Source organism: Teleopsis dalmanni, chromosome 2 (assembly GCF_002237135.1).
Source record: "Teleopsis dalmanni isolate 2A chromosome 2, ASM223713v2, whole genome shotgun sequence".
NCBI classification, from domain to species: domain Eukaryota; kingdom Metazoa; phylum Arthropoda; class Insecta; order Diptera; family Diopsidae; genus Teleopsis; species Teleopsis dalmanni.
The window spans coordinates 24472068-24538024 of record NC_051847.1 but is presented as its reverse complement, the minus strand read 5'-3'; the positions used below and the strand labels follow the sequence as shown (position 1 = coordinate 24538024).

The 65957-nt window shown below is 29.4% G+C and overlaps 9 protein-coding genes across 15 annotated transcripts in view; 3 read left to right on the top strand and 6 right to left on the bottom strand.

The window, feature by feature from the left end:
- The first annotated feature begins 5304 nt into the window (after positions 1–5304).
- On the top strand, positions 5305–13666 carry LOC119679322 (flocculation protein FLO11-like). Of its 4 annotated transcripts, none has more exons than XM_038091603.1 (9): positions 5305–5562; positions 6930–7025; positions 7096–7209; positions 7272–7593; positions 7661–10143; positions 10408–12730; positions 12791–12826; positions 12910–13446; positions 13508–13666. In XM_038091603.1, the coding sequence occupies exons 1-9, from the start codon at positions 5326–5328 to the stop codon at positions 13597–13599; spliced, it is 6240 nt and encodes a 2079-aa protein (XP_037947531.1). In that variant the 5' UTR covers positions 5305–5325; the 3' UTR covers positions 13600–13666. The 4 variants fall into 4 exon arrangements, with proteins under 4 accessions (XP_037947531.1, XP_037947532.1, XP_037947530.1 ...); XM_038091604.1 differs by having other exon boundaries at positions 5306–5562; positions 7661–9864; positions 10144–12730; XM_038091602.1 differs by having other exon boundaries at positions 5306–5562; positions 7661–12730.
- A 1885-nt stretch (positions 13667–15551) lies between these two features.
- On the top strand, positions 15552–18277 carry LOC119683122 (putative uncharacterized protein DDB_G0277255). The gene is made up of 3 exons (XM_038096733.1): positions 15552–16020; positions 16091–16768; positions 16827–18277. The coding sequence occupies exons 1-3, from the start codon at positions 15861–15863 to the stop codon at positions 17453–17455; spliced, it is 1467 nt and encodes a 488-aa protein (XP_037952661.1). The 5' UTR covers positions 15552–15860; the 3' UTR covers positions 17456–18277.
- A 2506-nt stretch (positions 18278–20783) lies between these two features.
- LOC119680392 (farnesyl pyrophosphate synthase) lies at positions 20784–26107 on the top strand. Its single transcript, XM_038093183.1, has 7 exons — positions 20784–21147; positions 23862–23956; positions 24294–24364; positions 24434–24574; positions 24634–24995; positions 25285–25511; positions 25676–26107. The coding sequence occupies exons 1-7, from the start codon at positions 20939–20941 to the stop codon at positions 25855–25857; spliced, it is 1287 nt and encodes a 428-aa protein (XP_037949111.1). The 5' UTR covers positions 20784–20938; the 3' UTR covers positions 25858–26107.
- A 35-nt stretch (positions 26108–26142) lies between these two features.
- Positions 26143–29128, bottom strand: LOC119683547 (CWF19-like protein 1 homolog; the record flags this gene model as incomplete). Its single annotated transcript, XM_038097262.1, has 10 exons — positions 29004–29128; positions 28775–28941; positions 28599–28700; positions 28306–28523; positions 28135–28238; positions 27853–28066; positions 27663–27783; positions 27278–27606; positions 26343–26497; positions 26143–26278 (listed from the first exon to the last, which is right to left on the bottom strand). Coding segments are annotated over exons 1-10 (1566 nt in total), but the record flags the coding sequence as incomplete, so codon positions are not given.
- Positions 29129–30006: 878 nt separating this feature from the next.
- Positions 30007–31923, bottom strand: LOC119680823 (UBX domain-containing protein 6). Its single transcript, XM_038093817.1, has 6 exons — positions 31831–31923; positions 31123–31602; positions 30975–31069; positions 30494–30917; positions 30287–30435; positions 30007–30227 (listed from the first exon to the last, which is right to left on the bottom strand). Exons 1-6 carry the CDS (start codon positions 31882–31884, stop codon positions 30116–30118), a joined length of 1314 nt encoding a protein of 437 aa, XP_037949745.1. The 5' UTR covers positions 31885–31923; the 3' UTR covers positions 30007–30115.
- On the bottom strand, positions 31882–32435 carry LOC119680824. Its single transcript, XM_038093819.1, has 2 exons — positions 32155–32435; positions 31882–31973 (listed from the first exon to the last, which is right to left on the bottom strand). The coding sequence occupies exons 1-2, from the start codon at positions 32417–32419 to the stop codon at positions 31894–31896; spliced, it is 345 nt and encodes a 114-aa protein (XP_037949747.1). The 5' UTR covers positions 32420–32435; the 3' UTR covers positions 31882–31893.
- An 11827-nt stretch (positions 32436–44262) lies between these two features.
- Positions 44263–45557, bottom strand: LOC119683049. Its single transcript, XM_038096650.1, has 5 exons — positions 45450–45557; positions 45295–45372; positions 45152–45225; positions 44786–45042; positions 44263–44696 (listed from the first exon to the last, which is right to left on the bottom strand). The coding sequence occupies exons 1-5, from the start codon at positions 45494–45496 to the stop codon at positions 44295–44297; spliced, it is 858 nt and encodes a 285-aa protein (XP_037952578.1). The 5' UTR covers positions 45497–45557; the 3' UTR covers positions 44263–44294.
- An 803-nt stretch (positions 45558–46360) lies between these two features.
- LOC119685492 lies at positions 46361–49336 on the bottom strand. 3 transcript variants are annotated; one of them, XM_038099783.1, is made up of 16 exons: positions 49207–49336; positions 49028–49150; positions 48884–48960; positions 48780–48824; positions 48581–48640; positions 48443–48514; positions 48338–48376; positions 48248–48283; positions 48154–48195; positions 48019–48099; positions 47850–47957; positions 47399–47780; positions 47255–47341; positions 47099–47191; positions 46677–46947; positions 46361–46621 (listed from the first exon to the last, which is right to left on the bottom strand). In XM_038099783.1, exons 3-16 carry the CDS (start codon positions 48901–48903, stop codon positions 46425–46427), a joined length of 1533 nt encoding a protein of 510 aa, XP_037955711.1. In that variant the 5' UTR covers positions 48904–48960; positions 49028–49150; positions 49207–49336; the 3' UTR covers positions 46361–46424. The 3 variants fall into 3 exon arrangements, with proteins under 3 accessions (XP_037955711.1, XP_037955709.1, XP_037955710.1); XM_038099781.1 differs by having other exon boundaries at positions 48884–48935; XM_038099782.1 differs by having other exon boundaries at positions 48884–48935; positions 49028–49135.
- A 5647-nt stretch (positions 49337–54983) lies between these two features.
- Positions 54984–65957, bottom strand: part of LOC119685193 — a 17937-nt gene continuing 6963 nt past the window's right edge. The window contains exons 1-2 of one of the 2 annotated variants that reach the window (XM_038099419.1): positions 56553–56699; positions 54984–55534 (exon numbers count right to left, since the gene is read on the bottom strand). In XM_038099419.1, coding sequence (XP_037955347.1) covers positions 55002–55534; positions 56553–56661 — 642 coding nt within the window. In that variant the 5' untranslated portion in view covers positions 56662–56699 and the 3' untranslated portion in view covers positions 54984–55001. Of the gene's footprint in view, positions 55535–56552; positions 56700–65957 lie in introns of those variants that run through there. The other variant, XM_038099420.1, reaches the window with a different exon arrangement.

Genomic DNA, 65957 nt, shown 5'->3' with positions numbered 1-65957 from the left:
TGAAAAGTTCAACTTTTAAGATTAGTTCTCAGAGCACATTTGGGTATTTAATATGATTTATTTCACATATGTTAAAGCTTTGCTCTCTCTTTCCCCTTTGACTTAAATGAACTTCGTATTTATTTTGTATTGTACTTTACATTGGTCTACACTTACAGAGAAATAGGTTACTCTATGAGATGATGCGATTCTTGCATTCCAATTTTCACTTTCGTCCGCTTGGCTCATTATAGGATATTCTTCCACTGTTCACGCGGCAAGTAGTCTTTTCATGCAGAAATATTGAAAAGAATAGATGCGACAACAGATTTTAAATATAATACATTAATATTCTATCTTAATGGCTTAATGTTTTTGTTTTATATTATAGGGATATATTATAATAAAGATATATAATTTGTCAAGTCAGTTGAGGCCCTATGTTTCAATGAGAGATACAGGAATTGATGAATTGTAACAGGAATTGATTTGTTAATCCTAATGGATTGCATTTTTTCAACTCATTTATATACATCACATTATTCCATTGACTTAACTAATGGAAGTACCCACTCATTGTCGAATACCACCTAGTATACGCTCCGTTGAATCTTCCTGGTATCTCAATTTTTACTTTAATGAAATCAAAAATACACTTACTTCTAAAAATACACTTACTCCCAACTTTTATGACTTTAGAGGATCGTAGAGAGTTCAAGAAAACTCTCACCTAATATTTTCATCAGATTCCCTATATATTTACTTAGTAAAAGCACAAAATTAAAAATTTATAATATATATATATATATAAAGCCCCATACTCAGTTATTCTTAGTGTGACTTAAAACTGTCCACAGATAAAATAGAGTAAAGGTGCCGATTCACCAACTCAGACATCTGAATATCAAGAATATTATACATACATTGTGACCGAAAAGTTTCCGGTCATAAATAAATAAAACGCAAAATTCTTAATCTTCATCAATATTTATTTTATCTCCTTCAAAATATGCCCATTAGAGCGATACACAAAATCCAAACGTTCTCCACCATCAACATTTTTATAGGCGCTTTCCGGTATGGCTTTGAGTTCCCTCTGCGAATTCTGTTTTACGTCTTCTATGGATTCAAAACGCGTTCCTCTGAGTGGTAATTTGAGGTTGGGAAACAGGAAAAAGTCACACGGTGCAAGATCAGGTGAATACGGTGGCTGTTCGATGGTATTTATTGAATGTTTGGCCTTAAAATCGTTGATAATGTTGAACAAATTGAGGTGAATCGGAACAAGCCGGGCGTTGACACGTCGCATACACAAATTGTCCACCAAAATCAAACGAGCCATCTCACGACCGATGCCTAGCTCTCGTGCTATCTCTCTAACACTCACATGAGGATTTTTGAACACGATTTCCTTTGCCTTTTCAATGTTTTCGTCGGTGGTAGAGGTCGAAGGTCGTCCAGAACGCGGCATGTCTTCGACGGTCGTACGACAGTCCTGAAAGGCTTTGTACCACTCATAAACTTGAGTTTTCGATAAAACTGATTCCCCATAAGCCTTTTGTAGCATTCGCAACGATTCTGCACACGAAATTTCGTTCGAAAAACAAAATTTGATGCAAACTCTTTGTTCAATATTTTTTTCCATTGTTTTTTTCGCAACGCACTACTGAGGTGAACTGGTTTCAACAGCTGCCGTAAACGAACTGTCCGACAGACGCGCTCATTGGCTGTAAAGGACATGCGCCAAACTACATAAACTTAAAATATCGAAAAATATACAGCGCGCGAATTTTAAATGAGAACCTCCGAAAACCTTTCGGTCACAATGTATGAATACAAAACCTATTGCTCGGCATTTGTTCTAACTTACTGGTTTTAGATTTCGGTTATTGATCTTGTATGCACCGACGATTATAATCTTTTTACATTTTATTTTCAATAGACAGTTGGAGGGGCTGACATTCTGATACTAAATCTTTTGATGCTTTTCTTTTGATGGTAGTAATATTGACCTCAATATTCGTAGAATTTTTTATTTAGAACAAAAGTTACACAATATAAACTAATATGTTCTTTATCAACCTGAAAAAAATCTGTAGTTTTAATTCTCTCTGGGTGTCAGTAAAGTAGTTTCTTAGTTTTTGGGCTAATAAAAATAAATTTTGTGCAAGAACTTTATATGAATCTAAACAACGAATATAGAAATAAATGGAATTGATAGACTTAGACTATCATTGGTTTAATTCATACAAAATGGATACGCATTGATTGATTGTTTAATTTAATGGCGACAGAGCTTCCTCTTCTATTCAATTAACGCATAAACACTGTTTTGAAAATATGCGTGACAAACCCGATTCATAATCGTAGTATTAATAGTGGTCTTAAATATAACCTACGCAGTTGATAAAAAAAATTTTTGTTGCGTTCTAAATTTATCCTGTCTTTAAGGTTTATTAGTTCGTAAACTTACATAATGGAATGTCTCAATCTTGGCAAACAAAATGCTCAATAGTTACTTTTTTCTTTTCTTTCTTGGAGTTTCCGCACTTTTGATTGAATGGAATACCCAATTCTTAGGCATGGATGTCCACTGGCTAAAGGCCTCTCCGATCTGCCACCAGTTTTGTCACTTCTATCTCGACTGTGCCTAGGTCATATTAGTTTGGATTCACACTGCCCATTGTAGCTTTTTTAATTATAAATAAAAAATTTTGTGACAATATAAAAAAATTATTAAACTTATAAATAGAATGTAAAGACAATCACATTTCGTCAAAATTGAAGAAACTATCAACATAAATTTAAAGGTTTTTTGTTTATTATATATCATATTTTATTATTAACTCAGAGCTTTTATTATTTGAAGCTTTTCAATAATGTAATGCAATACACCTAAATTTGTGATTAAAAAAATTTTTACAAATAATGTGCAGATAATTTTGAAAAACGTGACTTATTTTACTGAACAATTACTCTTAATAACTACATTCCCTTCAATATAACATAAAATGGTTTTGTATACTGAAGGTAAGCGCAAAGTAATGTTTGGTTCAAAGAAAGACACATCATGTGTGTCACCATTTCGAAGGGTTTCGATTTTTGTCCATATACTATATATTTGAAGTCATAAAACTAAAATTGACTTAAAAAATGACTTATAAATAAATAAATATTAATTTTAAATATTACTTTGTCCTATGCCATATGACGAATTGAATCCAAATACTGGGTTTTTGTAAGAAACACGTGATAAATACGAGTATAACAGATATAAGTGTTTAATATTTTTGTTCCAAAAAAAAAAATGATATATTATATATATCTATGTATCTATATCTATATATTTATAAAATATGATAAAAATATGTTATATTATTCCAGATTTTATTTTAAACCATATATTAGACTAATCTACAGACTCCTAAGTTACTCAGAAATACTAGTGGCATTCCGTTTCAAAAGAAAAGTGACTCATCACTGATAGTAGAAGTACTTTTTAATAATCTTAGCTTTATTCATTTTATATAAAACAATGTTATGTTTCTAAATTTGTTTAATAGAGGGCTATGGTGTGGACTCGGCACATTAAAATTTATGTTACATTGAAGACATTTTATCAATTATTATTTTTCTGCTTTGCAAACACAAACAAAATCATTACTTTTTATATTAAGCACAGTACTATTTTTCTAAAGACACTTTTTTAAATCTAATTGCTTTCATTCTAGGCCAAACGTCCGTGATATGTTCACCACTGATAGTATAAATATGGAAGAACAGAGATAAATGTTTAATATAACTCTAAAAATTAAAGTCTGGATATGTTGAGTAATAATATTTAAGATCAGTATTTTTAACTCATACAGTTAGATTATTAGTATAGTAAGTTTTACATAAGATTTACTTATAGATACTTAAATTTTCAACTAATACTACTACTTAATTGATTTTTATAGCAAAACGATTTCAACAACAAGTTTTATTAGGCCTGTTTTATTACTTCCGGTCTATACTACATTAAGAATCTACATAAGCACTGAAATAATTACTTATGTTAAATGTACATAAAATATGGTAATATAATAGCTACTATTTTTTTTATAGGAAAGTGATTTTAATATCTTATTTAATTGGGACTATAGAAATATATTTCCAATCTATACTATTATACATAAATAATATATATAGGCCCTAATGCGATTACTCTCTTAAATACGATTAGAATGTTAAATTAATAATAGTGAAGCTATTTTTTTTTTGGCGAAACATTTCTATAGTCTGGAAGTATTATAATTGTGAAGAAATTTCCGGTCTACAGTAATTGAAGAATCTGCATAGAAAGTGTAGAACCTATTTTTTTTTGGTTGTTTATAGCAAAGCGCTTCTACAATCCGGAATTATTGGGTCTATGAAGATATTTCCGGTTGGTAGTACATAAAGAATCTGCTATTATGAAACATCATACGCACGTTTACTGACGTTAACACCAAGAATGCCTCATCTTCAGGTGGTCGTTTCGTTCAGAAAGCAATAATAATTAATATATTATGTAAATAATAAAAGTGTTCAGATTGTGTAAGAAAAACAATGTCTTCTCGAAAACGCATTAAAAAACATGTACGCAGCAGTGTAAACGATGCAGTTCCGGAAGAAAGAGTAGAGCAATTTTGTAAGCAACGCTTGAATCATGAACTTGACTTCGAATGTTCTGAAGACACGCTTATCGCGAAATATTTTTTGCTAAATTCGTGTTTCGGCGTTCTTTCACCATTTGGTATTCTCTTCTTTACTATATTTTTTGTATTTTATTATTTTTATTAATTGTTATGTAGTAATGCATTTATATGTGAGAAAATAGTTTTTATTTTAATTGCTGCTCACAATTTTTTTATAGGTGATAAAGTGAAGCATCCGCTGTTTTATTATGCAAGTAGGTGAGTAGCTGCTCTTGTTTTTGGCAGAGTATCGACAACAACAAAAAACTATTAAAAGCTCACGGTATTAAGCGGAAATATGACAATCGAAACTGGCGACTCGAAGTGTTACAACCGCAAGTGAACTTCGGAAGCATATTTGGATTTAACGGAAGTCGCCATCTTAAATTTAATTTAAAAAAAGCAACCCTGCCTATCGAACATAAAAGTGAAGTGAATATAAATTATCCTTATACGGTATAAGGATTAAAAAGTTTATAATAAGCAAACAAGGAAAATATCTCTGTGTCCTTGAAAACTGAAAATTCAAGCTACTGTGCCAATAAATATTAAATGAGTAACGAATTAAATTAATTAATATACGAAATTAATATTCAAATAGTGGAAAAGAAACAAAATCAAAAGCAAAATGTATTACATATTTAATAAGATAATAATTTTAATTGGATTTATCGCATTAAATAAAGTACGGCTCACTGTAAGCCGATATATAGCGCAACCGATGTATTACCCTGGTCCATCTTATCATGGTCCGTCTTATCCGGGTCCATCTTATCCTGGACCATCTTATCAAGATACCTTATCACACCATACTGGTTATTATGGACCACAATATCGGCCAGCAATACCATATGAACCCTATCAGGTAAAAACATATAACAAAATAAAATTAATTTACAAATTTTATAGAAATAGTTTAAGCTCTGTTTACAGTTTTCAAGTGTTATCATATCATCATTATCATATATAACATTGAAGTATAATATAATAATACGTTGACAAATATTTATGTCTCACATATAAACCTAATTTCTTTTTTATAATAAATAACAGAATAATAGAATAACAAGTATTAAAATTACACAATACGAACTAATCAATAAATTAATATCTATCAGAAGTGAGCTATTTCGTAGGGTCTAAGTCTTCTATGTAACGGATGAGTGCTGGTTCTGTCTATAATAACATATGTCGATAGCTATTTAATACCTATCTGATACCTATCAACTAAACTCAGCCTTTTGCACATAACTTAATAAGTAACATCTTTCAATAAAGCCCAGTTTATTAGTTCAACTATACAACACGAAAGCTTTATATATGTATTCATTTCTTTCTTTCAATTTAAAAATTTGAAAAAATATGCTGAGTATATAAATATTATTATCTTTTTTTTCTACTTTTAAATATATTTTATTTTACTACACGTAAAAACATGATTGCGTTATGTTTTACATATGTATTGTGTTTCCGTCGATATTGACATCCATTTATCTCCGAATCATTTTGACAGTGGTCTCGCATTCAGACAATGTACTACTATCACAATACTGATATCTATGACATCAAAGTTAGTTTCCTCAACTTGCACCTCAAACCATTGTATCTTTAAATTTCAATATACATATAATAATGCATACACAAATAGAAGAACTTATATGGGTTATCTGACAAACTACATACTAATTGAAGATCTTTTTTCCAATGACATAATGTGGTATATGGTTTTAGTAGTTAATGTACTACTATCACAATCCTAATATCTATCTAAACTATGATATCAAAGTCAACTTCTTCAGATTGTATCTTAAACCATTGTATCTTTCCATTTTCATTCCATATATATTATAACACATGTAAAAATACAAGAACTTATATGTGAGTTATCTAAAACACTACATACTAATTTAAGTCCATTTTTTTAATAACATAATGTTGTATAAAGTATGTAGTATATGTGTATTACGTTGAATACGTGTAACGTATTTATACTATATAATTACTTTATACAATTATATAAGTAATATATAATTTTTTATTTAATATAAAATTAATACAATATTTTACATTATTATATTATATTATAAATATTACAATTATATTTTATAATAATGTGTGTTTTAGTTTATGTTTATATATAAACATTCTGATAGAAAAAAAGATTACTCTCAGTTTTAAAATAAAATTATTTTATTATCTTTATATATCTCTATACCATATATATCTTTTTAGCCCACGTTATTCTCACCGCCTGGTACAATTTACGATAGTAGGCGTGGTGTTGTGACAACATTTCCTGGCGGAGGAATACCACTTTTAGTTGACTATGTAAGTCGAAAGACAATGCATTTGTAATACAAAAATATCATATTAATGTAAATAAAATGCTTTTTTCTAGAATAAACGTTGTCCAGGTAATTATCGTGGTACTCAATATCATCCTAACCGCCATCATTATTACTTCGTTTGTACAGACTACTGTGTTATATTTGGCAAATGTAATGGTATGGAGGTAAGTTCTAAAATTTACAATAGAGTTTTTTCATCCCTATGTTAATTAAATTTTACGCCCAGGTTTTTAATAACTCGACTGGTCATTGTGGTAATCATCCAATGCAACACTATAAACCAAATTGCGTTACAGAAGGTCGTTTCCCTATTACCACAGATAAATCAATATATTACAGATGTAGTTATGATTTAACAGCGCGTGTATATTCCTGCCCACATGGTATGGTCTTCTCCAATAGTAGAAAAAAATGTGTACATAAAACTCAGACACCCATCGAAAATTATCCAAAACATGAACCGTCATTTTATTCACAATATCCACCAAGTTATTCAGACGATTCTACGGAAGATAGTGAATATCCAATTGAAAATTCTAATCCTTGCGGTAATAATTCTTAAAAATATATTTAATTTACAAAAATTCTTTAAATATAATTTGGTGTTAATTTTAGACAATTCTAATGAAAAAGAGAAACCATATAACTTACCTAGGACAAGCACAGAAAAACCAGCAGGGAAAGAAGCAATGTTTGTAAATAAAGCACAAACTGAATCAACTGCAACAACTATTAAGCCAAGTGAAACCACAAAAACGGCGAACAGCCCAAGCATTTTAAGTAAAGCCAGTATAGAAGAATTGACTACTGCTAAACCAAGTGAAAATATGACAACAACGGATAAACCGAGTGCTTTAAGTGAAGACGACGAAAAAGCAACTACCACTGGTACATCAAGTGAAAGAATAACAACAACGAATAAACCGAATAATTTAAGTGAAGACGACGAAGAAGCAACTACCACTGGTACATCAAGTGAAAGAATAACAACAACGGATAAACCGAGTGCTTTAAGTGAAGACGACGAAGAAGCAACTACCACTGGTACATCAAGTGAAAGAATAACAACAACGAATAAACCGAATATTTTAAGTGAAGACGTCGAAGAAGCAACTACCACTGGTACATCAAGTGAAAGAACAACAACAACGAGTAAAACAAATAAAAATGTAAAAGCAACAGACAAACCAACAACACCAGCAACACTAGCAACAACAGCAACACCAGCAAGTGCATCAATGGACACATCACCCATAGATGATACTGAAATGGGTATAAAACCTGAAGAAATTAATATAGCAACACCTGCATCTCTGACTTCAACAAGACGAACACCGTCTGATGTAACCTCGTCCAATATCTCCTCTGAATCGAGTACTAAACTCACCACAATTTCAAATAAACCACCCAGCACTACAGAAAGTGAAAGAATAACAACAACAAATAATTCAAATAAAAATGTAAAAGGAACAGACAAACCAACAACACCAGCAACACTAGCAACAACAGCAACACCAGCAAGTGCATCAATGGACACATCACCCATAGATGATACTGAAATGGGTATAAAATCTGAAGAAGTTGATATAGCAACATCTGCATCTCTAACTTCAACAAGACGAACACCGTCTGATGTAACCACGTCCAGCGTCTCCTCTGAATCGAGTACTAAAGCCACCACAATTCCAAATAAACAACACAGCACTACTGAAAGCTCTTCATCAAAAACAACTGTAGGCAACATTACTAGTTTATCACCGCCATTATCACCACCCCAACCAAGCATTCAAAGTTTGTCTGCATTAGATTCTGCTCCACAACTGACATCTTCTACAATTTCTAATTCTGAGACGACTGCTAAACCCACCACAACACCAAGCACACCATCCAGCACGACAGAAGACCTTTTAGCTCCATTACCACAAGACGTAATTAAACGTTTAACTGCAGGTACCCCTGCACCAGAACCCGAATCTTCAACTCCTTCATCTACCTCCGGCAATACTGAAAATCCTTCAACAGCAGCTGCCAAAAGTCTCCATACCGAGTCCACCCAAAACTCAGCAACAGAATCTAAAACGACTTCTAAACCCACTACAGTACCAAACGCAACTGATACAGTTACTAGCACCGGTACCACGCAGCTTCCTTTACTAAATTTTGAAGCAACTATTAAAACTACAATTGCACCACCCGCATCATCCAGCACGACAGAAAGCGATTCATCTGCATTACCACAAAAGGTAATTCAACGTTTGACTGCGGGTACCTCTGCACCGCAATCAGAAACTCCCACCACTTCATTTACTTCCGGTAGTATCGAAAATTCTTCAATATCAGTTATACCAACTGCAAGACCAGCTACAACAACTACTAGTGCAGGCTCTAAACAAAGTTCTTCACCAATATCTGATGCAAGTATTAAAACCACCATAGCACCAAACGCATCACCCAACAGTAACCCAAGCACTCCATCCGCAACTACCGAAGGAAGCGTTTCTGGTACACCATCAACAACATCACAGCTACAGCCAAGTGCAGAACGGTTGTCTGTGGTTACATCTGCACCACAATCAGAAATCTCCACTACTTCATCTTCTTCATCTAGTGCCAGTAATACTAAAAATCCTTCAACACCAGCTGTAACAACTACTAGTGCAGACTCTAAACAAAGTTCTTTAACAACATCTAAACCAACTATTACAACCACCATACTACCAAATACACCATCTAGCAGTAACCCAGGCACTACATCCGCAACTACCCATGGAAGCGTTTCATCATCACAACCACAACCAAGTGTAGAACGGTTGTCTGTGGTTACACCTGCACCACAATCAGAAGCCTCCACTACTTCATCTTCTTCATCTAGTACCAGTAATGCTAAAAATCCTTCAACACCAGCTGTAGCAACGACTAGTGAAGGCTCTAAACAAAGTTCTTTATCAACATCTAAACCAACTATTACAACCACCATACCATCAAATGCACCATCTAGCAGTAATCCAAGCACTACATCCGCAACTACCCATAGAAGCGTTTCTAGTACATCATCAACAGCACCACAACCACAGCCAAGTGTAGAACGGTTGTCTGTGGTTACACCTGTACCACAATCAGAAACCTCCACTGCTTCATCTTCTTCATCTAGTGCCAGTAATACTAAAAATCCCTCAACACCAGCTGTAGCAACGACTAGTGAAGGCTCTAAACAAAGTTCTTTAACAACATCTAAACCAACTATTACAACCACCATACTACCAAATGCACCATCTAGCAGTAACCCAGGCACTACATCCGCAACTACCCATGGAAGCGTTTCATCATCACAACCACAACCAAGTGTAGAACGGTTGTCTGTGGTTACACCTGCACCACAATCAGAAACCTCCACTACTTCATCTTCTTCATCTAGTGCCAGTAATACTAAAAATCCCTCAACACCAGCTGTAGCAACGACTAGTGAAGGCTCTAAACAAAGTTCTTTAACAACATCTAAACCAACTATTACAACCACCATACCACCAAATACACCATCTAGCAGTAACCCAGGCACTACATCCGCAACTACCCATGGAAGCGTTTCATCATCACAACCACAACCAAGTGTAGAACGGTTGTCTGTGGTTACACCTGTACCACAATCAGAAACCTCCACTGCTTCATCTTCTTCATCTAGTGCCAGTAATACTAAAAATCCCTCAACACCAGCTGTAGCAACTACTAGTGCAGACTCTAAACAAAGTTCTTTATCAACATCTAAACCAACTATTACAACCACCATACCATCAAATGCACCATCTAGCAGTAATCCAGGCACTACATCCGCAACTACCCATAGAAGCGTTTCTAGTACATCATCAACAGCACCACAACCACAGCCAAGTGTAGAACGGTTGTCTGTGGTTACACCTGCACCACAATCAGAAACCTCCACTGTTTCATCTTCTTCATCTAGTGCCAGTAATACTAAAAATCCTTCAACACCAGCTGTAGCAACGACTAGTGAAGGCTCTAAACAAAGTTCTTTAACAACATCTAAACCAACTATTACAACCACCATACTACCAAATGCACCATCTAGCAGTAACCCAGGCACTACATCCGCAACTACCCATGGAAGCGTTTCATCATCACAACCACAACCAAGTGTAGAACGGTTGTCTGTGGTTACACCTGTACCACAATCAGAAACCTCCACTGCTTCATCTTCTTCATCTAGTGCCAGTAATACTAAAAATCCCTCAACACCAGCTGTAGCAACTACTAGTGCAGACTCTAAACAAAGTTCTTTATCAACATCTAAACCAACTATTACAACCACCATACCATCAAATGCACCATCTAGCAGTAATCCAGGCACTACATCCGCAACTACCCATAGAAGCGTTTCTAGTACATCATCAACAGCACCACAACCACAGCCAAGTGTAGAACGGTTGTCTGTGGTTACACCTGCACCACAATCAGAAACCTCCACTGTTTCATCTTCTTCATCTAGTGCCAGTAATACTAAAAATCCTTCAACACCAGCTGTAGCAACGACTAGTGAAGGCTCTAAACAAAGTTCTTTAACAACATCTAAACCAACTATTACAACCACCATACTACCAAATGCACCATCTAGCAGTAACCCAGGCACTACATCCGCAACTACCCATGGAAGCGTTTCATCATCACAACCACAACCAAATGTAGAACGGTTGTCTGTGGTTACACCTGCACCACAATCAGAAACCTCCACTGCTTCATCTTCTTCATCTAGTGCCAGTAATACTAAAAATCCTTCAACACCAGCTGTAGCAACTACTAGTGCAGACTCTAAACAAAGTTCTTTATCAACATCTAAACCAACTATTACAACCACCATACCACCAAATGCACCATCTAGCAGTAATCCAGGCACTACATCCGCAACTACCCATGGAAGCGTTTCTAGTACATCGTCAACAGCACCACAACCACAGCCAAGTGTAGAACAGTTGTCTGTGGTTACACCTGCATCACAATCAGAAACCTTCACTACTGCATCTTCTTCATCTAGTGCCAGTAATGCTGAAAATCCTTCAACACCAGGTGTAACAACTTCTAGTGCAGGTTCTAAACAAAATTCTTTAACAACATCTGAAGCAACTATTACAACCACCATACCACCAAATGCACCATCTAGCAATAACCCAAGCACTACATCCGCAACTACCCCAGAAAGCGTTTCTAGTGTATCATCAACAACACCACAACCACAGCCAAATATAGAACGGTTGTCTATGGTTTCATCTGCACCACAATCAGAAACCTCCACTACTTCATCTTCTTCATCTAGTGCCAGTAATACTAAAAATCCTTCAACACCAGCTGTAGCAACGACTAGTGAAGGCTCTAAACAAAATTCTTTAACAACATCTAAACCAACTATTACAACCACCATACCACCAAACACATCTTCTAGCAGTAGCCCAGGCACTTCATCCGCAACTACCGAAGGAGGCGTTTCTGGTACATCACCAACAACACGACGACCGCAACCAAGTGTGGAAAGGTTGTCTGTGGTTACGCCCACACCACAATCAGTAGCTGCAACTACTTCAGCTATCTCTGTTAGTACTACAGATGCCGCGCAGGTGTCAACTAAAACTACTACTTCCTTAATGACTATAACTCCTTCTTCTGAAAGATCCTTTAAAGGTAAGTTTAATCGACACTTAAAGTTATCAATACACTAATTTAATATTTTTTATGAAATAGTTGTCCCAGAATCCGCATCGGAAGTGATGATTACAGGTAAGTGAAATGAAATGTTTTAACTTTGTACTCTACATATTCACATATATTTGAATACTTCAAAACAATTATTTTTGCAACAGCAACACAAAACACAACTCCTCAACAAGACAATGTCACTACTCCTACACCAATAACAATTGATACACACACTTCACCATCAGAATCAACAAAAATTGAACATTTGCAGTCCTCTACGACTGTTTCAGGAGTTGAAGTAATACGAGAATCTCGTAGTACAAACTCTATTAGAAACGACCCCACCTCATCTGTCACACTACAGCCAGAGGAAGATGAAGTAGGCATACTTGATCAAGAAATTGTGTTAGGTGAAGATAATACCATGATCAACACTCCTACCACCGTTAAGAGCAGCGTCTCAACACTGAACACAACAGTAACACCCACAATTACTACAGAAATGCCAAATGCCAAACCTACTACAACTGAAACACAAGCTACACAAACAACACATACAGGGACAGAAAAACCAGTGATTATATTTAATTCAAATAATATTTCAGAACAAAACGATAGTAGCAGTAATCTTCCTCTATTAATAATAGAATGTCATAACAAAAACTTTAATATTAAACTAATTGACTGCAGTTTATCCAACAGTGAGTAAAATAATAATTATCCGAAGCTATAACATATTTTAAATCAATTTATTATTTTCAGATTGCACAAACACCCAATCAGACAAAGTCTTTGAAGCATTTTGGCGACCGGGTGACCCAAGCAATACGATGAGTTTTTCAACTATCAATTAAATAAATTGAAAAATTTGTTTAATATTGCCAAATTTTTTGTAAATAGTTTGTTTATAGTTTCCAAATTAAAAATATACACAAAAATTGTCACGAAAATACTTAAAAAAAAAATAAAAAAAAAAACAAAATTAATAACAAAGATGTATTTTTTACTAAAAAAAAGCTAAAATTTATGTATGTAGTTTACACTCCAAAAAGAAAATTATCACGTCTAATAACTGAAGCTACGCAAAGATAAAAAATGGGCTAAAGTTGTTTAAGATAGGTTCGAGTGGCAGCGTCCTGCACCAAAGCCAGCTTAAACACAAATACTGATCTATAATCAACACCACCGTTATGACACCGACCGTACGTCAGACCTGAACAACCAATTTAAAGGTAGAAAGGTAGAAGTACAGTTTCTTCTTCATCACAGCGCCTAGCAAATATTATGAAATCATCCATAATCTGAAAAGATTTTGTACCATCTTCATATTTGTTTAAATTTAATTTAAAGCATCTTCAATAGAAATAAGTTCTTTTTTAATTTACAATTCTTGAAATAATCAGACTCGTTTTTGTAATTACAATCACTGTAAGACAACAAAGTACATACGAACAAGAGATTTTATTTGGATAAATACATAGAATATATAAACAGGTGTCGTTTCTAATTTTCCATAAGGTCTAGTATAGTTCGAACCACCGCCGTTGAACATTTTCCTATTGTTATTGTTTATGTTTTTGGGAAACTCTTTTGCTAAATTCGTAACGATTTGATGTGTAGATCGTAATATATGTAGGTCACAAGTTCTAATGTAATATTAATCATTAACTATCAGCTTTAAGACTTTGTTTTAAAAGTGCTGAATTATTGCAATATTGTCTATAGCATACAATCGTTTTAAGGCTTTTTTGAATATATCGACCAGATAAGCTGGATTAACATAATATTTCTTGTTTCAGTTAGTTGTTTGTTCATATTAGTGCTGTTCATATTATTCGGATATTCGGATATAAAACCGAACTTATTCCATTATTCGATTAAGCGGATAAAAACGAAATGTCTGGAACGGAGAGCACCAAATTCAAATGAACGTGCGCACACAAATTAGCCATTTTGAACGATAATGCAGTGTAGAGGAAACTGTCTTTGTTTTTGTATTTAAAAAACAAAAATAATCATTTGAACAGAAGTTACATACGACAGGCCAAATATCGCACTCAGTGCCTTTAAAATAAGCATTTTTGTATAATAATAGGCACAATATTGTGTACCCAACAATATGCATTGTATATTGAGTTATAGTTCATTGTTTATTCGTGCAACAATTTCAAGCAATTTAAGCAATTCCATCATTTCTCTATTGTTTTTAGTTTGCAACTTTGAAAAAAATTACGATGAATTTTTAAAAAATTATACCTCTTATTTTATATTTCTCAAACATCATGATGTTTGGTCGTAACATACCGTACTCTCATAAATCTTAATGAATTTGAGTACTTCATATCGTGTTAGCAAATTTATTGCATCAAAAAAGAATTATTCTACTTTTAGTAATATTAAAAATAATCTACTACTTCTAACACCAAAATTCCAACGTAGCATAGGGATTCCATATACATTGAGAAAATTAAAGCAGGTACATCTGGCTGTCGGCAACGCAAAGCCGACGTGCATATACTACTGCTAATAAGCTGTAAGAGCATATAACCAACTAATTTTTTTATACTTTTCATGATTTCATATGTTACACGTTTTTGTCCAAGAAAAACAATAGACAAAAGCGAGAAAATTTATGTTTTAACTTAAAAAAAATTCTTTCTTTTCAATAAGAACTATGAACAGATTTGTAAATGTTCTGCCTTATTACGGAGTCTAAAAATACTGCGAAACTAAATACTAAAAACAACCCTGTATTATTGTCGCTCTCTGTTGGCAGAAACGTCACGCGAATGTCAAACACTGATTGTTGTTGGATTTGTTAAATTAAGACCAATTTATTCTAATAATTTAAATATATTTCGCTAAAAGTTCTATGTATAATAGTTGTTTGAAATCAAAAATTATATCTTAATATTAAAAAAGTGTAGAATATAATATAAAAAGTCCTGGAATTAACTCACAGAGCTCTGCTCTCCGAACTGCGGCGTGCAGCTTTAATTAAATTAATTAAGAGATAATTAACTTTAAGAGCAGACATTAATTGAATCTAAAGTGTTCAAATATTTTATTATATATACTAAATTCAGTTAGTTTGTAAATAATTCTAAACATCACAATGATGGACGAACAGCTTATTGATGAAGTAGCCCTTCATGGTGTAATTTTTAATCGGCAAAAATATTATTTGAATGGAGGGAGCGGAGGTGGTGGTGCAGGCAAATATGAAACAAAGGATGAAGCCTGGCAAATAATCGCTATGAAACTGCGCACAGATGGTAAATATTTAATTTGTTAAACTTATAAAATAAAATATTATAAATTATTTATATCTTTTACACATAATAGTGGAAACATGTAAGAAACGTTGGAAATATTTACGGGAACGTTATGTATCACAGCGCAAACAAGGAGACCCACCTGTTTATGAACATCTTTCACGCCCTTATTTAGAAAAAATGAAATTTCTCGATCAACATATACAACCTCGTAAATCGTATCGCAATGTGCCTAGTTTTTTAACATCACCACACTCAGCAAATAGTTCCAACTATAGTGAATACAATATGGACTCAAAGTCAAATGGTTCTAATAAAAATATGAGTCATTTTGGCAACACAGGAGTCGTGCAACATCATTATCATCAGCAACAGGATCAGCATCCAATGAATGCATTAAGTTCAGCAGCTGCTGCTGCTTCTGCAATAGAAAATGCCAATGGTCAAGTAAAAATAGAAGCTGATCAGGTCTTTCGTGATTTTGCGGCCGCTGTGGCTTCACAACAACTACAACAAATCTCACAATCGCAAATGCATCACCAAGCCGCAGCAGTGGCTGCAGCAATGGCCGACTCATCCCAAAATTATCATGAACATTACCGTGATAATACCGTTGGTAATTTAGGTGTAGGCAATAACACTACAAACGGTGCTGTTGGTGCTGGGATACCGTCATCATCATCATCGATGAAATCTCCACTATCCTCTCCATTGTCAAGTAGTCTTAATGGCACACTTGCTGGACAAGGTAAATAATATTCAATATTTCATAAATATGAAATTCAATTTATCTATTTTATTTAAAGGACATTCTACATCAACGCCACAGCAAGTCGCTGCGCATTCATCGTCTAACCAAATACCCTCACATGGATATAATGATACCAACAATGACGACCTTGATTCCTCAACCGGCAGCAATTTCAATATGAAGAAACCTCGCGTGCAAATTAGTTCACAAACTGCCAATATGTCCCATACAAATAATAACAGTAACAATAATTCAACAACTAATGCTGCCAATTCTCATTTTGTTGATGATTCAGATGACGACTCTGATGACAATAGCACAAATCTTATACCTCCGCAAACTATTCTTAATAATCATCAAGACTCTAATCATTTTAACACAGCACCATCTACCTCAAATGCTGCATCCATGACACGCTCCAACAATAACAACAATAATCAACAAGGAATGTTTCCCTCAAATGCTGACTTTTTATTTCAGCTTTACCAACAACTTCCACACCAACAGCAAACACAATCTTCACAACAAAGTTTTAATAAATTTTCGGCACCTCAAAGTCACCAACAACGCTGCTCTGAACACCTACTTGGTGAATTAGTCACTACAGAATTATTAAAAATGTCTAAAGAGCGACGTAAAACAGTACAAAGGCGCATATTGGAGATATTATTTTTTGACGACTAAATTATAGAATACTGTATAGCAGGCTTCTTATTTGCACGTTAGATATTACACAAATAAGATCGAAATTGTGGTCGTCACAGATCCAGGCACATATTCATGAGTGAAAATTATATTTATACTTTTCACACAATGTTTTGGTTAAAGGGTATTTTCAGTTTCTCAAAATGATTATTTAATAGTTCTTTAAATCAATTTGCCTAGTCGTATGAATTGATCTAAACATATCTCCTCAGTGTGTTTGCATATCTATCGGTGTATTTATCAGTTGATATTAGTAGTCTTTGAGTTTTTGAACTAACCTAATACAACTTACCACACAGATTCTTCCGGATCTAATTGAAAATGAAATAAAATTAATTAACAAGCTTGAAAACAATTAAAAAATCAAGAGCAAATAATTTTTTTGTACAACTGCGTATGAAGAGTATTGAAACTGATAGATCCGAAATTAGTTCTATTTTTGTTATACCTTATAAATATTTACGCATTAGTGCGATTAGTTATAGTGCGACATAAAGTACGTGCCACACATGTCTATAAGTGCATAATGTATGTAAATTCGAAGCTTGTTACTTTTACGTGCTATATGATTTAAATTATAGTAATAAGGTTCTTTTAATAGGCGTTAGGTTCTTAAATTTAATTGAGTACGATTTCTTAACAGGTCTTCATTCCACATTCTAAGATAATGGTAAAATGTTATAACTATTTGTTCTTTATTGTGTATTTATTTTAAGTTTTTTTTTTAAACAATTTTATATAGATTTTATGTTTGTATATTTAAGGTTTGATACAAAGAAAAAGACGTTTAATTTTTAAAGTCCCACCTAATTTAAATTTAACAATTTTGTCAAAATAATAATGTAGTGTTCTTTTTGTTTTTCAATATAAAAGGGAAAATTAAAAGAAATAAATAAGTTTTGTTAGATGTATATATGTAATATGACTCAGTATGAAATTTTACATATACATATGTACTATTTCTTGATATATCTTGGCAAGTAAAACTAACTCTAGTCAGCAAATGTTTAAATATTGGCAACTAATTTAAAAAGAAAATATATAACAAATTATTGTTTATTACATAATTTTTTGAATAAAAAGTAATAATTTATATGTTAAAAAAGTATATATTTTAAAAAAATAATAAACAAAAAAGTATTTGTGTACATTGTACTATTTCAGAAACTAATTATATATAATTTTAAAATAATAATTGTACTACTTGTAATCTTACATAATTATATTAAATAATATTGTATAAGAAACGAAACTAAAAAATGTTTGATTTTTTTGTACTGTAATTATTTGAACTACACTTTTCAAATTATATATTTATATTCGCAAATATATAACTATTTTTCTCGGGAAAGTTATGGAATTATATAAGATTTAACATAATAAAAAAAATCAATAGTCTGTGATTTTCGATTTAAAAAACCACATTTTACAAAAAGTAAAAATGTTAAAAAAATGTCGTGGACAATTAACATTTATCTATAAATATAGGATATATAAATGCTAAATGTTTAATCTCAGATTTTTTTACATTACGTAGAATGTAGCTGAACGATAGTTTGCAAAGTAAATCAGGTTTCACACGTTAAACTGTAGCAGCAATAGACAAATTAATTTTTAAAATTACTAGATAAACAAAAGTTAATAATCAGATAATGGATCAACTTAATAAAATACTCCAACAAATTTAATTGCGCTTAAGACATATTTTCTAAAAATAACCATAATGAACCAAATCAAAATTTACTTTAAAATTAATAAAATTATATTAATTAATTTGGTTGTTGTTGTTGTTGTTGTAACCCGCCGGGACCTGAAAACAGATAACATGAAAGGATTACAAGACGAATACATGGGATAAGGAATGGAAAAGGTGGGAGTGAGTGTTGTGATGAGGGAAAGGGGAGGGGTGGGAGTAATTTGAAACTAACCAGGATCCAGTCGAAGAAACCTAGCCACTTCAAGGGGACGAGTCCAAAGGTCGATTGGACTTAAATTGGTGTGTGCGTTGAGGTAAGAAAACAGATGGGCGATTAATTTTAATTTAATTAATTTGGTAATCTAAACCACTGTAAAACTGCATAGTTTTTCTTTAATTTAATTTAGTTTTATAAATTTTCATTCGTTTATACCTAAAATTTAAAACTAAATCCAAAATAGCTGCTAGTCAATTGTCTGTATAGTCCAACTTTCTATTGTCTTGAGAACCTATTTAAACCACCTCTTAAAAATGCGATAATGAAAAGTTGCAGTTATTGCGTTATAAAGATCCAAACTAAAAACTCCGTTCAGTCATCAAGGAAAATAGATACATTTCATTGAAAAAAATCAGAAATGTTATGAAGGGTTTAGATATATTTGTTATAGATATGCAAGTAAAGCACATCTCGGAAAATTTCAATGTGACAATTAGGTTCGATTTCGCATGCGTAATGTTAGTCTCAAAACTGACTTAAGTATAAATTAATTCTGCAAAATTGATGACTTAAGACTATGAAACCGCACCTTATTGATTTAATAAACTTGTGATTCAAAACAAAATATAAATGTTGAATTATTTATAATTTATAGTCTAAAATCAATTTTATTCAATAAATTCAAAATAGAAGTTTTTTTATATATATGAGAAAAATTGGAAAGTGAAGTTGTTATTGATATGTAGTTACTTTCGGTTAGATTGGAATGGCGGCCTATACAACTAATCCATTTTAATTTCAAAAAAATCTGTTTATATGCTAGATAGTAAAGATTATAAATTAATTAATTTTATTTTTTTATAAGTTTTTTATTACATTATAAATGAAAGTTATCAATCATTATTATGATTATACAAATTATTGAAACTATAATTGGAATTTAGAAACTTCATCTCAATAGATTATTTATTATAAAATAATTTCTATAATTAATATACACAGGAATAAGCCAAATATATATATTTTCTGTTTATGATTTTAAAAATAAATAATCTTCAATAATATATAACACCGTATATATATTTATATTTTTATACCGTATATTAATCTAATTTTAATATAAACAAATAGATATTTATAAACAAATATAAATAATATTTACAATATTACAAAAAATTTATAACAAACATATTATTTTTGTGCCTTATAGCTTGTAGCTATTATTATTAATTTATTTTTTCAAAATGTTGCCGTCTTAGTACTTTCTACAGTATAAGTAAACACAAATAAAAAAAAGTACTTGCAAACGCCGGACAAATTTCATGGTGAAATTCCATTTGAAAGTGGTGATAATAAAACTATAAAAGGTGAGGTGCTCAGATATTCTTCGCTCATTGCTTTTATCGCTGCGTAGTGTGTGGTGTGTTTATACAGTGTAATAGAAAATTTTAAATTAATTTAAATTAATGAAAGAAATTTGAAGTAAACTGGAGAACTGCATGTTAATATATATAGATAATTCTAAAACTTTAATAAAAATAGCTACAAAATGTTTGCATTAATGCGCAAATTACCACAATTGATGCGTGTAACTGCTAGTTCACCCATAACTTCAGTTATCAACACTAATGGGCAGAACTCGTTCATATCCACTGGTGAAGGAGTACAGAATTCAGAACATGTAACTAAGGCAGTTGATACTATAGGAGGTCTACCAACAGATTTAGTCAATCAACAAAAATTGAAGAAAACATCAAGGTGAGTTGAAGTTCAAAATAAAATGCATTCCCAAACTCTAACATCACCCGGTGGATGGAACATAACACCCATTCAAAATGCTAAGCTATTTTAGTCACGTAGACCACATTTGAGAAAATACGAAACAGCTTAAACAGGAATCAAATAAAATTCTTTGTGTATTTGTATATTTTATTTATTTTCTATTTTCTATTTTATTTATATCTTCTTGTCCTTACTACATATTCGAGATAAAAAAAAATTCCTACTTTTGTTTTTCTTCCTTTTTACCAATTTTTGGTTTCAATCATATGTTTTGTTTTTATAGCTACATGCGATTATCTTTACACTTGTTTTCTTTATTCTAAACATTGTTGTTTTTGTTTGAATCGAACCATAACTTCCATTTGCACCCCCTGCCAATTTAATGTATGCCGTATCTAGAACGTAGTTCAAACAGGTTATTTATGTGTATAATGCGTTGCTTTGTTTACACTATTTTTGTTTTTCATAGTTCTTATACACACGTTCCTGGCTATCACGCCTTCGTCATGCTAAATATCGTGTTAAGACAAGTAAACATTGAAATATCTTCTTATCGCACAGTACTGGTTCTTGAAGCTGCTAATAAAAAAATTAAGAATATTTATTTTATTATTTATTTGTTTAACTGTAATAATAGAGAGAAGCAATTTTAACCTAATGACTATGGTTTCTTTCTATCAGAGTTACGTTAATTATAGAACTGCAGCGCTCGTTAATTTATTTATTATTAATAAGTGAAACTAATACAAATTATAAAAAATAAAGTCAACAATGAAATTAAATAGCGCAAATCGGGGCTGTATTTTCACGTTTGCTTCAAATGAACATTAAAGTTAATATTTCATAAGCGAAGTATTACGCATCGCAGAAGTAGTTCAATTTTTAAAATAGAATTCTTTAAAAGTAGAAAATCAACCCATACCAATTATGAAGCTTTCTCCAATTTTTGTTTTCGATTTTTGTATTCAAAACATAACAGAAAAACACTTCAATAAAATTGTAAACAACAAAGCAGGAGATTTGGCATGGCATGTTTACTTTCGTCTCTCTTATCTGTTACTACCTCAGCGCTCGTAAAAAAAGATTACAGAAGTTTAATGATTTGTTTGTTGTGCCGGCATTCGAAGTGCAAAGTACGTAGGGAAAACATGATAAAAATAAATAAAAACAAAAGTATTATTAATTTGTTCTATAATATAGATTTTCTTCAATATCCAAATTAATTTGGAAATTAATTTCTAATAAACTAAGGTATTAGAGGTAGGACAACAGTTTGGTGTGCTACAGATATTTATAAACATAGGTGGGCACTTAAATTTCCTAAATTTATTGCTTTTAGCTAGCACTTTTTCTCGTTTTGGGCGTATTTGTTGCAGTTAATCAGCAAAATAGCTGAAAGTATTGATATTTAGTTATGTTAGTAGATTTTTAGAAGAACTCTGTACTCTCTTACTATATATATATAAGAGGACATCTATTATAACTGCATGGCAGACGAGCTTATCAATGCAGGCGTCCTATTTGCAACGACTAAGCTGACAATCAAACAAAAATATCTGAGCATTACACTGAACAAACTAAGGCAGATGAACCCTACCGTTTCTAGAACATAGTGACCCTGACCCATCAGCATTGACAGCAAAGTAGATAGATAGATAGATAGATTCTTCTTTATTATTCAATTTCAAAATTTTTGAACATAAAGTATTATGCCTTAAGTCTAAAAACATTGGTTAGAGTTATTTAAAAATATATTGAAAAACAAAGTATACGACAATGAGTTGATAATCGTCTGTTGGAGACAGCATAGTATTGAGCAAGTATAACCTAACCTAACCTATGTTATGTCAGTTTGAATCAGTTCATCTGCGGGAACGGGAGGCTAGATGAACTGGTTTAAATTGAGCAAGAAACGTACGAGTCAGCCGCTTCAACTGTAGCATAACTTGCTCAATACTATGTTGACAGGTCACTATGTACTAGAAAGACATGCTATGAGGCTGGGTCTATTCTATAATGACTTTGGTTAGAGTTGTTGCTTTGCGGATAAAGTGGAAACTGTACTCCACCATATATGTTGGTTTCTATCATTAATTAGGAGAAAATTCTTACCGATCTAACAGAGCTGTTACCCATCAAAGTTAGATATTTAGTCAAGGTTATGAACTTGTGAGGTTGGTTCACTTTCACATGAATGGGCTACGCTGATTTGGATATGAACAACGTACATGGTACATGATATATTAACTTTGGGCACAAAGCCGTCACTCTAACCTAACCGAACCCAAATCATGAATATCATCAGAAAAGTTCCATATTGAAAACCAGTTATATAAAAAAAATTCTTTCTTTGCTTCTTACATGCTTAGTAATAAAGTTTAGCTTTCTTAAATAATTTCTTTTTTAGTAACTGCTTTACTTGGAAGTTCATAAGCAAATCCATTGCTATGAATTCTAGTGTCCCGGTGCACATTTTGTTCCAGGGATCTTATTAGATGATAAAGTATCGTTCATTCCTGCCAAGTGCCTTACATTTTAAGCATTTTTTACATTTAATTTTTAATTTAACTTAATAAGACGCATATAATTTAGAAATAATTGATGCAATTTAATACTATGAACGATAATTTTATGTAATTAGTCTAGATTTCAAAGCCTATATATTAAACTTTTTCTATTATCTATTGCAGAACTTTATCAACTCTACAAAATCATTCAGTGCCAATTGCTGCCCGCGTCACCGTATCGAAAGATGAGAGTCGTGACTTCATGGCCGTTTTTCCAGGTAAATGCAAATATGTGTATCTATTTTCAACTTTGTATATTTTATCATTAACTTCTGGTTGTTTTTGCTAACACTTAACACTTCAATTTAATATAATTTAATATTTTTTCTTAAAAATAATTGATATTGTTTAAATGTTTAAAAGCTTTTTTCTATTGAAAACATTTTAACACACAATAATGCTAAATAAAGATCTAAATAAATAAAATAAAGCAATCGTAAATATTTTCGTTAAATATGTAGATGGGAGAACATATTCATTTGAAAACATTTTTTTTCTATTATTATTATTAATGAATAATGCACATATATTAAATTATTTATTCATTTGTTACAGATTTAGTGCGTGACCTTACAGAAGCTTCTAAAAAATACAAAACCGAAGAAGCAGCAAAATGGTTTGCTAAGGTAGATTTAGTTTAAGAAAAAAATATATTGACTTTAAAAAAAATTCAGAGGATCTGTTCATTCTCCTAGGCATTACAGTATAATGTTCCACGGGGTAAGAAAAACCGAGGATTACTAACCGTATTAACATACAAAAATCTAGTCAAAAGTGAAATGTTAACACCGGAGAATATTAAATTAGCACAGTATTTGGGTTGGTGTGTAGAAATGGTAAACCTGTTTACTTTATTTTAGTTTCGATTTAATTTGATATAATTATTTTGTTGTAGCTGCAAAGTTTTCTCATCATTTATGATGATATAATGGATGCTAGTACCACTCGTCGCGGTCAACCATGCTGGTATAAAATGGAGAACGTTGGGCTCACTGCTATTAACGACGCCATTATGATTGAAAATGGCATTTACACTTTACTCAAGAAGCACTTTGGTCATTTGAGTTGCTACAATGAACTACTAGAATTATTCCATGAAATAACTTTTATCACATCTTGTGGTCAATCATTGGATTTGCTTAATTCAAAAAACAATGTCACAGCATTCACAATGGATACTTACAAATCAATCGTTGCAAATAAGACTGCCTACTATACATTCTATTTACCTTTTGCCTTAGCTATGCATTTAGCTGGGTGAGTTACATCATTTTATCTTTTTTTTTATCGAAATCGGAGCTGTGAATCAGTTCTGAACTAGAACTTTTTACTTTTGTGCGTAATTGAATCAAACCACAAACCAAATCAGCAATTTCTGTCTGGAATTGTTGATACGAAGTCTATATAAAATTGAGTTGGTTGTTCGAAGTATCACAACTCTGAACCAAACCAATTCAACCAAAAGATTAAAGCAATTCACAACCCTGCTCAAAATTTTAATATAAATTTTATAATCATTTGCATTCACGTCTTTCTTACTTTTCAGTTATAAGGATGCGGAAGCTTTTCGCCAATCTAAAACGATTTTGCTGGAAATGGGTCATTTCTTCCAAGTACAAGATGATTTTCTGGACTGTTTTGGCAATCCGGAAGTAACTGGTAAAATTGGAACAGATATACAAGATAATAAATGCTCTTGGTTAGCTGTTGTCTGTATGCAACGTGCCAACGATGAACAAAAAGCTATTATGGCTGAATGTTATGGAAAAACAGGTATACTTATATTAAAGCAATTTATCTTATAATTTAAATATTAGTAATTTAGATTTATCTGTTCAAACAAATAATTTAAATTTATATAATTTAAATATACTAAATATAGTATTGATTGATTGAAATTTTAAGAATAATAATACTATACGCTATCTATTTTTTAGATCCTGAAAACGTAGAACGAGTAAAAGAACTATATAAAGAATTGGGCATACCGAATACTTATGCTACTTACGAAGAAGATTCTTATAATATGATCAAGACACACATTCAACAAACATCTCGTGGCGTGCCACATGAAATTTTCTTGGAAATTCTTAATAAAATTTATCAGAGAGCTTCATAAATTGTTAGTGCCTCATTTAAAAGAACTAATCATTGCTTCTTCAATAGTTAGTAGGTTTTTATATGTATATAAACATACAACTAAAATTTTTATATAAAACGCATGCTTTAAAACTGATTTTATAGTTTAGTTTTTAAGACTACAATGTCAAATACAAGAGTCGGTATATCCTTAAAGAATTATTATAAATATATATTGTGTGTGATTATAATTAGAATTTATTTTATGTTAATAAATTTATTTAAAATCTATTACATTTGTAATTGTAGTTTATTTTAGTTATAATAATGTAAAATCATATTCTTTAAATTTTTCGCGAAAATCTTTGACTAATTCAATTTCTTCATTTTTATCTAAACAGCAGTCTTTCCAATTTACTTTATCTTCGCAATCTAATAAATTAGGTGCACAAAACACATCTCTGAAAAAAATAGATTTAAAAATTTTTTTAATGCCATTAAACATAGATATGTAACTATAATTACCTTGCAAAATGTAATGGAAAATGATTCATATTTCGCGTCAACAATGTTTTGTCTGGTAGTTCCGCTACAAAATAAGGTCCCTGAGATGGCAACATTTCTGGTGAAGTTAATTCTGGCAAAGTTTCAAATTCTAAGTTATATTCTTCTGCTTTGTCCTATTATAATGAAAATAAATTATGTTAATGGTCGTAGATTAATTAAACTTATACGGTTGTTTATAAAATAGTTCAATCTATTTTATTAATGTGTATTATATTGCAGTCTAAATATTAATAGGACCTCTGGTAAGAATTTTGAAGATTTAAAAATAAATTTAATGATGAATGTGCACCTCAAAGTTAAACTTTGAGGAGTAAACTTAATGGTATAATATACTTTTTAGGTAATAAAAGCAGTTGTTCTACAATTTCTAGACAAACGGAGTGAAATGTGTTCCCTGTGGACGTTATAATTTCAGTGAGTATGGTATGTGTTGCTTAGTCGTTGATGAAAATTCCGAGTATTGTTGTAACCAGCAAGTATCTACTTTGGTTACGATGCGAATAGATAGTGGTGGCATGAGAGAGAAAATAATATTAGGATTAAGAATGAGTGGGATTAAATTTGAAGTCTATCAGTATCAAGACACAGACACCTAGTCATTTCTCAAGGGGCGGATGCAAAGGTTCCAGGTTGTAGAGCATTAGACCATTAACTCCAGCTTTATTGTGAAACACTACGCCCCATTTCAACTTAAATATATCAACAAATTTGTAAGGTAACTTCCCAAAATTAGTGTTAAAAAATTCTCTTCCAACAAATATACTACAAAACCATACATTAAAATACGACTATATAGTTGACTATCTTCTTTGCTGGGTCACAAGTATCTTAATAAAGCATGTTCATTACATATAAAGAATGTAATATTAATTTGAATTAGTTAAGTATTATACCTCAAAGCTATGTGCCATTTTCCAAGCGCGTGGTTTATCAATTCCTAATGCGTTGATTTGTATATGTGACGACTTATAATTTCTTTCAGTAAAGCACACTTCATGATTGTTTGCCTGAAAAAATTTTCTTAATGCATCCTTAAATCGAGTCAATTCTTCCCAATCGTCTTCAGTAAGTAGAGCAGCTGATTGTATATGTACAATGGACATAATTAATACATGATAATCGTTAATTGGGCCTTTAGCCAATGCCAAATAAAAATGTTCACCCACCGAGATCACTAAATGTTTCTCAACATCCGGAGATGATAGGCAAAACCAACATTTTTCTATAAAATTGTTTAAAATAAAATTTTGTAATATTATTTTTTCTATTGCTATTTACCCTGCGCAATCCCTTGAAACTTTGGGCGCTTTTCTTTGCGATTACCTTTTCCACCACCTCTACGTTTACGATCTTCTTCATTGCCAGCTTGCATATCGTAAAAGTACTGTCTTTTGTCGGACTAAATAGAAAACAAAGAAACTTATTGTATATAATGCATATCATTTATCATATTTGAAGATGTACACACATTTTCATTAGAAATTTTGTAATCGGCAAAATCGATTCCTAGATATGGACATTTAGTTTCATTCGTGGTTTTCTGTATTAGTTCCATAACACGCATTTTATCTACAGGAGTCATATTTAATGCATATATATATTTCTCTTTTGCATTGCCCACATTTGCTAAAGATATAAATCGAGTAGATAACTCTAATTGCGTTGATTGATCAGCTGGTATCCTGTTATAAATATTATGAGATTTTAAACGAATAAAATATTGCTGTAATTTAAAAATAATTAGCATTACCTAAATGGAGCTGGTTCGTTATAACTACCATTATTTGAGCTACAGAAATGATAACGTGGTTTTATTTCTTTACAAAGAAACGAAATCAATTTTGATGCATTTGACTACAATTATTTAACGAATTGTTAATATATATAAAGTACATATTTGTATTTAAATTGAATTACATACATTATTTTCTTGTATTCCGAAAGGTTGTTGGGAAGTCAAAAGAATATCAACACCCTTATACTCACTGGCTGAACTTTTACTAACTAAACATGAATTGCGAAGTGTAATGATATCATCTTTGTTAAAACAGCATTCTTTGTTGGAATCTTTTGATTCTTCAATTCCGCTCAAATAAGCAATTTTAATTCCTGAACTAAGTGTGTAAAGACCGCGCTTACCTAAAATCAGAAAATATAATGTAATAATGAGAAAATATAATGAAATATAATTGAACTAAATAGATTATTTATTACCTAAATAGGTTAAATTGCTACAGATTTCCCCATCCTCAATATCATCATAAAACATTAGATGCTCATTTTTAGTTGGTCCAAGTATATAAGTGGGTACAGCAACTTAAGTAATAAAAATATATTAACGAAAGATAATTTACAATATAATTTTATAAAAGGTTTTTAAAAAAACATACTAATTTTAGCACCATTTTTATATGCTATTAATTTCTCATTATCTTCTAATTTGCCAAAAAAATCTCCAACACAAAGCAACATATCAAATGGCCCAGCTTTTTGATTTGTTTTGTTCACTTTCGTAAAAAGCTGATTGAAATTCCCGCAAACATCTCCTGTTACCAAACTACAGCAAATAATATTGATAAATAAAAGTACCCATATAAATAATAGTATTAATAGACTTACATTTTTACTTTCGTATCCATTTAATTAATTTGCAACAAAATTAATTTATAAGCATAAATAATTTTTTGTTTGGTCTCAACACACAAAACACGATTGTGTCAGTTTTGACATTTGTCAGTTATTTGCAGAGTTGCCAATATATGCATAATTTATGTTGCATGCACACGAAGTGAATAAACATAAGAAAGTCGAAAGTCATTGCAAAATAGTTTTAATAATAAATTCTATATTATTTATAATTTGAACTTAAACTCATTTGCTTTATATTGAGCCCGAGTAACAACAACATTTTAATAATATGTGATTTAAATTTAAACAAATACTACCACTGAAGCCATTTAGTTTTTCACAATTAAACATAGTAATAGTAAGAAAATTTTAAAATTAAAACCTGTCTCTCATCAAGCAGCAACTTTTTTTCTCTCCCTCTGGTAGGAAACCCTTCCTTGTCTAGAAGGTCCTTGAGTTTGTCCCGAGATGAACATCGTCCAAATCAACGTTAACTTCCTCCATACTCTTTATAGTAGTCTTCAACTACCGTTTCCTTTCGCAGATCTCATTTAAGCCTTGCGCTTCCAGATCCCCCCAACACCTTTTACCGTACTTCGATGAGCGAGACTCTTATGCCTCCACCATGCTTATATACAATCGTTGCTCTCGTGACCTTGATCACGGAGTCTACCGCTTTCCAAATCCTGTGCTTGCGCTATAACCCCACCTACTTCACCTATTCCCAATCTACTTGCGCCTTACCCATGCTTTCTGGCTTAGATATACGTAGCCCCTAGGCAATAAGTCACCTGGACACAATAATTTGTTTTCATTTCTACTTTTTAACACTGATATCTATATTCTAATAAAAGCATTTTTGAAATAAATTGAAAAAATATATAAAAAATTTAATAATAGCATTTTATCAACAAAAATTTTTAAATAAATTTGTTGTAATACATTATTTACTACTAATTTTTAATAAATTCCATTTTTTATTCGCATAATAAATTAAATAATTTACAAATATATTTTTTTATGTGTGTATGTATAAGATATAATAAACTCAAGCAACAAGTGGCAACATGTGTAATTTTAGGAAAATTTGTACAACTATTTTTTCATATGGATTGAACCAACATTAATAGTTCTTCTTTCAAAAAATTAACATCAGCGGAATTAATAACAGTTTCATTTGTTAAAGTAAAAAGCAGTGAGACGTTTGGAATGAGTCTTAAAAAGAAAAGAAATATTTAGTTTATAACAAATTTAAGATATATATTTTTATATACCGCATATCATAAAGAGTTTTATCCAAATCTGCTTCGGTAAATTTACCACCACTTGATATTACCAAATTAAACTCAGTTGCTTCATCGATTAAACATGATTGTACAAATTCATAAATATCACTGACTCTGTCGTAAACATTGAATGTGCCCTAATTTTGTAAAAACCGAAATTCAGTACTGGCTATATAATATGTGCATCAAACTCACCTGAATATAAATTCCATTCGGAAACTTAACACGGACTAAAGAGTAACGATACATGCGTAAGTTTCTTTGCTCCTCGCGTTCCCGCATTGCTTTTGTTTTAAGCACTTGTGCACTTTCAATAGCTTCACTTCGCAATTGCTGTTCACGCTTGATCTCTTCTGGTGAAATTCTGTAGAAGTCATCTGGAAGTGTTACTCTCCTTACTTGTGATGGTAACAATACTTTAATATTTCGATCCAATTCTAATGGAATGGGTTCTGCGTTCCTCAACGCTTCTAACAAAGTTTGCAAATCGAAATCCGTTTCTGTATGTTCCTTAGACCAAAGTAGAAAAGGTTCACCATCTAATTCAATTTCTTGAAAGCCAGCGGCAAGTAAAAAGTCTAATGCCCCTTCAACATAACGCACTTTTTCACTAAAAATTCTGTAACACACATTCAATTTTAACACTGAAATTCATATTATTTTTAAAACGAATCACCTGTTAGACATTCTTATTTTACAGTACTTTTCATCATCGGGGTGGTTGATAATATTTTCCAGATATTTTGTTAAAGTTTGTATACAATCTTCTGCCTAAAAAATATATATATTATATTAGTTATATATTATAAAAAAAAATTATTGACCTTCTCTTTAGTATTGCAATTATGTATAATTAGACATGCGGTAAGTGCGCGTTCCCCTTCTAACTGTTGGTACAGGAACTCTTTAATTTTTATTTTCCAATCCTTTTTGGGCAATATTTCTTCACTTATTAATGGACAGCGGAAGAAAACCCCTTGACATGCAAGATTTTCGTTTTGTCTAATAGAAACAGTCGAAGTAGTTGCTACATCAGTTTGACTTGATTCGGCAGATCTTAACTTTCTTTCTGCTTCAAGTTCACGCTTTGCTTGAGCTTTGATTGCTGCTAAGGAAGTGTTAAACTCTTTAGAATCCCTTTTATCTACTCGTGCTAATGCAGCAGCAGCTGCTGCTCTTGCTTCTGCGCTCAATTCTTTACGTTTTGGTGGAACGTAAGTATCGCGTGATTGGCGAGATGTTGATGGTTCTGGTTTAGGTGCATTCAATGCATGCCCTTGCCCCATACTGCCACCCAGCTTAAGCTATAAAAGATATAAGCCAAATATTAAATATTTGTTATTATTATTATTATATTTAATTTAAATTAATATTTAATACTTTAAAATATTTCTAGAAACTAAAAAATAATAACAGTTGTGTCAATAAAAATTTTTTTTTAATTTTATAAACCTAATTATATTTATTTGATATACAGCACAGTTAAGTTCTATTTATATAGTGCTTTATTCTGCATTCATCCATTTATTTACCTTGAATGAAGCCTCTTGCTTCTTTTTTAAAAAATATTTCTTAATTTTTGACATTTTAAGTTTTTATATTCTTGGGGAATGCTCTTTAGGAAGTTTTAGATTGGCGACGGACCGTTTAAGTTCTTCGATCTCTTTCAACGTACCTGAAATGTATGTAATTTTCTTAAATATATATATATTTATTTATATATACATCTATATACGTATTATATATATATTTTTATATATGTATTTATATATATATATATATATATTTATATATATATATATATTTATATTTCTTTATATATATATATTATATATATATACTTACAATAAACTTACTTGGTCGTACAAACTTTTCTGTGATCACTCTACCGTATATGTGCCAGGAATAAGCTATTAAAAGAGCTGTGCTGAAAATGAGTAATAGTACCAATTTCAGTAGGATGAACTGAAGAGGGGTAAATTCAATAGGGCTTTTCCAGCCGCTGCTAAAATTGTATATTTCGGTCTTAAGTAGAATAGATGAATTTACTGCTACGCCTTTAAGAAAATCGTACGAAATTTTAGTAAAATAAAAACTTTCTTCAATAAACGATAAATTCATTTCATCACTTTTAGTTTAAAAATAAAATGTCATTAATGTTTGCTTAAATTTCGTTACATTAAATTTCAATTTATGAAATCATAAAAATTATCCTGCACTTTTTCACCGAATGAATAATCACAGAAAATTTGACGTTTCTCCAGTTTGTGTGTTTAAAAGTGTATTGATATAATTCAAAACAAGTTAGTGTTGTAAAATTATTTAAAAGATTCTTGTATTAGCAGTGAAGTTTGATTTTATAACGATATCGTATATACAGGGTATTTCAACATTAATTACCTTAATACAACGATTTTGTATATATAAACGATTAATCTAAACTAAGCAATAGATTAAAAAATATTAACTTTTATTTCGAGCCTTAATTTTTTTTTATATATCTATACGTATTTCGGCAAATTCGCTTTTGTTTTCATTAGGAAAATTCCTAATTAACGGTCAACAAATATTTGACAAATAATACTTAATTCTTTTTAATTTACTGAAATTAAAAAATTATACGCAATTCTTGAAGTTGTGAAGAATTATTATTTATATTTAAAACTTTAACTTTAAGTTTTATTACGTGTTTGCATATATAAGCCTAACTAAACTTCCGGTTCTTCCAGAGTTGCCATCAAAAGTAGTATTTATTTTATCTTGTTCTTTTGCGATATGCTTACAAAAGAAATGGCCTAATTATATATAAGTTCTCACTTGTATAAATAAATTTAAATTAAACTGTTTTTGAACTTTTTTTTTCGGTTTTAGGAGCAATGCCCACTCCTAAGTGGCTTAACGATATATAATAGAATTTTTAACGAATAAAATTCTATTATCAAATTCTAATGAAAATTAATGAAAACGTAGCTTACTTTTTATTATTATACTAGTTAACAGAAATTGTTAATATTTAAAAAAAATTATTTAAAAATATTTGAAATATTCTTGAATAATTAGAATATGCAGCTTTTCTGTTTCATATCAACTCTTAAAACTTTTTTTAAAGCTTTTTTTGAAAATTCGTTGACGTTCAAGGCTTTCGAATTCGCCCAGTTTGACCAGGTATGATATATAACTGTCACAAAACCATATCATTGCAAACAATGTTACACGTTTTGCTATTTAATTTATGTAAGCAATATTCAACTTTAATCACACTTAAAAAACATACGTTACTTACCTTAAGTCATTATTAAGTTGCGACTATTAAATCGGCTTTATTTATTTCTTCAATTTGGTGGACATTTGTTTTAGACAAGTTGTATATGACTTAATTGGGATATCCAAATATATTATTATGTTTATAAATTAATATCCTTATTTATTTTATATTAAAGTTAATGTAAATGTTTTGATCGTAAAGTCCTTGACCTATTTTATTTAAATAAGAACACATAAACACAAAAATAAATTTGAGTTAAACATGCAATTTTGTCGAATTCCCAACTGCAGGAAACTTTTTTTAATTTTACTAAATTTTAGGGTGTCATCTGTTGCACTTCCCCATTTTATTTGCACTTATTATATAATATTGAGAATTGTTGGTTGTTTTTATGTTTGCATTTTCATTGTCTGACTTGGTTCGATTCGTGTGCCAAAAATATATTTTACGTTATCCTAAACAACAGCTGTTGGCAGGATGCGTATAATTGCGCCATAATCATTTCCTTCTTTATCTTTTATACCTTCATACCTTATCTCTTTAGTGTACCGGCATGAATTCTTTTGTTTAATTGAATGGTGTTGTGAAGTTTTTTTTATATTACGAATTTTGTGTCTTCCTGTTTTTATCACGCACAATTAAGTCAGATTGTTAGTAATCCTTTTAATTTTAAGGATTAAAGTTGATGTAAGTATTTCTACCTAACAGATCTGTGGGTGATGATACCACACTTCTTTACTATTTTGATTTTTGATTTTATCTAAATCATCTCTTGAACATATAAATGAAGCAAAAATAAAAATGTAACTTATTTTATCTGAAAAATTCATTTAAAGATGTTTGATAGTTTGTTGATAATGAATTATATTATAGGACATGGTGTTTCACACATTACTTAACAAATTGGTCGTTCAATCCAGTAAGCAATTTGATTTAACCAATCCCAGATCAACAAAATATCCAACTATAGCAGAGAGAAATGTATTTATCTGAAGAATTGATTCTACAGGATGAAATAGTGTAATAACGAGAAATTATATTAGACAAAATTTTTGTCGTAGTTTTTGTACAATTACTAAATTAATTAAAATTAGAGTTAGAGTGGTTTCGTTTTAACAAGAGGTTGTGTTTATATTCACATCCATTTGTATGCAAAAAAGTATACGTAAAAAATGATGTTGTTATTTAATGTGGTTAAATACAATCTGCTCTTAAATTCTTAATTCTTATATAATCTCTTTTTTCATATTTATTTTTTAGAATTAACAAGTTTCTCCAATGGTTTTAACATTTTATTATTAAAATTTATATTGGTACTAAAATATAAACACATATATAACATATATATAAAATATAAACACATAAAACATATTGAAATTGTATAAATTTTATTATCTTTAGATTATATTGTCAAGAAGTGATTTATCTCCTTATGGCCTTAGTAAGCCATTTACTAGATCGATTGGATTAAACTACAGTATGACAAAGTTTACCTTCTAAAAATTATGTTATAACATTTTATATATAACAAATTAATTAAAAACAATTTTGAATATTTTAAGAATTTATATTCAACATTTATATGTTGAATTTATTTAAATTTATGAATTTTAAAAGGTGAAACATTTTTTTTGTTTCAATTGAAATAATTTAATTAAAATATTGATTTGATTGTAGAAGTTATATATATTTTCTAAATTATGAAAAATTTATCATTATGCAAAATGAAATGATAAACGATTATTAGTATAATCAAAAATTAGTATATCTATATTTCGTTTTTCAATTGAATTATTATTTATTAATATAGGGTTCTTATAAGTTTTAGTTTTTTTTTTGAAGAATATAAGAGTTTTTATTTTTTAATTACGTTATTATTTATTACTATAGACTGTTTTCTTTTATGTTTTAGACTATAAATTTTTTTTTTTTTTTGAAGAATAAGTAGTTTTTTTTTCAAGTAAGGAAATTTTTATGTTAAGTAATATTTTCAATGTGTGCCCAAATTAAGTTATTAAATAATGTTAAGGAGTCTGTTATTTTTTTTAATATTACTTACATATATACTTGGTTCATAACTAAATAAATAAATTAAATAAATTCAGAAATTATTTTAACTTACGCTCTTTACAGTCCCATTTTGCAAGAATTCCTGAACTCTTTAACAAGAAAGGTTCTTTATGCATTCTTTCAAGGTTTTACACCCAAGCGCAGATTTTACAGATTTTAATGAAAAAACTTTAGAATAATATTGGTTACTATGAAGTCTTTCAAGGGCTCCTCCAGCTTTGTAGAATGGTTAATTCGGTTCTTTATTGTCGTTTACTGACAATGCCAAAATGTCAGTTCATACACATCTTTTCTGACCCTAAACAATCTGACAGAAGTTATTTAGGAAGTTTTGATGCATTCACTGTATTGCCCGAATCTGCAAAATTGTTTTAATTGTGCAACTTTGGCCAACCGAAGAGCCTGAAAATCACCTGGCAAAATTTTGCTCTAATAAACTATAGAAGTTATATACCGACAAAATCATAAAATTACTCGAAAAATGGTAAATGATCACATATAACAATTGCTAATATAAATTTTATTAAATTTAATTTTCAATCAGGAAAGTATTTGTTCGAAAATGTCCCAAAAAGCAGTGGATACTTTTTATATCACCTGATATTATTTTTAAACTTAATTTTTGAAGTTAAATATGTATGACAAAATAAAACTATGATACCAATAGAAGGGTTTTAGAATAGTAGTAAACAAAATTTTTTTTTTAATTAATATAATTTTTTGAATATCGTCAAATATTCATCATCAGTAGCATTTAAAAATATTCGTTAGTTTTATAAGTCTGTAAGTGTAGAATTGTTAGACAAAAATGGCAGGCTTATTTATAATTTTTGTTTGGTTTTATGATTTATTTAATTTACGTCTTAATTCCTTAGAATTTTTTCATTTATGTGATTATATTTCTTGCGCTATACAGTTACTATGAGACCTTTTTCTCTTTGCGAAATATTATTTATTATTTTCATTTATCACGAAGTTGCAAAGGTATTTTTTGCGAATCTTCACAGAGAAAATGCCAATGCTCTAGTAGAAATGCGATCACGAACGTACACCAAGCAGGGATCAAAGTTGGTGGTGCTGAACATGATCGCTGACTACTTTGTGGCCTTTGTATGTCTTTTGTGTTGTTTTGTTTCGCTTGTAAAAGTTTTCCTTTCTTTCTATTTAGTTTTTTTCATTTTTTTCTAAAGTCAATGACTGCTCGAAATGTAGCAAAAATAAAAAGACAATAACTTCCAGGGTGTTGATTCATTTTAAGTTTGAGTTTGCCTTTTCTTTTAAAACTGTAAATTTTATTCATTTACTTTTTCATTAATTTCGTACTTTGAAATGAAAACATATACTAATTTAAAAGTTTAAATTATAGTATTTAAATATTTGAAATTTTTTTTCAAATCATTGCCACAATTGTAATTAACATTCCATTTGGGTTTGGTAGATCTCTGTAAAATAATTTTGCAGAATTAATAAATAAAAAAAAACTAAATTGCACTCGCGCATGCATTTACTTTTCCATAAGCTGCACTTAACCTGAAAAACTTGTTACTTCGTTGCAATATTTCTGCTCAAAATTGCTTGTTCTTTTTGTTGTTTTTGTATTTTGGCGTACGGCCGCATCAACGAAGTGAAACTTGGCATCACCAAAGCACATTTTTTAAACACATTTGTGATTCACGAAAAGCTTGCATGGATGCCATGAAAAATTCTGCAATGCAAAAAGTGTGGATTATTTTAATCAGCGCGGTATATTTTTTATTTGTGTAATAATGGCAATGTTAGTTTTAGTACTCAACTTGCACTGAATTCAATATAATACAAAACTTTTAACAATAAATTGTTATGACGTCCAATATTCAGTATGTTTTTTTATTAGTAGTAGGCTTAGGTCGGTAATTATATTATATTAATTATTTAAAAAATTATATAAAATTATATAAAAATGTTCAATATAATATAAAACTATTTACAATAAATTGTTATTACGACCAATATTTAATACGTTTTTTATTATTATTAGGTTTAGGTCGTTAATTATATAAAATTAATTATGTAAAATATTATATAAAATTATATAAAAATGATCAATATAATATAAAACTATTAACAATAAATTGTTATGACGTCCAATATTCAGTATGTTTTTTTATTACTAGTAGGCTTAGGTCGGTAATTATATAAAATTAATTATTTAAAAAATTATATAAAATTATATAAAAATGTTCAATATAATATAAAACTATTAACAATAAATTGTTATTACGACCAATATTTAATACGTTTTTTATTATTATTAGGTTTAGGTCATTAATTTAATACATAAAAATTAAAAATAAAATGTTTTTTTAAATAAATATTATACTTATAAATATGTGCTAAATATAATATTGTATATTAATTTTTATAAAAAATTATTTGTGTTACAGATATTTCGGTTTACTTCGTAGACAATATTCAGTATAAATTAACAATCTAAGCCCAGTAATAATAAAAAACGCATAAAACTATTAAAAAATTAAATTAAATTTATTATTGACTAATTTTATATAAATTAATTTTTGGTCTAACATTCTAATATCAAGTATAACGTTGTTTCCTCGAAAATATGAACTAATCAAACCTTACGACTAGCCTGCATATTCACAAGTTGTATATGAGCATAGTCAGCGATCTATTATATTTAGAGACTTATAATCTAGTAGGATTTTTCTTTATTATAAAATTATTATGGAGTAATACTTTAATTAACACCCCATATGCCTATGATGGAAAAATTGCATTTATTAATTTATGGATGTTTAGTTAAAAACATTTTTTACCCTAGGTTGGGCACAAGTACAGTTAATTACATTGGTACCTCATATGTCTAGCCTGATCCATAATCGTTTTTAGTCATTTGTAAGCAAATATATTGCATTATTGGTGGAATTAAATGTAAAGAATATATGTGGAATAAATCAATGTAGTAATTTTTTAAATTCTAATTAATTTGTTTGAGTTAACATTAAAATTAAACATTAAAATTCTCAAAATTTACATTTTACAAATAATCTATATGGTTTCCAACGTGTCTGCAGAACCAACTATAATTTTTCATTTATATTTTGTTTTTCACTTTTTTCGTGAAAGAAAAGAAAAAGCCGGAAAATTGCGCATACTCGAGTACCAGCTCTCGTAGAGACTAAAAATTATTGTAGGTTGAGATTGGCATGTGGCTTTATAGAAAAAAATTGGTTTCTTATTTTATGTTGGCATTGCGATTATTTTGTGTTTTCTAGGTTTTATTATGGTTTCGTAGTTTTGTGAAAGTCAAGGCTAAAAAACTAAAATAGTTAACTGGCTTTGCAATTCATATAATAATACGTTAAAATAAATATATAAATATTTTTCTGCTTATGCAAATATGAAATTTATTTGTCTTTTAAGTTATGTATTTAAATTCAATTTTTATTAAAATTAAAATATAAATTATTTTCATAGTTAAAAATACTACTTTTCTGAAACAAGTTATAAAAACTTAAATGAGATAAAAAGAAGAATAATACTACATATACACGTATACATATGAATTTTAGAACATATTTTATATATTCTATTGTCTTTTTACACCACACGCTTAATCCTTAAAAATGCTAAAATAATTATAATTTAAAATTGAAATTTATATGTTTGACCCAAAAAACTCAAGGAAAAGATAGCTTGACGATGTAAAGTAGGCGACCTCAAAAAAAAACGCACTAGTCACCCAAAAGATGTGGAGACATTAAAAAAGTCCACAAAATCGTTTTGGAAAACCAAAAAGTGAAGTTGAAAAAGATCGCTACTACTTTAAAAAGTTTAAAGTAATGTTATACCTATAAATTATACCTATAAGAAAGCTCTTTTGAAGTGGCAACAACCTATCCATAATTTTGTGAGGCTCTTTGGAGCTTTTGACGTGAGATATTTGGTTATAGTCTTTGGCCATCATGGCCAAATTGCACAATTTTCACTTTGAATAGCTTCCACGCCCACAATACTCACTAGACTTGACTCCCAGCAATTACTACCTGTTTGCAGATCTCAGAAAAATCCTCTAAGGTAAATCTACTTCCCTCCTATGAAAAAATCATCGCCGAAACTGAGGCATATTTTAGAGATATATCATTTTACAAGAGAAATATCGAAATGTTAGAGAATCGGTGAAATGATTGTATTAATCTTGATGAAGACTGCATTGGTTGAAAAAGTCGAATTTTCAAAAAAAATTTTGTTTTACCGGTTATCGTACGAACTTATTAGCTAATGGGGTAAATAGTATAACTCATGCTCTTGTGATTCATACAATTACTTTACTTTAGTTACTGTAGACTTTGGCAAGTACCTAATTGTTTACAATTAACTAAATTGTAGTTACTGGAACAATTTCAACAGATATAAATGTGAATACATTTATAACGGGATGTAGTAAATTACATCCCTGTACTTGAAGAAACCTGTATTGGCATAACCAAAGTATTTTAGTTTCCTCAAACTAATTCAACGGGTCTTCAATCACTTTATGTGATTTGTGACAAATATATATATGTGAACATTCTCATCTGATTATAAAATGTTAAATTAAGATGGTTTTATGTCATTGCAGAAGGTTCTGTGTACAATTTGAATTCTCTCATCTGCCAACTCTAAAAAGTCTGCAAATCTCAGGCAGATCAGGAACTAACACATATATAAATGTAAATGTAAATGCTCATTTGATTAAAGAATTTTAGATTTGAATAGTTTTGTGTGATTATAGAAGGTTCCCTTCTTAATTAATTCTTGAATTGTATTATGTACCATCTCTCATCTATCATCATCTATTTTGAGCTCATTACTATTGGATCTAACCGACGTTCTTAACACGTGTGTTTTTTGAATGAATACACCTGCGTAATCCAGAATATTACAATATGGGTACTGTTCATAGTTTTGTATCGAAAAGCAGGAATGCAACGGTTATTATACTTTCACCAAAAATACAATGTATGATCATTTTTTTTTTGAAGCTTCGCGAATATCCTGTGTATAAACAGTCTTTTAAAAAAGTTCTCTTTAAATAATAATGCAGATATATAAATATAAGCAGGTTTTCGATAAAAGTTATTTCTTAAATGTATATCAGTATGAATATTAATACTAAAAGGTAAAACCTATTCTCAATTTTTAAAAAGACAATAATTTACATAAGTAATACAAATTACATGAATTTAAATAATCATGAAACCCATTAACTTTTTCCACACATTCATTCCATGTGTCTATAAATAAAAGGAAATAAAAATTAAGCCTTTCATTGTTCTATGGAAAAACTATACCTACTTGTCCGGAAATAAATTTGGTATTATAATCATTTACCCATGTGCCCAATTTACGTAGTGCACAAGACTACAACTATTTTTTTTTTTTTTAAATTTGGAGTTCATCGTTCAATTTGACTCGTGTCCTCCTCAATTTATTTTATTATTCCTTTTTCATTGTGCGTGATTATCATGATTATCGTGTGTGAGATTTTTTTTCTGGACTAACGAGTTAATTTCTCTAACACCAATAAAATTGACTCGTTCACAACTTTTGTGGCGTAATTTTTCAATAAATACTATGAAGTAATTGTTAATAATCTGTACTCGTATAAATTTACAATATAAATAAATGTTTATTTTTTCTTTATTCTATACAATAAAGCGAAGTCGTGAAAACTTGGCCGAATAGGAAACAGACATTTCCTCAGTGACTACCCAGCTTTAGCTATCAGAAGAAACAGATTTTTAAGAAAGTTTTTTCTTGTCCATTTGGAAGACTGCTTTTCAGATAGAACAAAAGTTTAAGTTTAGTTTAGTTAATGCTAATTTACATAGCGGGATAAATCTAGTTTCCTTATTATATAAGGCGGTAAGGTGTCTACCGCTCAATCATAGCAACTATATAATAAAATAAATAAGTTCAGTTTAATTAAGTGTATAGATTAGTTGTACAATATTTAGAACAGTAAAGTTTGATATATAAGCTAAAAAAACAGTTTTTTTTAAAAATAGGAATATACGCAAGGCATATTACGTTATCTAAGAAGTTTGTAACCAGTGAAGAAAATCTGATAAAGTATCCACATGCATATATATACATTGACCACTTTGACGAGACAAATTACATTAGCCGAGTCGGCCTGTCTGTTTGACTGTTTCAATTCAACTTCAATCTCTCAATTTTTGAGATAAATAACTAAAATTCTACACGCAATCCTTTGAGAACTGATATGTAAAATTTATTCAACTAAAATTATATATATGATCATATATATACGATAGCTGCGTTACAAACTGATCCATTAGTACTCATACTGCTTCTCTTTTGTATGGCATAGAAGCGCGTTATCACAGAATGATGAATTGTTCGTTTACAAAATTCGTTTCTTTGAGAGATTTTTAGTCATCAATAACTTGGCGACGATTACCACATCATTAATGATTTAATATTAAGCAGTTATTTAGTGTGGATGAATGACGATGCCCCAGCAAAAAAACTTGAATTCGGTTTATTTATCAGAATAGAACCGATCGCTAAATTCTAATATTTTCTAAACGAATTATAGGTTATAATGTGGATTTTCCTATGCACAACGAAAATACTAGAAAAAAATTTTTGGTGGACTTTCTGCAATGTATTATTTGAAGATTATATTGTCAATCGGAAGTTCTATCCACTATTACCCTCTCCTATAACGCCACTTTCTATACGCCTTGTTTACTTAGTTCCTAATTTTTAAAATAACGTTCACATTGTTCTGGAGCTTCTTTAGCAAGGTGTTTTTTTTTGTGGACTTTTCTTATATTCTGAACATCCATTACGTTGTTTTTAATTTCTATTTCATCTTATATTTCTTAATATTGTTTTATTTTTAGTAATCATTCTAACGAAATAAAATGTTTTATTAAATTTTTATTTTATTTTATTTTTATTATTTTATTAAATTATTTTTTCAAACTATTCACTGCAAAGGATACATTTTAATATTGAGATTTTAAAGCGGAAGGATTAATGCTGTTATCATGCACTTCTATTATCCGCTTGACTAATGACTGATAAAACTTTTACACACATTTTTTTAACACATTTTCAATATAAAATCTATATACCTCGGTAATAAATTAAATTCTTAAGTGACTAACTTTAACTTTAAATATTTTACAACCTACGCAATCCATTTTAGAACACAAAATTCGAATCTATGATCGCAGTTTCTATTTAAACCGGACGCGTAAACTATAGCAACACCATACGGTCAAAACTCCATTCGATTTCATTGTTTAATGGAGTTCGGATGCTGTAAACCTTTTTAAGTACAAAGAAACTCTTTATGACTTTCAGCGTCAATGATCTTGTCTGCCTTTCGTTGAAAACAGAGTCGATTTTCTCCAAGCCCAACAGCTTGGGTTCTGTGTAATTTTTATGTTAATTGAAATACAAAGTAAATAAATAAATATAATGCAATATTTTATGGGGTTTATAAATGTGTGTGGCTTACGTTGTTGTGGAGCGTTTTTTTATTTACCCAAAACCGAAATTAAGAAAAATATAAAAAATTGTTTACGTTTTAAAATTTCATGGGAAATTTCACACTCAGCACATAACTTTCAGCTAATTAAGTGCATCCTTTGATGCTGGATTAGTTTTGCGCCCGTATTTGAATGGTTCAATTAACTACTCTATGTGAATAATATTGAACCGTATCAATTCTGTTTTTAATGATATAACCACTTGACTTGATATAGAAACATTTTTAGTGAAGTCATTTCCTCATGAATCAAAAAAAAGTAATAAGAAAATCTTAGACAGGAAAGTTCAATTACCTTTAATTATTTTGGGCGGAGTAGATGAGATCAAGTGCTTAATTAAAATAATTGAAATACCATATATGTGAACGGTTAAAAAGTTCACATACATATATATGAGTAAATATTTTTAATTTAATAATTTAAGTATTAATAGCAGATTTATATATATTGGTTATGAATATTTCCATAATTATGTTGAAGAACTGAACTTCTTATTCACATTTCATTACTTACACAAAATGACAGTCTTTTACTTGATAGGTCAGTGAGTTTAAGTGAATCACATTTTCTCGAAATAGCCTTACAAACCTTTCAAATAACCTTTATAGTTTTCAAATATGAAGTAATTAATCTGCATTAATTTAGTAGATTTCATTATATATCAAAGAACTTCTGTGAAACAAATTCAGTCATTCCTGAACATATTATGTATATGAATAATGTAATTCACAAAATTACACTTCTTCTCTACCTACTATGCCATAAACCACAAATTGTTGTTTAGAATATATGGATGAATATAATGTATAAGTGTAAATCTCTAATAAATGAACGAGTTTCCAATGATTAAATGCTTGAGTATAAAAACGTATCTCATCACTGAACTGAATAAAAAAAATTTTTGTAATTATTCTTTCTGTTAGATACTTCTCTTAAAGCAAATGTGTTCCCTGAAGTCCAATATTTTTATTTTTTGCTTGTAATTGCCTTTTTAATAATAATAAAATAGGACTATTAAAATTTAATATATTTAAATCATTTCAAAAATATAACATTATCTTTTTGTCATTATTGTTATCATTATCAAAGCGTGTTATATACCAAATCTCATAGAATTCCATATATTTGTTACAATTTTCTGAGACATCGACACTGGTGCTTCTGGTTTTTTAAAGTATCGATTATAAATATAATCTATGCAGTACCCCCAGACTCCTTGTAGGGTTTCAATATTAAAATTCAATATAAGATAAATTATACAAATAAGCAATACCAATATTAAAAAAAACTTAATAAAAACTATAGTCCATTCTGATTCCATCACCTTTACAAGTATCCAACATATTTGATTTTGCTTACGAATCATAAATTTTACAATCTGATTTTTAAGGGGCTCATCTTCACTATATGGGAAATCTGTTTGTGAGTACGTACAAAATGTCATTTTTTCATCTTCTGTAAAATATTCTTCAGCTTCACTGTCGTTGATCTCGAACTGATAAATTATAATAAAATTATTTAAGTGAATACCACTCTTGGAGATGTTTATTTTTTTTTTTTTTTATTTTAATTTATTGATATCACCTTAGGTTTTGGTGTTAGATCTAGTAAAATCTCCAACTGTTTTGTATAGTTTTCGACTACATATGGTAAAATATCCGACAATTTCGATGTTTCACTAGAAGCATCTTTTGTATTTTTTTGAGATCTTCTTCCTGTTAGCAATTCTTCCATAGTCAATTCAAATTGATAAGGTTTTCTTAATTCTTTTGATTTTCGATAGGAGCGAATCTTAGATTTAATATCGTTGGATTTTTCTGGTTTCTGAGTTTGCCATGTTTCTAAACAGATATAAATTAATCACTTTACTCTGACTGAAATTATGTAATAATTTAGGGATATATACCCCACCGTATATGTTCCAAATTTCATTATTTAATTTTAATTTACCTTTTGTTGGTTTCCTGTTTGTATTTTGAGGTTTTAATGGATTTTTCTTAGATTTTTCATCAAGCACGTGTAAACTAAAGTGTTAATGAAAATTTTATAATTTCCTTAGTTTTTGAAAATGTATAAATGCATTTTATACCGACCTATTAAATTTTAAAAACGGGTGCTCAACCTCAGCATATTTAGTAGTAGACTTAGTTAAGTGATTAATTGAATAATCTCTTAAAATTATATTTTTTAATTAGAATTCGAATAAAATTTATTTATAAATAAATAAAGCAATATATTTAAAACTTACTTGAAATCAAAATTGGAAAATTCTCTAGACTTCCCTATATTCTCCATGTTCTTATAGGAGTTTTACAAAAAATTCCTATATATATTGCACTTTTTTGTATTTATTACTATTTTTTATTTATTACTTTTTGTATTTATTATTTCTATATAATAATCGTAGCATATTTTTTTATTTCGAATTTGACATTTAACTCAATGTCTTTTTTATGACATTATTATTTCTGAACTGAACCGGTCTTAAATCGAAACCTTTTATTTTAATTGAACTCAACCATAAAAATATTTTAAAACCGCTAGTGTAAATACTAGATATACCGTTTTCACCCTATAATTAATGTTGCTGCAATGCTATACGTAAAGTCTATACCTAACCTACATTATTAACTGCCAACTTTACAAATACCTCATTGTTCTAACTATTCTTGCAAATATATATATATATATATTTTTTTTTTTCACTTATGATAAATAAAGTTTGCTAAATATTAAGTTTATTAATCCCTCTTTTTCGGTGGAACGACCAGGTGACCAACGATTTGGGGGCGCTCGGTATCACCAACTGGCGTCAGAAAGCAACTAATTGGGCTGACTGGCGGAGGCTACTCGACGCGGCCAAGGACGACCCACATCTATAATGGCCAACTAAGTAAGTAAGTAGTAATCCCTCTTTTATCTGTAAAGATGTATCGCCACCATCACAGTTGGTAATATGAAACTTTTCTCTATTCATAATGGTGGGTTCATTGGATTCAAATCTTTTTCTACGACCTTCAATAATCACTATCTACTTAAAAAAAAGACACATTTTTTTATATGTATTTTAAAATTTTAATGCATTCATATTGTCATATTAAGTATAATTATGCTAAATGTAAATAAATAAAAACAATTTTTTGAATTATTTAGAAAAATATATGTGAAGAATAATATATTAAACAAAATATAAAAATACTGAAAGTCTCCATTGTCTCTTCTGCTAAGAAACTAACTTCCATATATAAGCAAATATTAACTCGAATTTTGTTACTGGATTTTCTGTAGCTTGAAAATACCACTCTTGGAGATGTTCTGCAAAATGTTTGATATAGACATTCATTGAAAATGAACCAAACATATATAGTATACCCCAGATTATAAATATAATACTTATAATAATATATAAATTAAATTGCCCTGAAAATATAATCTGATTATTGTATAGTGAAATTAGATAGTTTCTTCTACTCACCTTTGTACACAGAGGCAGCAATAGAGTCTTGAGTATGATTTTGGTCATCATCACAAACAAAGTTTAAACCATCGAAATATTTCTTATCAGTGTATATGTTACTTTTCATATCAGTATCACGAAAATCACTGAAAATGTTTTCACAATAAGGGTGGGATATTTCAGTTTGCGTATATATATTAGTAGACTTGGGCTTAATTTTTAACTTCTTACACTCCTTGCTAAGTGCTCCAAAACTGGGTATATTTAAAGTTTGATAGTCATCAAAATTCTAGCAAAAAATGTATTAATCTATATATATTATATGTATATATCTATATTTTATATTATATTATATATAGTCATCAAAATTCTAGCAAAAAATGTATTAATACATATACCTATTATATGAAATTATAAAAAACTGCTTTTTTTTTAAATACCTTCTGAGTTGATTTACTCTTATTGGCCTTTTTTTTGTTAATTACGAGCTCCTCAAGGGGTTTTTCAATAGATGCCTGACAACTTATGGAAACCTTTAAGACATAACATATAGATAATAAAACTTATAATCAATATTTAAAATAATATTCTCCTACCGTTTTCTTATGATGAATTGGCGATGTGTTTGTAGACTTGTGCTTACTTTCTATGGGTACCAAAGATTTTTGACAGCCTCTAGTAAGCTGAAATTATAAAAACTAATACATATTTCTTTTTGGGATAAATATATTTTTAACTACCAACAGTGTTTTTGAAGTTTGCACTGCGCAATTCTTCTGTTTGACTGGCCTCAAATCTGATAAAAGTGTTTGAGTTCCGGCATCCTGAACTGGTTTATATTTTTGCTGTACTTTTTGTAACATCCGATATGGTGACATTTTAGGGCCCCGATTAGATATGGAACGTAATTTATGCATATATTCAGAAGGTTTCAAGCTACGTGTTCTATTTGATTTCATTTGACCTAGACTGTTACAGGAATATTTCGTCTTTATTTGCTTTTTCATTGCAATGCTTTCCATATTATCTAAAATTGTGCCAACATCAACATCGCAGCTAAACATATTTTGAATAGTACCATCGGGCATAACTCTCATTGCTCTTGGTCCAGAATTGACAGATCTGACAAAATAAACATCGAAAATTTATAATTGTTTATAAATGCATATAAGTGTATATATTTACATTTACCTTTCTGTTGCTTTTGACAAAATTTCTGGTAAGTCAATAAGTGGATTAATAACGCTACCATCGAACATGTGTGCAATCTGTGAGTCATCAAGGGTAGTTCGCTTATTTCTTAACATAAAAATATTACAAAATAATAATGAATAATTAATATATAAATATATTTTTATACATGTGATTATCTTTGTGCCCAGAAGCATTTGGGGGTGCAAGGTTGGAGTTTTGTATATCTTGCATAGTTTTCAACCCCAGGCTGGAAAAATATGAATTTATATAGAGTATCTATAAATTGAAAACTTTGTCTTACCCTAGTGTAGGAGGAGATTGAATCGTATTCATATGATGTTTACTTTAAATAAATTATTAAATAATTTTTTTAAGCTATTATAAAGTGTTACTACCTGCAATATGTCCTTGGACTCTTTTTCTTTAAGTCACTATATAATAATTATGTATTACAATATAATTCTTAATAAAAAATACATGATTACCATTGAAGATTATCTTGTATTGGATATTTACTTCCAGCACTTAAAATTATTTTTAAATTATTATTTTACTTTGTTATTTAAACGAAAATGCTTTTTTTAACATACTTGCTTTCTTGTAAACTTGATAACAAATGATGTGAACATTGTCTTGGAAGTTTTTTTTGTACTTGTGAGGTACTAAACCAAGATATATTGTGTTAAACATTAAGTATATACTATATAAGGCGTAATGCTTAGGAATACCTTTGAGCGGATATATCCAACAAAACGCTGGAATTGTCCATAGCGCATTTCACATCGACACTAAAAAAATAAATTCATTATTTTATCTGTTTATAGAAGCGGACCCGGTCTCGAAGCTACTTATTTACTAAGGTCAAGCGGTGCTCATTATAACAACATATATTACATTTATTTTTATTACATTATGTTTGTTACTTACTCCGGTAATAGAATTTTCTCTTTACTATGTCCTGTGCAGTCATTTCTGCAACGAAGGTATAATTTAACATTAATAATATATTATGCTATATACGTCTAACATACCCTCTCACAGAAGAATGCATCCTGATCGTTGACAATTATTATCAAATGTTGGCTGTTCAAATATATAAAGAAAATCCCTTAATATTTTGTAAATCAATTTCAAGTCAGAGAAAATTTTACAATTTTGTAATGTTATTTACCGACCTACTGGATTGTAGTTGACAAAATTGCTTCTTTTACTTGCTTCTTTTTACTATAATATCACCACTGGCGACCTGACCGATAACTTTATATCCACTATTTAATTACTATCTAATATATATAATACTATAATATAATAAATATTATTTTATCACAATTAATATAGCTCAGTTAGTTGTTACCTGAAGTATAAGTTAATTGCAAAATATTATATTAGACAGGTAAATTTTAAGTTGTTCCCTTTCCAATAGTAAGATTATTTAAAAGTACGAGTATTTAAAAAATTAAAAAAAATTCTTAGACTTAAGCAAAATAAAAAATATTTAACTTTATAAAAAATGTATTCAAACTAGATAAATTAAAAAAGATATATAAATTGTCAAAGAAATTCTAAGCATGCTTTCTTATGATATTGGAATTGTGGATTTGCTGATGATGAGGAAATTCTACTCTACCTCACATGTATCAGAGCTTAACTGTAATTCTACAAAATTAAGCACTTCACCAAGCTTATAGACTTGTCAGATTAGTTCACTTTCAGTTGAATGAGGGATTCATGCCTTTCTGCGTTGTTCATACGCTAACCTCTGTGGGTCTGTTAAGGGTCCTACTGGTCTGTGTATAAATAATGTTAACGCGTGGCATTATAACGTGCATTATTTGCAAAGAGACTACTACAATCTACCCTAACCTAGGCGCCAACTCAATTTAATTGGGTTTCATAATCTATGGGAATATCAGTGGTTTAAATTAAAAATGTATTCACACTTTAACTTATTTTCTTTAATAATTGAATTTAAGGAATTTTCCTAATTTCTATTATTTCTTATGTTGGCTTATAAGTGACAAGTACTTACCGCTTCCATAAACAAATATCACTATTGTCATCAACAAACAATAAAAAACAATTAAACATAAATTTTACCGCACTCTGGTAAGACCAACCGTTCTTTTATTTATCTGGCGGTTTGTCGCCTACATATCTTTATTATTGTATATTTTTGTACTCGTTTTTGTATCTCTATTTGTATCTTTTCACATTGACATATGTTGTATGCATATATTTTGTACAATTGTTAGGTATTTATACTAAAGCAGCAGTGACTTTTGTGTAAGTTGTTGTCTTCTGAACAATAAACAACATCCCGGATGCTCTTTACAAAAATATAAAATGCTGCTATACATCGCATTACAGTGAAGTAAAACAGAGAAATGCACTAAATGCGAAGTTCCAAAACGAAAGGAAGTGACAGTACGTTGATTAGTTTGTCTCTACTTTTTTATGATTCTCACTTCAGCGGATGTACGGGCGGATGGATGGCCAACATCGATTCCACTTGTAAATCATATATTCGAAAAATGATACTAATGTCAAATCGTTATCAATATTTAATCAAATTAATTTCATTAAAATTAGTTTTATATAAATATACTTAACTGTTATAGTTATATCTTCTTAATATTGTTCACTCTTTTTAATTATACATAAAATATACTTAAATATTTTAAATGGTCGCATTTAATTATTTTATTATTTAAATAATATATCAAGATAACAAAGGATCTACTATGCTCTCAGTGCTCCGCTTCGTTGGGCGCTGGTACCCTGTTTATTTCTATTCTATCAAGATAACATATTATTGCATTATTTCTGTACTAATATAATCTTTTATAACTTTATTAAATATTACTAATTTCATTTTTATATGATGACGACACTCTCACTAGTGCTACAAAATCTATAGAAAGTTTTTCGAAATGTTAAATTGATTTTAATACAATTTTTATTTGTATAAAATATTGGCTTAGAAGGGTGAATGAAGCTAAGCCCTGTCCAAAAATCAAACTCCATGTGTTAAATTGTACCCTGATGACACATGCATCCTGTACTCTCATATAAATGCAAGTATCATTTCTAAATCTCTGCCGCAGGTGCATATTGATATAAACTGATCAACTAAGTACATACATGGAAGAAAAAGTATAATAGTAATATAGTGATATTGTGAAAGAGTATAACCGATTTTTACACACTCGTCAGCATTAACAAAATGCAAGGATATTAGGAGGAAATAATCCCACCATTGAGTGGAGGATGGCAATGAAATACCTGCGACGGACTTTTGACAAAAAAAAAAAAACAATTTAAAAACATAACATTTAGACAAAGAGGGCTCTTCGTATAGAAACTCTGAATCATTTTCAACCCCTCTTCAAAAGTAAAATGTTGCACCAGAAAAATAGAATGCCATCTATTCTTGAAGCCATCTTTCTTGTATGGTTGTGTCAATAATGCAACTAAATTTAAGCTTCAGAACTCCAAAAACTCTAAAATATTATCTTAAAGAATACATTCAAAACTTATTGGTATACGACATTGAAAATAAAACGTTGATATATAATACAAGAATTTAACCATTCACATGGTTGATGCAATTCATCAAAATGGATGGATAGAAGTATTCAAAGTAGATTTGCTTAATCAATATTAGAGCGTTAATGCTATTCTTCAAAATAGATAGTTATCCCTTCTAAGCTGGATTCAAGGAAGATTTATTAATATCCGTACTTTCAATATTTCGCAATTTCCCAATAAAAAAGATATATTATAGATAAAAAGGTTTCTTCAGTAAAAATAAAATTAAGCCACCTAGCGTGGAAAGTAAAGATGCTAACTGTTACCAACTACATCAATTCACAACTCAACTGTATGTCTATTCATACATATGTCCCAAAACTAGATCAAATAATTTAAAAAGCTCATTTATATTTTAACTTTAGAAATAAAAATATAAAAAATTGAAAGACCGCTTTTTTATTGATCTTGCAAAGTCAACAAAACTGATATTGCGGGATCTACTTAACTTTACCAAATGATATAACAAGGATAATATACAAACAGAAAGCAATAACTAGCTAACTCATCTCTCCCAGGTAATTTTAAGGGCATAACAATGGGCAATACAAAACTCCAAGTGGAAATGTTGGTAAGTGTATCAGCACTCGTCCTCTCAATATTACCTAAAATAGCCATGTATCAATTTAACAATTTTCAAGTTTTATTCTGCCGGTAAAGCTAATAAACGCTTTTAGGGTCATACCACAAAGTTATAAAGACTTTGTTCCGATGTTGTCTAGTAATAGCTTAGTTTAAATAATACGTTGTATTTATTGAAATAGCAGGAAATATATTAAAAGTTCATTTCAATCATTTTTACAATGAAATCTGTTTTATTATTATTATTTTTTGATTTTTTATAAAATGCGTTTATAAATTTTACTCATGTAACTCAGATTGAAAACACAATTTAATCATTGAGATAATAATATTGGAATACGAATACATCGTGATCGAATGAGTTGCGTGATGAACATAAATTAGATTTCAACGTGTGCAATCCAACACAAAAAAAAAAGCAACAATAAAAAAAGAAGTCAAAAGTACATAAAATTAATTTAAACCTTTAATGTAATGAAAAACTGTGGAAGTGTGAAATATTTCAAATGTAAAATGTGAATTTCAAATGTTCATTACAATTCTATTTCTTTTATTCAAATTTTTTGTGTCTTAACCCAAACATTAGTTCTTATTATTAATGAAGTGTTAATTTGAGAGAAGTTCATTCTACTTTTACAATATTTGTAATAAAACAGGGTCATATATCAAAAGGCTTAACACTAGCTGTGAACATAAATCAACGTCAGTTCCTGCTTCGTAGTGATTTTATGCGTTGGTTTACCCCAAAACAGCTTCGATCATCAACAAATGTAGCTTGAGCATTGCTACAGATTATTCATAAGTTAATTACTATGTTTATATGTAGTAAACTCAACAATAAAATTTTGGTTTTAAAGGAATAAATACTTGTAGGAATGTTATATCCATGAATAAAGTTATTAGGGGAACACGAGACATATGAGAATAAGAATAAGGTAGGAGGAAATATATTTTTTCAATTCAGATATAAGTTTAAAAAATTTTGAAATAAATTAGCTGTATTAATTTTGATAAGATACTAAATTTATTCAGTACAATTTATTCAATTCTTAATTAATTTACTAGCAAGTTCATTAAATAATATAAATGATAACTAATTTTTTATGAATATATATGTTTTTTATATCACGTTATATCACGTTAATAACTAATTCCACTAATTTAAAAATTTATATTTTTTTAAATTATATATTTAAAATTGATATTATTATTTAAAAAAAATATCATACTAAATATTTGTATAAGAATTCATAAAAAAAAATTATTATAGCGTGTAAATCGAAAATAAAATGATAAAACATTAAAAACGATATTTTTTATTTTATTCGCAAGAGAAACATCCCTGTATTATCTTAAACTAGCTCCTCATGCTAAAAACTGAATCTTTGAATTTTACCTACATTTTTATCCAGGACATATTTAAGTATTTAAACACAAATAAAACAAAATTGTTGCTAATTATCTGTAATAATAATCTTTAATTAATATTCTTATTTATTACAATATTTTTTCTGCACAATATCCATTCCTGAAATGTTTTAGAGAATTTTACAAAGAAAATCACAATTCTCTTATGCTTATTACATTTTTAAATATGCACGTATATAACATTCAAATACCTATCTTTCGCACCAGTCTGTTAAATATGTATGTATAAAAATTATCATGAAAAGACTTCACCATAAATAATTTAATGTTTTTCAGTTTAAGTGCCTATCCCAATGCCTATTCTGCAGTAAATATTCGTTATTAAGTCTCTTATTACACAGACGACGATTTTAGAGTAAAGTCGAAATATTAAATTTAAAAATTAGTGTAAAATAATTTAAGTTGATTCAGTAAATAATATAATTTTCTACTATTAGTCTACTATTACTATAATTCTACTATTAGTCTCATTACAGAAATAGCTAGATCTAAGTAACAGAGTTATTCGTCACTATAAACCATACTCGTTGATTTTGTTATGTAGCAAGCTAAGAATAAAAAAAACAATATAGATATCTGGAACGCAGGTGAGATAACATAGGCTACTATGATCTACAACCTAAAACTACACGTAGTTGACAATTAAGTGCTGCCCACCAAACCAAGTTTCTCAGCGCAGATATAGCTGATCAGTATATAACGAAAATGTGCTATAGGTCTTTAAAATCTAATTCAATTTACTATATTGGTAAGAAGTGATGTTTCTTAACAAAATTGATTAACAAATGCCGCTAATAACTCTGCTCAAGTAACAACTACGGCTATATCGCGTTTATATATTTTTATACTTACAAATTACTCTCTTTACATTACAGTAGATCATCCAAGTGGTCACCGACAGCATGAATAAAAGTACTATTAGATACTAATTCGAGTTTCATTAAGCAAAAAAGTAGATAGTCTTATAACATTATTATTATTAGGCATGTTCCGTACAATATTTGATTGTAGAAACTTAGCCTATTCACAAAGACTGTGAAAAGTTTTCCAATTTTGCCTATTTGGTGCCTATTTCAAGCTATCGATTTATTCGTTTCATTGTTTATGGTTCTACGCCAAGAATTGCGTGGTCGTCCATGGGTTCAACTGCCTTGCGGATTCCAGGTTAGTGCCACATGTGCTACGTTATTTGTGCTTTTGCGTAACATCTTATAACATTAAAAACAAATTTTTTGTTTTACATTAAATTAAATTTTATTTTTAAAACATTATCATTTTTTGTGTTTTAAAGCATTTTACATTGTATAAGTATAGCTAAATATAATACTAATTAACAAAAAAAAAAAAAAAAATTGTAGTATATTTAAAACTTACAAAACTAATAGGACATTGAAAAGTAATTTTATTTAAATTTTAGTGCTTTGATATTTTTCTATTACCCTAGTCATAATATATAAACTATATAAAATTCACTCTTTTTTTTTGCCTAATGAAAATTTTTTTTATGTACAGAAAATAAATTTACATATATTATTTGATGGTATTTTATTTTTACGATAATAATGCCATTGCCCGCGCTAAACGTACTCTAAAATCGCGATACAACATTTTACCACCGACTGGTACACGACACAAATACATGTCAAGACTCATAAGACACAAAGCCTTGCCGTTCATCGGAAATTTTTGAGGTAATTCGGGTGTCACTTCCAGTCCCTCTGAAACTGCCATATTAATCAGCCATTTCCAGACATCGGCTCGTGTCCAGTCACGTGGATCTACGGGCAAACCATCTGAACCTAAATGTTGCAGGCTTATAGCATCACCATTCTTTCGGCCGTTACTATTGCTCAGCGATAAATGTGTATGATGATGACTATAGGGATTTTGTAAAGAATTGCGCTGCATTGCCGACTCTGAATTGACGATATCAGTTTTCGTTGACCACAAATGTTGTAAGTCGTTTTCTGTGCGACAACTCGCGTTTACTTGAGAAAGGTCCAAAGGCGGTACACGACCTGCATATTTTGGATAATTTGACTCGATTTCCATTTTAAAGTGTATGGTGCAGTTGTTGATTGAAACTGTAATAAAAAATAAAAATAAAAAATTATGAATCAGTAATATTTTCAACGGAAATGAGTAACTTTAAAAATTTATTTAATAATGGTTATTTACAGTGTTTATATATACAAGCATAAAATACATTGTTACGAGTGGAATAATAGATATGATATGCGATGACTTTTTATCACAATTTTAGTATTGAAATACTTATAATTTATATTTCATATTTATTTTTAATTTAAATATAACCTTGAACACACTGTCACGAGGAAACCTTGTAAACAGTGCTTTTTTCGTATGCAATTTTTTTCTCCATATTTTGAATTGTGGAGCAGCAAATATAGCACATATACAGTGTATATACAGTGTGACAGCTCAGCACATGACAGGAAGCAGCTAATTGCGGGTATTCATTGAGTTGTAATGAAGTTGACACAATTAAAACCGGAATCAATTACAGCGGTTCAAGTGTTCTATAAACTCGCAATCAATTTTCAACCGGTTGCGATTGGCACATATTGAGCTATTAATATTACGAGCGCATGTATTTAACTACAAACAACTACCGCTGCGACCGGCATCGGAAACAATTACTTCATTATCTGTGGCTACTGCCAGTGTCGCACAAACACACAAATGTAGTTTGCATACATAACGAAATAATGAAATGACGAATGTGCAGAGCAAAATAAAAAGGAAAAATGAGTACAAATTCTGAAGAAAATATTTGAATTTGCATTTTGCTAAGCACTTGCAAACAATTATAGTAAATCTGATTGATTTAACAAACATGTACTTAAATATATACTATATGTATGTATATATGCAAGTGTATATTATTATATATCCGGCGTTGGCCACGATTTCAATAAGTTTGTTGACGGATGTGTAACTAGACAATGCATACCTAATAAAATAAAAAACAAATTACTTAGAAGATTCCAAATAGCAACAAACAAGACAAAATTAAAGGAAATAAGGCCTGAGAGAGTGAGAGCGGATGTCAGATATAAAAATTTGTTGTTGTTCTCATACCTAATTTAATGAAGTGTAGTTGATGTGATTTTTTTCTGCTTGCTTTGTTATTGTTTCCCTTTGCGCGCTTATGCGTACTAGCCATTTTTGTATAAAGCCAACTTCTCATACCGCCAATTTGACAAATGAGACAACAACAACAGCAGCAGCAACAACAACAACCAATGCACTTAAATTTATTACTTTGTTTTGCTCTTCCGGATTTGATTTAAATGTTTCCGTTGGGTTAAAAAATTAAGTTTGATAATGTTTAATTGAATTTCGTGGCAATATTTGATTGATATTGCATAGAATGAGAGAAGTAATGAAAGCTTAGAAATTTTGTACTTTTCCTGTGTAGAAACCGTGTACTGCTATACTTCTTAATAAAACTAAGGAAATGACTAAACTAAAATTGTTTAAATGAAAACTCAAGTGGTTTGTTTAATAATTTACATATGTATGTACATGAGAATGAAAGAATAAATATCTAGAATGAAAATTTCTTTGTATTTAATTGATTTTTGAAGTAGAAATGTTGTGAAATGTCTATAATATATACATACATATAACAATTGTTTAGATCAATAAATACAGAGTTGTTAATAAGTATGATCGAGCAATGACACACATGAAGCAGTGAACAGCAGGAAAGCGCAGAGTTAATTAGTGGCTTATATAGTCAAAAATGTGTGTGAATTTTCTCACAACAAATTTTAATATAACCACTTTAGAGCTGCACTTTAACATAAATCATAAAGTTCATTTAAATATAAACATTTTCATTCAAAATAAATGAAAACGAATGAACGAAAGTGTACAACAAAAGAGAAGAATTTCATTGTTCAAACGCAAACGCAAACATGGTGTGCCACACACACAGTTCATGAAAAGAACATAGCGCGCGGCTGGAACATTTCTGATATGGAAGGCTTGGTTTGTTTATTTATTTTATATGTATTATTAACATATGAATCAAACATAATAAACATTCGACAAGATTTAAAAGGAATTCACTTGATGAAAAAACATTTTTCAATGCACTTCAAACGGAGCACAATTTGTAATCCGTTCTTCATTTGCTTGCACAGTATTTATTATCTATTGAGGAAGCGGCAGTCATAGAGCACAATGGAGCTGTTCATACGCCTTGTGGTTCAGGTGAAATAGTGATTAGTTGTGGTATTTTATTTTAAGTATTAAAAAATGGTTTGCGTCCGGCTTTAAAAAGATTTGAATAAGTCAACATTTTTTTCGTAAAGTATTAATAAACTGTCATTAAAGTCTCTTCCAAAGGTTAAAAAAAAATTAAAAACGAGTTGGGAAACAAATATTTTTCTAAATATGGCATTAAATACAATGGATTGAAAATTCTATTTAAAAAAAAAAATGTTTTTCGATAATAACCAATCAAAATTTTAAATATCGTGGAAATAATAGAAAACAAATTAACAATTACTTCTTTATAAATTTGAAACATTATATTTTGAACTATTTTAAACAAATTATATTTTGAAATACAAGAAGAAAATTTCATTTTATATTATTTTAATTAATTGAATTTTTCGGCTGACCATACAGTTGTTTCGAGTATTGCCCAATATCCATCAAATACCCATAATTCTTGTACTTAATTTTTCGTAAATAATTTTTTGAGACTGCAAATTTCAGGAATCGAACTTGTGCTCTACCATATTTGAAGCTCAGTGTCAGCGCTCCTTAATCAATTGACGCAAAGCCGTATTTGAATTTTATGTTCGTACATTTTTCTGAAGTTTTAAACCATTCTTATAGTTAAATAATACAAATGTTTAAGATTTTATTCAGAAAATTTTAAGTCTGACTGTACTTTTATTCATTAGTTAATATTCTGCAGCTGTTTATGCCAGCTAGTATCATGTTGATATTAGGTTCTTTTAAGTTTATTATTATAATTTAATTTTATTCTCTTAATTTTATGCTTTTACTATTATTCATTTTTGCCACTGTGTAATGTAAGCATCTGTTTGAAAAGCTACAATGCAAATGCAAAAACTATATAAAAAACAACAAATTTTCAACAACACTAATGTTTTATTATATACTATAAATATTTAACTGCATGTATAATATACAAACTTTATATAAGCGAATAATCTACATAAAGCTAAATCTATTTGTATATATTTTTAACAATATATGTGGATTTTGCTTATACGTTTGAGATGTAAATATTTCAAAGTTAAATATTGAGGGTTTTAACAACATATTGTATATATCCTATATATTTAGGTTGATTAAAACTTTTAAAAGTTAAAAGTACTTAAAATAAAAATATAAAAAAAGAACGATAATAATATAAGAAAAAATACTCCCACGAATATTTCAAAAAATTCCGATGGGAAAATGTATACAATAAACTCTTACAAGAATTTAAGCCAAGTGCTTTTAAGAAAGAAATGCATTTGTCACACGAAGAACCCCATCACTTCGTCATTGTTATATAATGTTATTCTAGAAAGACTTAATAAAAATAATTCTCAAGGAGTTAATAAGACAAAAAGCAAAAGGGCAAAATATAAGCAAAAGCCACTCATGTGTGAAGTTATTCATTCAATGTGGGAAATTAATAAAATTCAGTAGAAAATATAGACAATGTCTTGGGAAAAAACATAAAAAGCGTAAAATATAGATCAAGTGAACTGAAGCCATTAGCCTAGGCAATGAACTCTTTCTCTTTGTAGTTTCTCTAATAATACGAACTTTGAATTGAACAATTTATTATATATAAAACACTGTTCTTATGTACTTAATGAGAGCTCAGTTTTATAAAGTATTTAAATTTGCATGAGCAAATTTAACTGCATATATTTATTTTATAATTTTTTAAAAATGAGTTGAAAAACAAAATAACAATGTTTTATGAATATTTTTAGCAAGACTTTTGTGCATTAGTGTTATTTATTTAAATATTACTATTGTTTTTAAATTATAAATTTCATAGGCATATTGGTATGAGTGTGAAATTATAATTCATTTATTAAATGCAAAATTATTTTTTAAAGAAAGCATTTTTTTTTTCATATCAAATTTCTTATTTACAAAACCACGTTTGAATGTTCGGTTCGGTTAAGTTATCATTAGGTTAGATGAAGTTGTTAAGAATCCACGTAGGCTTTTTGGATCATTATTTTGACTTACAAAACTTGATGGATTTAAAACTTGAAATTGAAACATTTCTTGAAGCTTAAAAATCTCATTAAAAAGTGTTTTTTGTTATTAATTTTCTGAAATCCTTTAGAAATAAATACTTTTAATCTGACTATTAAAATCTTAGAATTTATTAATTTTTCTATTATGAAGAGGCTTTCGAAAAATAATAAACTACAACAACAAAAATTCTATTATTACATTTCTTCATCCAAACGTTTATTCAAATTTTGGTACTAGCATTTACAATATTAGTAGAATGAATACTAAAGTATTAGCATATTCTATATTGGTATATTAGTTATTAGGAATAGCTGTTACTATCCCATAAATAAATGTTCATTATATATATTTGTGCAATAAAGATAAAATTTCCTTAATTCATATCTTCCTAAATAATTTTATACTTTTTACAATATAATAAATGACTGACTAACTTTAAAATAAATATATTATAACTTTTATTATTTTAAACTTAATTTAAATAAAAACAGAATGAATAAAAATAAACAGGAAGGGCATGCGCCATCTGCACATCCGCCCGCACAAACATTTTTTATCAAGGTCTACACAGTCAGTCTGTTTGTCATATTGTGTAAGAGGATGTGCGTTATAAAAGGGAAATAGATATGCATTAAAAAAACGATATAAATTAAAGGCACTTCCTGACGCATGCGCTTATTTGTATAAGCAGCACTGAAGCAATTATTGAATGCGCTGAATAATTACGTGCAACCATAACGTACTTTCGCCTAGAAATAATTTTATTCAAGCAAAAATAGTTACGAGATACGGGCTAAGCTTTACGGACTTTTTTATAAAACTTTTTTACATAATATAAAAACACTAGTGTGTTTTAATAATATTTTAACTATTATTAATAATATGATTTAATCATATATTTTTATAATTTGCAATTTTTATTTATATAATTTTTTTTATATTTTTTATTTTTATTATAGTTTTAAGTGTTTTTAAGTTAAAAGGTAATTTTATTATTTTTTCAACTTTAAGTACGAAAATATAATTTGAAGTTCGTAAAAATTTTGAGCAAAAATAACGCGCTTCCTGCCCATTTTAAGTGCGTAATTTTCTGACAGCTTCCGTTGTCGTCGCTTTCATTACACAAATGCTCCTCCGTGCACACTTATGTGAGTGCTAATGTGTTGAGGTCGGTCTGCTCCAGCAGTTTCTTTGAATTATTTTCGTTGCTTTTTTTTTTGTATATAGATATTTTCAAATGAATTTTCTTAAGTTTATATGACTTTATTACATTTAATAAGTTTGTATGAGCATTTTTTGGCGAAAATTATGAATGTGCATGTTTACTAAAATAATGTATATGGCAGCCATAAATTATTGACTTCCTGCAACAATTTTTGTTAATTTAAGAATTTTATGTTTGCAGACATTTATTTTTGAGCAATTTCAAGTTTAATATCCGGCATCACTTTGTTTTATTGCATTTACTTTGAGGCAATTGTGCTATGTTACGAAATTCAAAGATGTTTAGAAAGTTTTTATCGCAAAGATTATAGAAAATTATGAATACTTAACGAATTCTTTATCAAAACACAATTGGCTTATTGGTTTATTACAGAAAAATGTTTTTTTTATTAATAGTTTATATGAACAGTATCATATCATCAGTGGCACTACATCTAATGTTCGATCTTAACCTCCTACAACGAATCTTTCTTTCAATTCCGATTATGAACCGATTTTTCGAATCGATTGTTTGTATTTCTCATACATGCATATAAATATATATAACATAAAAAGGGGGAGTTCACTGAAAACCGACAAAATATCAATAAAGTTAGGTTATATCATGTTACCTAAGAATTTCTGATATATGATAGAATTAATAAATCTTCTTTTAGTATCCTTTTACTAGTTCGGTCAATGCTTGGTTTTCGCTTAAAATGTGAGAAGTAACATTATCCTATAGACAAACTGTAGTGTTATGGATTAGACAAATATTTTATATTATTTTATATTATATGAAAGAATATTTTATGCCAAAGAATCGCTGTTTTGTAATAGAAGTTAGTATTTTTGTGTTATTATTCTACCCTGAACCAGATCAAAACCAAGCTTTAATATAACGTAAAAACAAGGATCAAATTCTTCTTAACAAAACTGTTGTGTTATGCACTTAATACATTATTTGTATTGATTACTTATCCCTAATCGAACAAGAACGTACGCCTCTTGATAAAACTGTAGAGCTATAGACTTAACATATCTTAATTATCGATTATTAAATCCTAATTGAATAATATTTGGTTGAATCTTTGATTTAAAGAAATTTAAAATTACTAATCTAGTATTTTTGTTTTAGTTTAAATCAAAGTTAGGCTAGCATATAGATTGAGAGAAATATTATCGTTATAAAACTGGACCGGTGTTCTGTAACTACAGATAATCCAATGTCTAAAGATGTTTCCTTAAACTAATGTTGCCTCACATATAGATTTTTATTGAGTACGGGCTTAAATTCAGTGACGAAATGTACCGTCTTGTAGGTTAGTTACAATGACTTTTTGAAATGTTATATTAAAGTTTTTTTTTTATTAAATGATCAATTATATTGCTCTGATTATATGGTATATGGTATTTGTTAATATATGGTATAGCGCGAAAATTAAGGCGTTAACTTTGCAACTCAATATATACATATATATTAACATATATAAATAATCATATATGTTTATAATCACATAATTATTTGCATACAAATTTGAAAATATAAAAACAAATAAATAAATGTAAAAAAAAATAAATTAATATTTTATGTATAGAAAGCACACATTGAGATCGCATTCTTATCGTAAAAACTCAATGCAGTTCAAAAGTGTTATTAACTCGCAAAACGTGTCGAATTTATAAAATTTTCATATACTCACAATTAAGCCAAGTTTATGGAATTTTTTATGATAATAAGTGAATATTGCAAAAGCTTTCATAATAATATATTTTATAAATAGATTTAAACTATAATATATACATATAGTATATTCCAAAAAGTGTTTACTAAATTTATGATAATATATATCATAAATATATCATAATAATTTATATAAAATTTTTCACGTATTTTGCCCACTGTAGCCATCATCACGTAAATATTTCGTGATCTGTTGCACAGGACAATAAAAATGTGGTTTTACAAGATTTCAGCTCGTATGAAGTTTTGGACTTTTTAAATAATTTTTACAATGGACGTTAAAGTGCAATTTTACAAGGGCAATAGCCTTTGATTCCGAGTTCAACTGTAGCAACAAATTATATTATTATATATACAAATTATATATAGTATAGTATATACTACTTGTAGAATGGACGTGTCGCAATTTAGCAAAATTTATATATTTTTGTTATTTAATTGCACATAAAAAAATATAATCTCAATCGATTAACATGGAGCTTCAGCACAACAAGAATATTAAATTTATTTAAAAAACATTATTTTGAATATAAATAATACAAATTTATTTAGAATTTATTAAGAAGTTTATTATATCACTAATTCGTGTTAACATGGCAATTAACTGGAAGGAATGAAATTACAAGAAACTTAAAAATTTCGAAGGTTCCATGGAAGAATAAATCAAGAGGACAGTCAACATTTAAGATTTAAGATACTTAAAGATAAAAAAAATTTTGATGAAATATTTAATACACTGTAATGCTGAGAAACCTTCTACGTCCCACGATAAACCTTTCAAAAGAGTTGCTGCTTCGACAATGAGCAGCATATCAGCAATTAATTAAACTTGAATCATTCTGGATTTCAGCAGGCAACCTGAGTAAAACAACTGAGAGGTACTGAGAGAAATCAAAATTTTAATACTACAAAAAAATGGTTTTGTAGAGATCAAAGACAGACTAAAAGATTAAATATATATTTAGACTCTTGTCATTAGGTGTGAAATATAAAACCAATTTAAATGTTCTCCACGAGGTATCTTATAGTACTAGATCCTTTTGATATCAGTTTCGATGACTTGTCCGCATATAGCTGGGAATAACACGTCCATAACTTAAAGTATATTCATTTTAAAACTTTTGAGAGTTTAAGGATTATATGCATAAACAAGGTCCTTTACAGAACTTCACCAGATCGTATGATTTAAATAGCTAATTCATGCAAGAAAATCAAAATAGACCGTGTCTTCAGAATTGAAGATTTGTGTTATGCCTTAAATCCTACATAATCTTTTGTGAATGCAATGGTAAAACAACAAATCAAAAAAAAATATTTAAAAAATATAGAATTGCTTTTTAGAATTTACTAACGAAATATGTCCTTTCTTTTAAACATAGTTTTTCGTATCATTGTACATATAATTATTTATTTGTATTCTACATAAAAACTAGTGAATTTGACAGATAACGAATGGATTTCGAATGAGTAATTGCTTGCACCAAAAAGTGGCTTGTTGAATCATTTTCTGAAGATAATTTTAAAGAAATATCGGTTTGTTTATAATAAAATAAAATGTATCATGTATTCCAAAACTCAATAAAAAATTTGTATATGAAATAGACTGACAATTTTCTAAACATTGTTTATTAAAAATACTATCAATAAATCCCAAATCCCAAAAATATAATTTTATTTTCCATAAAATTTTGCATCAAAACAGTAAACCACATAAATAATAGCGGCAATAACTATGTCTATATGTGAAATTTTCAAAAATAACATACGTCATGATAAGCCCCAAATATTTGAATTTATAGCGAACCTCATAAACTTTCCTTAAAACCATCACCAGACGACCCTTGCAATTTATAAATTCGCATCCAACGCTACTTGTGCCAAACGCTTGACGGATGTGATCTTGTTTTTTTGCTAATTCTTGCATGCCTGCTTGCGTATGCGTTCGACACTGCCAACATCAGTCGGTCGTCCGTCAACTAACGTCAGTCAGATTCAGGTCGTATATGAGTACGTCTGTCAGTCAGCAAGTAACTTTGTTGTACTCTGAGCGATCACCAGCATACACAATATTGCGGAGAAGAAGAAAGCGCATAATCAGAACGCCGCAATTGAATTTCATGGCGGCGGAAAATTTAAATAAAAAAATAAATAAATAAATACCAGAATGAAAATATATGGCGCCAAATGAATGTCTGTCGCTGTTCTGAAGTGGGGTGGGTGTTAAGTCAATATGGACATTTGTATATACAAATGTAATAAAAAAAAAACGTTTCTAAAGCCAATGTTACATCTGATAAATTTAAATTCAGCATTTACACCTTTGTATAAACATACAATATGGACAAATATAGACAGTAATGCATATGCACCTATTCAACATATGGAAAAGACACATGCTGCCCGTGCGTCGCTCTACTTTGATTAATGTCGTTTTTATTTAGTCGCCGCATTAAGTTTTATGTTAAATGCTCATTTTATCTGGCTTTTTTCACGCCCCTTACGTGACAACGTAAGTGATGTATAGCAGACGCCATGACACGCGCCATATATGCTGTTTCAGTTGTCAAGCAACTGTAAATATATATGCGGCTCTCATATCATATACATATATAATATACATATATATACATATATCATATACATATATAATGATTTATTTTTTTCGGGTTCTGTAACTCGGGAAATTGCATTGATTATCAAGTCCTTTTAATTAATTCCAGCTACCGTTGTTATACCAAAAATCATAAAGTACACATATATATCTTTATATATAGAATATATAGATGTTAAAGTATGATACTACAACTTTATTGTTGCGTTAAAAAATATCATTTTTATTGATTATTAAGATTCTTCCTGGAATTATACCGAAAACAAAACCTTATTATAGGCCTTGTTATTCAATAAAACTATAGCAGTTGCTTTAACTTTTTTATAATATCCTATTCACACGACACCGGTTAATCGTCATCAAATGCTGATCCAGATTGAATTTTTAGGTTTGTTTATATACTTGTAATTTTCTTAAGATTTCAAAATTTTCTGTGAGTTCTGCAGTGTTACACCACATTGTTTTTTTTAAATTATATATCGTATATATTATATATATTATATTATATATATTATATTATATATATTATATTATATATATTATATTATATATATTATATTATATATATTATATTATATTATATATCTTTACTTGCATGCTTTACTTGAACAAATGATTACCGATTAAATCAACAAAAATGTGTTGTTTTTATTGATTTAATTAATTTATCCGAATC

Bases quoted from the DNA above. Each gene is read 5' to 3' on its own strand.
- LOC119679322 (XM_038091602.1), top strand. From the start codon at position 5,326: ATGTATTACATATTTAATAAGATAATAATTTTAATTGGATTTATCGCA. The intron at 5,563-6,929 runs GTAAAAACATAT...ATATCTTTTTAG, and splicing joins TACCATATGAACCCTATCAG to CCCACGTTATTCTCACCGCC. The intron at 12,731-12,790 runs GTAAGTTTAATC...TTTATGAAATAG, and splicing joins TTCTGAAAGATCCTTTAAAG to TTGTCCCAGAATCCGCATCG.
- LOC119683122 (XM_038096733.1), top strand. From the start codon at position 15,861: ATGATGGACGAACAGCTTATTGATGAAGTAGCCCTTCATGGTGTAATT. The intron at 16,021-16,090 runs GTAAATATTTAA...TACACATAATAG, and splicing joins TATGAAACTGCGCACAGATG to TGGAAACATGTAAGAAACGT. The intron at 16,769-16,826 runs GTAAATAATATT...TTTTATTTAAAG, and splicing joins TGGCACACTTGCTGGACAAG to GACATTCTACATCAACGCCA.
- LOC119680392 (XM_038093183.1), top strand. From the start codon at position 20,939: ATGTTTGCATTAATGCGCAAATTACCACAATTGATGCGTGTAACTGCT. The intron at 23,957-24,293 runs GTAAATGCAAAT...CATTTGTTACAG, and splicing joins CTTCATGGCCGTTTTTCCAG to ATTTAGTGCGTGACCTTACA. The intron at 24,365-24,433 runs GTAGATTTAGTT...TCATTCTCCTAG, and splicing joins CAGCAAAATGGTTTGCTAAG to GCATTACAGTATAATGTTCC.
- LOC119680823 (XM_038093817.1), bottom strand. From the start codon at position 31,884: ATGTCAAAAATTAAGAAATATTTTTTAAAAAAGAAGCAAGAGGCTTCA. The intron at 31,603-31,830 runs GTAAATAAATGG...TATCTTTTATAG, and splicing joins AGCAAGAGGCTTCATTCAAG to CTTAAGCTGGGTGGCAGTAT. The intron at 30,918-30,974 runs GTGATTCGTTTT...TGTGTGTTACAG, and splicing joins AAAATAAGAATGTCTAACAG to AATTTTTAGTGAAAAAGTGC.
- LOC119680824 (XM_038093819.1), bottom strand. From the start codon at position 32,419: ATGAATTTATCGTTTATTGAAGAAAGTTTTTATTTTACTAAAATTTCG. The intron at 31,974-32,154 runs GTAAGTTTATTG...CATACATTTCAG, and splicing joins AGAAAAGTTTGTACGACCAA to GTACGTTGAAAGAGATCGAA.
- LOC119683049 (XM_038096650.1), bottom strand. From the start codon at position 45,496: ATGGAGAATATAGGGAAGTCTAGAGAATTTTCCAATTTTGATTTCAA. The intron at 45,043-45,151 runs GTAAATTAAAAT...ATATCTGTTTAG, and splicing joins AAACAGGAAACCAACAAAAG to AAACATGGCAAACTCAGAAA. The intron at 44,697-44,785 runs GTGATATCAATA...ATAATTTATCAG, and splicing joins ATCTAACACCAAAACCTAAG to TTCGAGATCAACGACAGTGA.
- LOC119685492 (XM_038099783.1), bottom strand. From the start codon at position 48,903: ATGCATTCTTCTGTGAGAGG. The intron at 48,377-48,442 runs GTATGTTAAAAA...AATAATTTTAAG, and splicing joins TCAAGTTTACAAGAAAGCAA to TGCTGGAAGTAAATATCCAA. The intron at 46,622-46,676 runs GTGAGTAGAAGA...TTATATTTTCAG, and splicing joins TGCTGCCTCTGTGTACAAAG to GGCAATTTAATTTATATATT.